A 60,948-nucleotide genomic window follows, 5' to 3' on the forward strand; every position below is an offset into this window, starting at 1 on the left:
GATAACAGTGACGACGATGGTGATGATTACGATGATGATGGCAATAATGATGACAGAGATGATCATGATCATGATGGTAGTAATGATAATGATGATATGACGATGATTCTGATGACGATGATACTGATGATGATAATGATAAGGATGACGATGATTCTAATGACGATGATACTGATGATGATAATGATGGAGATGACGATGATTATGATGACGATGATAATGATGGAGATGACGATGATACTGATGATGATACTGATGATGATAATGATGGAGATGACGATGATACTGATGATGATAATGATGGAGATGACGATGATACTGATGATGATAATGATAAGGATGACGATGATTCTGATGACGATGATACTGATGATGATAATGATAAGGATGACGATGATTCTAATGACGATGATACTGACGATGATAATGATGGGGATGACGATGATTATGATGACGATGACACTGATGGTGATAATGATGGAGATGACGATGATACTGATGATGATAATGATGGAGATGACGATGATTCTGATGACGATGATACTGATGATGATAATGATAAGGATGACGATGATTCTAATGACGATGATACTGATGATGATAATGATGGGGATGACGATGATTATGATGACGATGACACTGATGATGATAATGATGGAGATGACGATGATTATGATGACGATGACACTGATGATGATAATGATGGGGATGACGATGATTATGATGACGATGACACTGATGATGATAATGATGGAGATGACGATGATTATGATGACGATGATACTGATGATGACACAATTACACGATCGCTCAGAATTTCAAGAAATCAAATTAATTCTAATGTCATTACCCAGTAACATTTCCTACATAAATCATGTTCCAATAACGTAGGTTTTTGTTTATAATTGCCGTGTTCGGATATTTCATTAGGTGACGAACAAGAATATTTGAATATACTCTAGATTAATTTTTAAGTCTTTGTGATCGGGTTAGTCATTTTGTAAAACCCCGTCGTACACGAAGCGTCGTCTGGCTGACGTAGGACTGCGGCAATGAATGACACATCCTTGATGCGCCATGAGAGACAAAAAAAAGGTAAATTAAAAATGTGCAAGAATTGCTTTGAATTACTGTTGTATGCGCTTATTGAATCGAAGGCTTGATTAGCGTAGTTAATGACGCAATCGAAATGACGTACGCCTCATGTGCAATGAGAATAAGATATTTATGAATAAGTGACGTCGTGGGGAGACAAAGGGAATACTTCCTCGAATTTATTTTTCGTAAATGATAGCGAGGACTTTTTATTGGCGACATTCGATGCCATTGTGAAAGATAACGCCCAGTCAGGAATTTATTATTGGCGAAATTTGTTTTGAAGATTTGAAAAATGAACAAACAAAATACTGAGGGCAGAGGCATTGCCAAGAGGGGTGTGAAATTTTAATAACAAAAACTACTAATATCGACTCATTTTCGTCAGGGGTCAAGGATCATTTCATTGGGGAGGGTTTGTTATAAAATTCTCACCCGTTTTATTTTAATTCCTTCATGCATGTAGTTATTTTCTTGAAAGGCGAACTGGTCGAGCACCCTTTAATTTCCACCTACCGAATTCGTTCTCATTCACCAAGAGCGAATGTCAATCATCGATTTGCAGATTTTTCTTTCATGATCTTCAAAAAAAATCAAATATGCCTAGAAACTTCCACTTTCTTTATTCCTATTTTGTTCCCTGCATGAAATATTTGTCTGAGCCCCTGCAGGCAAATTTGAATCACAAGGAGTTTAAGACCACTAAATCTCTTGGGTGAAAGTTTGTAGGAAATTCTCACCATTTTCTTTTTGAAGGGGGGGGGGGCTGTGGTCGGACACCCGAAGAAAACATTCAAGAAAATAAATATAAGTTAAAAAGTTTTAATTGCAATGTGAAGGCTATTTACCTTGCAATAATTATCTCATTCAATTAAAAAAGTCAAGTATAATTTGTTTTTTCTTCATCTGAAATTTCGGTGGGGGCAGTCTGTCCCCTCGCCCCTTGAAAAAGACAAGTGGTTTACCTGATACTTTGGGCGTCCAATCATTGACGGGAACACACATCGTGGTCCATCGTCGCCTGCGAACCCTGCTTTGATCGACCCCGAGCCGTTGTCGATTACCACAGTGACGAGTTCCTCATCAGATTCGGACATCGTCATAAAATGATCACACTCTTCTCAGGAAACGAGCCTGCCAATTTAGAATGCAATCACATAATTCCGCATTTCAGACATTCATAGAGATCTCAGACTAATTTATAGTATAATTAAAGGTAATACAAAGTTTTGGGAAATTTTGAAAATTGGGTGGATAGTGATTCTTTACTATTTTGATATATTTGGATGCCCCTCTGGATGTATTATAAGCACTAGAAAATTTAGTCCCTAAAACACTTCTGCTTTCGAAAAATTGAATACAAAAATTTACCAGTGCTCCCGGTAAATTTTGATAACATTTCAAATAGCGCCTACGGCCGTACAATGATACAGTAGCTGCGACCATGAAAATCTCAGAATATGTAGTTGTGATATATAGTTTCCAAACGGGAATAGCTAATCGGTCGATTTTAGTCAAGAAACATTGTTTTATATGTGTGTGTGTGTGTGTGTATTGGGTTTTTACAGACGTGTATCAATCAGATATGATTATTTACGTCTGGGACCGACCTTTAAACGTCACCATCCGAAAGACGTGACTCAGTTTCGAACCTGCGTCCTCGGCTGAATCAGTTTGTAACTTCCACTTTTTAGCTGGATTACAGGCGCACGCCACAACGCCTAGTTTTATAGTTTAATTAATATCTTGACCCTGAGAGGGAGCTATACAACATAAAGAGTGTCAGGGGCGGCCGAACGACTTTCAAAGTGGGGGGCACCAACAAAAAGGGCACTTTCTGGAAAAAAAGGGCACCTACAGTGGGAAATCTCAAAGCGAAAATATACAATTTTTAGACATTGGTATATACCCCTACATTGTGATTACATTATCAGGGATGATTTCAATATTTGTTTCTCTTCATACATCATACAAGATATCGCTTAAGCATCAAACTTTACAGTTGGGTGTGATGTCTGAATATGCATTTACGAGCGAGTGAAGCGAGCGAGAAAATTTTTAAAGATCTGTGAGGTCGCAGTGCGAAAAATTACATCTTATAAAGAGGAAAAAGCCAATCGTGATGGGGTTATAAGCACATTCTCATAACGGAAGACTGAAAAGACCTTTGATAAGTAACATAATTATATAATCTTTAAATGCGAGCGAGCGCAGCGAGCGAACTTTGGGGGAAACTGCTCTTAGTCGCTTTAAATAAGGGGCACGTTTAATGATTACATGAAAAGGGGACAATTATCGAAAGGGATAAGACACATAGAAAAGAAAAGGAGCACGTGTATTAAGTACAAAGGATAATTATAAGAGGTGAAAATGAGGCATTTTTTCACTTGAAAAGAGGCACTCACCAGTGATGAAAAGGAGGCGTTTACGAAAATGGGAAATAGGCATTTGTTGACGGAAAAGGGGTACCCATCAGATTTTAATAGGGTCATTTATAAGAGGTGAAAAGGGGATAGGTCCCTTATAAGAAAGGAAAAGGGGCACGTATCATTATTAAAAGGGGAATTATCAGAGTTGCAAAGGGGCACTGACCAGATATGAAAAGGGGCACTTATGAAAATGTAAAAGGGGCACTTATAATAAAGGAAAATGTGCATTTGTTGAATGAAAAGGGGGCACCGTTCAGATGTTTAAAAGGGGCAGTTATGAGAAGGGGAAGGGGAAGTTATGAGAAGGGGAAGGAGCTCTCTCTTTTTAATGGGGGCACTTATCATAAGGAAAAGGGGCACTTATTAGAAAGGGAAAGGGGAAGTTATGAGAAGGGGAAGGAGCTCTCTCTTTTTAATGGGGGCACTTATCATAAGGAAAAGGGGCACTTATTAGAAAATAAGAGGGGCACATGTTAAAATGAAAGGTGCGCTCATCCGAGTTTAAAAAGGGGTAGTTATTAAAAGGAGAAGGGGCACTTCTTACAAAGGAAAAAAGGGGAAGTTGTCAAAGTAAAAAGAGCACCTCTCAGTTTTGAATAGGGCAATCATCAGAGGTGAAGGGGACACTTATTAAAAGTGAAAAGGGGCACTTCTCGTACCTGAAAAGAGGCACTTACTAGAGATTAAAAAGGACACTTATTCAAGATGATTTCAAGATTCATGAGAATGGAAAATGAACATTTATTGCAAAGGAAAATGGGAACATGTCGAAGGAAAAGGGGCACGTGTCAAAAATAAAAAGGGCACTCGTCAGAGGTGAAAAGGGGAACGGGGCACTTTTACTAAGTAATAGGGGCACTTGTCAAAGTAAAAGGGGCACCTTTCCTATGTAAAAGGGGCACTTCTTACAAAATAAAAGGGGCACTTTTCCTATGTAAAAAGGGGCATTTTGGGGGTATCTGAAAAAGTGGGGGGGGGGTACTGTGCCCCCCCCCCCCCCCCCCCCCCCCCCCCCGGGAGGGCCGCCTCTGAAGAGTGTATTATTTACAATGTCATAACTTTAGACTCGATTTCAACCGCGACAGCGATCACTGAGTATTGTAGGATCGCATGTGCTTCCAATATGTTCATTTGAACCAAGTTCATGACCCCATACCAAAACTTTGTATTACCTTTAAGCTAATTAACAAGAAACACCATTGTGCTTTAATATCTCCCGTATGTCATTCACATTTCATTTCTTCAGGACACACACAGACATATACACACACATACAGTGGCGTACGCAGGATTTTTTTCAAGGGGGGGGGGGGGGTAAGCAGACATTTTTTTTTTTTAGAGTGCCAAAAAAATCGGGGGGAAGGGGGGGGGGGGTAAGAGGACAATTTTTTTTATTGGTCTCGAAATTTGAAAATTTGACATTTTCTTCCGGGGGGGGGGTAAGGTCACCTTTTTTAGGTCAGCCATTGGCATAATTTTTTTTTAATCAAAAGGGGGGGGGGTTCCAAAAAAACATACATAAAACATACATATAAAAAAAACTCAAGGGGGGGTTTAACCCCCCCCCCCCCTCCCCCTGCGTACGCGCCTGCACACATACACTCTCCCACATGCACACCCTTACATATACTTCTCCACTCTTACGCACATACGCACTTATATATACAGTATGAGTAACTCGTAGTTTTAAATATTATCAAATATACATAATCAAATACATCCGCACCCAAACAGACACATAAATAATCGTATGACATTTATAAATAGACAAGTTCAGTTGTTTTTGACTTTATTACACGTACATTCAAATCAAATACAAATGCAAGGCCATCTTTCTTATATTTGTCTACGCTGTTGGTATATTTTGCCACATTGCAGGGCTTCTAATCCACATCCACGTATACATCATAATTATAGGTTTATATATATAATAATCAGTCTACATTTATTCTCATCTGTATATCTCAGCTGTACGTACACCTCCACACCTCCACAATATACCTTATACCTCTCATACATCATTCAACGATGTAACCGACCGAGTGCATGAACTAGGCAACATAAACAATCTGAAAACACGCCCCTTTCTGGGGAAAAAATATTGTTTACGTACTTCCCAATACAATCAGCATGTCAGTGGAGTGGGGCTCGACAGGAAGATCGCCAGATCTCAATAATAAAGAATATATATAGAATATAATATCAAGAAAGCCGAATACAGGTCAATCACACACCATGCATAATGTTTTACAATACAGTATGGGACTTCACTGCAGCTGTCTATTCAACTGTACTGTCGACCAAAGTACACTGCTGCAGAATATGGATAGTACAGAGGACAATGGGCATCCTTTCACGAATTCGTCATAAGTACAAAAGTTATACATTCATTACCGGGATTTCTGAAAGGTTAAAGTACATTAAAACATAAAAGCGTAGATTAGATAGTTGGTATAGTTGTATCTATACGAAAGTACTCTAAACGTGATAACGCGATACGTGAGTGATCGTTACAACCTACACACAACAACACCCTGGTCGTTTTTCACATGAGAAAATTATATTTCCGGCTATTTTCCTTATATTTTCATATTTTTTTCTTTGCTTTCTTATGGAAAAAGAAGAAGAAAATCTTATTGACTTTGAGTAGAGAACGTATATACAGGAATGTCACGGCCCTCATCATGATCTTGCCAACTCTTTCACAAGAGGAAAACCATGGCTTTGAATCTAAACCATCGTGTGTACTACCATGGACCTATATGGCAAATAATAATATAAAGGCATTATTGCGTGGTAATAACCACAGAAAATCAGTTTCTTTCTCTCATGTCAATACTCCGGTCAATCATGTCCGCGTTTAAAGGTGCAGACCTATATAATAACGAGGCCGAATCTCCTATTTCCATCTAAAATAAGAATAATTTTACATTTAGTAACAGCATGAGCATGTTTTAGTTATAGTTCACACCTGAAATTAGAGCTTGTTTTATAAACCATTACGCTTAATCAGTACAATTCCTGAAAACGTAATGTAAATAACACAACATGATATACTAATCTATAAGCGAAATGCAAAAAAAGCAGCATTGAAAACTGCATGGGGATTGTGAGTTATAAAGTCATATTGTAGAAGGGAAATCTTGGTACTGATAGCACAGATTAGTAGACCCTTCTTCATAACTGACTGAGCTCATAATATAATGCTCTTCGATTTGTCTTAGTTTCATTCTCCATATTTCACTTATACAGCGAATGAAATAACAGTCCCTTTAACTTGTGTACAAAAGTTTAAACCTTAAACGCAGTCATTCATGTGCATCGTACTCTGTCAAAATTAAACAATTGTTTTGCAAGTCACCGAAAACCAAACGCATTGATATTGAATGACTAATCACATCGAAAAGCCATTTTGCATTGCAAGGAATAAATAATGTGAGTAAAAATTGTGATTATGAGTTCTTTGAATGTAGAAGAAGGGAACTTATTTCTACGTATATTTTGACAAATATGTTGTTCAATAATTTCTTATAAAGAAACCTTGTCCGCGTTGATATTACACAGTACCATATTATGCATGTTAGGGGCATATGGCACTCTACAACTCGCCTCTTGCAGTGTAGACTATAATTAGGTATAGCACACCAAAAATAAGTACAACAAACACATGTTATTTGATGATTGCAAATGATCAAGCTTTATGAAAGCTTCAAAAAACAAAAAACAGAATTGAAATCGGTCAATGCGTTGTGATTTTATATCATTTTTTTGATATCGCAAAATTACCTAAAAACCTGCCAGAAATGGTCAAATTGGCAAAAATGGCAAAATTCGACAAAGTTGACAACTTAATTCATCACTTTCTTGGACACAAATAATAAATTAAATTATCAGACACTAAAATATCATCTTTGTGGTAAAAAATACAAAAAAGAAAATTCATATATCTATTACCGTTTTGAAAACAGATGCAAACAAATAGAGTCATTTTTGCCATTTTGCGAATCTGCAGATATAAGTCCGTCTAATTAATATGCGCATATGTAATCAAATCAAAACCGAACATGATACATCAATAAAAACTATGTATATCAGACAGGTATGGAAATATATTTTTTTTGAAGAAAAAAAAATTATGAATATTCATCAAAATATGCAAATTAGGTCATTTCAGCTAATTATATATATAGGAAAGTCAAACTGTTCATTTTGTTGGCATTTTTTTAAATCATATATTTATAGATCATATTTACACAAAATATTAGTATTAAATTCCAAATATTTTTGCAATGCCAATACAATATGGCGATGGAAATTACTTGGATCACCTTTACAGCTATTTCCTCATATGTTTCACAAACTATTCAGAAAAACCGAACAAATGATAAGAATTTGCAGACTTTCAGCTACATCACAGTATAGTTTTTTTTTTTTAAATGTCAGATTTGAGGATTTATGACGATTTTCCGAGAAACCATTTAATTCAACAGGCCATAACATTCCACAGGGACTGAATTTTAGAGAAAAAGAAAATTTGGTTACCCCAATACAGTTGTGGCTACCTTGAGTGTAAATAACAAATTAATACAATGAGTGAAACACATGAGGATATTGCATTTTTTGTAGGGAAGTTTTATACATTGACGTGCATTTTCACCACGCAGAATAACAGTCAATGGGCGATCAGCGAGCCATGTCACACATGGCTGAAAAGACAATATTCTAATTAATAATTTAACATATTTCCCACATGCCTATAACAATGAAACTACACAGAATTGTAGTTAAAGGTATGCTTGAAAGACATGTGAAATACAAATTTAAAAATATTGTTCAGTTTGTTTGTTTTTTAAATTACGAAAATTGCTATTTCTACCAACTGACTGCTGTGTGTGTGTGTGTGTGTGTGTGTGTGTGTGTGTGTGTGTGTGTGTGTGCATGGGGCAGACTGTGTGCACAGGCAGTGTGATCAACCTACTATAATACCCCGGTAAGTAACATTTCATACAAAAATTACGCAACTTTTTGAATCAACCTTCAACAATGTTACCGAGTCACTATAAAGAGATTGACTTTTTAAATATCCAACACATGATATCAAAAGAGACACACCTCCCACGACACAATAAAGTTTTCTTGAATTTACTCAAAGCTCGCTCGCATATATCATACATTCTTTTATGTGACATTTTGCTTAAAAACCCACCAAGATTTGACCGGCCGTAATGCGACATCACAGTTAATATAATTGTCTTTTGTGCAGTATTCTTGTTTTATTATTAATGTAAACTCAATTTAGCCGCTAGGCTGCCATGTACAATATTTTTATTATACCACAATAAATAAATAAATAAATAAATATTTATGAATTTTCAGACTGTCATATACACCTACAAAGTATAATACTGAAGCAGCAGGCCCTATCTTGAACCACGTTAAGAAAGAAACAATATCATGTTGAAGATTTTACTGAATGAAGTATTAATTATATTGTAGGACTGTATGCCAATGTCTCTAAATTAGTATATCCGACGTTTTCTGTCTTGGATCAACTTTGTATTTCTTGCCATTATGACTTAAAATTTCAGATAAACTTGAATGGCATTGCTTTGAGGTTAGCATTTGTACCTGTAGGTGCCCATTTTTTCTTCCACCCCCACACTTTTTCGCCAGGTGCGGATCCACGGGGGGGGGGCGGTGGCGAATTTGGACTTAACAAAATGCTCTTACTCCCCCCCCCCCCCGCGCTTATTCTTCGGCTGGCTGAGTCGCAACTAAATATTTTCTCACAGATTGCCCCCCCCCCCCCCTCTTGCCGCCGGCTGGACCCGCCACTGTTTTTTCGCCCCTGGTCTTCCCAAAGCCCTTGCAAGTTTTTTGAACAAAAATGTAGCTGGAAATTATTACGTCTACCCTCCTTTTTTGCTCATAATATCAGAGATTTTATCAATTAATTAATTGTGCCCTGTAAACAGAGTATGAATCCGTAGACTACTAGTAATATAGTTCTCCGTCGAAGGTATATAAACCGTATAAACGTCGATGGTTGTCGGCTAAGCAATGTGGATACTTCGTATAAACCATTGTTGATTTAACTCTTAGGGTATCGTAGGGTTCCTCTCGGACATTTTTTTTTGTTTTTTGGTAGTCCAAAAAAAAAAAATTGCAACGACTCAGCCAACCGAAAAGTCGCTCAGGGGGGGGGGGGGGGGGGGGGGGAGAGTGGGGGGGGGGGGGGGGGGGGGGGGGAGTAGAGCGGAAACTTTTTTTTTTTTTTTGGTCTCGAAATTTGAAAATTTGACATTTTTTTTCGTTGGGGGGGGGGGGTAAGGTCACTTTACGTTAGCCGTGGGCATAATTTTTTTCTTTTTTTTTTTAATTAAAAAAAACCAAAAACAAACAAGGGGGGGTTTAGTTTTTTAGGGGGGTTTACACACATAAAAATACCAAAGGGGGGGGTTTGAACCCCCAAACCCCCCCCCCCCCCCCCCCTGCGTACGCCCCTGCCTCCGCCCACTGACGATGGTTTCGGAAGTATTATGTTTTCGGATTGTCCATCTGTACTTCCCCCCCCCCCCCCTTTCTCGTTAAAGGTCACAGAGGTCAGCTTATTATGCAATTCCAGGTACAATGACTTTGTTATCCCTAAATATCAAGAACCACTGGAGATACGAGGCTCAAACTAGGTGATAAATTGTAGTACCGTTGGAAGACGATCTGATCAGATTTTGGGTTAAAAGGTCAAAGGACTAATTAGGTCACAGAGGTAAATTTTGGAAGTTCTAGATATCAGCCTTTTATCGTGATATCTCAAGAACTGATACTAGACATTATGAGGCTCAAACTTTGTGATAATATAGGTATCACCAAAGGAAGATGATCTGATTAGATTTTGGGTAAAAAGGTCAAATGTCACAGAGGTCAATATTTAGCCTTGTGATTGCGATATCTCAAGAACCATAGAGATGTGGGGTTCGAACCTAGAGACTAGCATGAACCATTATTGGAAGACAATCTGATTACTGCATTTTAGGTAAGCAGGTCAATGGTCGAAGGTCGGAGGTCAATGTATGAAATTACAGGTTTTATCCTCGCGATATCTTAAGAACCATTATATTGGGGAAGTGAAGTTCTTTCCATGATTTTGATTGGAAACATTGTTCGTGTCTATTAATTATTACAGTCCCATGTTAGGGCGCACTACAATGTGATTCATAAAAAGGAATCCCAGATTCAACCATGAAGTTTGCTGCAATCAGTACATATAATTCATGTCGACCATGGGGTTTTGCACAGAGAATTTAAGATGATAAAGGAATCATATTCCATTGTTTGTTTTCCAGATAACTTAGAGCCATTGAATGACCGAGTTACACAGAGGGATACAGAGCTGGATTAGAAAATGGCCTCAAGAGGAAGATATATTCTTTTTATCGAGATTATTTTTGTCTTTCTCGGTAATTCTCTCGTCAGGAGTGTGATAACAGGTGATTTGATTTGAATTAGCCTTTCTTGCATCATTTTATTTGACCACGATTTCATGAATAAATCCGAAATGCAATTCGGACCTAGTTTTGTTTAGTGCCAAATAGAGAAGAGAGTTAAATTCGAATTTTGATATAATATTAGAATTTTGATAACCAAGATTATCCAACGGTTCATTATAATTATGTGCAAGAGTGTGCTATATATACAACTTTTTGTGTTGTTGCACCTTTTAACACATACAAAGGTAAATTAGAATATGCACCTTTCTTCCTTGCGAGTATTCATTTTTGCATTGTCTTAGGCTGCTTTTATGCTTGATTTTGAAGGTAGAATGAGCGATCTGAAACGCACGTCGTAAACACTCATCGTAATCGCAGTTCCACGGTGTACTGTTTATGCTTACTTCTCTGGCTCCTCCAGGCAATTCTCCCTGTGTGGCCTTAATTGGCCTTGCAGCTGGATTCGCAACCTGCACTGTGCATGCTACGTAGACCCACTAGAGGTCAGTGCGTTGACCCCATTTAAACGCGCTTAAAAATTGTAAACGCATCTTTTTATTATGATCGGCGATCATGATCGCCGTTTTTTCGGTGATTCTACAAAAGTGAGCATGGATGCAACCGTGTTTTAAACTAAACGCGTAACAGATGCCTGATTCTGGCCAGAAAAAGTTAAGCATGAACACGCCCTAAGCTGAGTTCATCTCACACGAAGGCAACTTGAACATAATTGAGAGGGCCTGAATCCAAATGATGTAAACTACCTCAATTAAATACAATAATTTATTGCATGGATTGTATTTTATGAATTTCCTTGTTCAATAACATATACTCACCTCGAAATTCAGGTTGTCACTCGTGCCATTATATTTCAACCTCGGCCTGCGGCCTCGGTGAAATATAGCATCACTCGTGGAATTTGAAAAATTCGGTCCATACATTCTTTATTGTACATTGTACGCCAGAGCATGCAATATTCGGTTAATGAATCGAAAAGAAGGGGAACTTGATGAACCCATTAAGAAATCATGTACAATGACCAGTAAGATTATTGTAGAGAGCGAAAATAAAGACGAATTGAAGGCTATACATTATTTACGAGGAGCTATTGTTTTAATATTGTTTGTGGATTTTTCCTTTCCAGATGTAAGACTTGTCGGTGGTCCAACACCTGACAGGGGCACAGTAGAGCTCAGGCTCGATGGCGGTACATGGGAGACAACACGCGGAGTAAATCTTGATATCAATGACGTCATTGTCATTTGCAGACAGTTGGGATTCGCAGGAGCAAGCAGAGCCATAACAGACACACCTTATGGACAGAAATTATTCCCCATCAGAGCATGATTTGTAATGGTGGTTTGTATGATCTTTTTAAAACTCAAGAATACATTATTCTATTAATTCTTTAGTTAATTTTTTTTAAACGCCTGTTCCAGGTCTGATGACAATTCTTTCGGCATTTCTCCCTTAGAGCACTAGGCTTGAACAAACAGTTATCTGTCTACGATAATGACAGCTCGAAAAACTATTCCCAAGCTATAGCGATTTATACCAAGTTTGGTTAACTTTAAAAATAGAATGTCAGAGAAATATAAACCAAAGTAAAACGTCATATTTTTGTCTCTGACTTTTTAATCTCTGACTTGTATCTCTTGCATTTTTACTTCTGACATTTTTAACTCCAATATTTCACCTCTAAAGCTCCTTTTACACCTGGCCATGCGTAGAGTTGCGTACTGTTGCGTACCGACTGCGCCGAGCGTACGCTACCCTACGCCGGCCTCTCGCAAAGGGGTACGCGAGATAGAACCTTCGGCGTATACACTAGACGCAGAAAGTACGCATTTTGTACGCAAGCCTACGCAACACTACGCTACTGTGCGCCATGCCTACGCAATGGTATGCTACGCTACGCCGGTCCACCGAAGCAGTAAAAGCTTGCCACACAGTAAGCAACCGTACGCAATCGTAAGCAAACCGGTACGCCAGGCCTACGCGAACGTACGCAACCTTACCCCTGTTATACGCAATCATACGCGTGGGGGTAGCCAATTACAAACGCCGTAGGTACGCGGTGCCTAAGCACAGGGTACGTAACCATACGCTATCGTACGCCAGCCTACGCATAACCTACGTAGGGACTACGCCGAAGCAGCATTTTTTGTCATGAGGCCACACTACGCAACTCTAGGCAGATTCGGTGTGAAAAGGGCTTTACATGTACCTATGGGGGGGGGGGGTGTCATCCGAGGGCGACGTTTATTTATTTCCCAGTCGATAGTCATCTGGATGTTGCATACTAGATGGTAGTCATCTAGGTGTGGCATACTAGATGGTAGTCATCTGGGTGTTGCATACTAGATGGTAGTCATCTAGGTGTGGCATACTAGATGGTAGTCATCTGGATGTTGCATACTAGAAGGTAGTCATCTGGGTGTTGCATACTAGATGGTAGTCATCTGGATGTTACATACTAGATGGTAGTCATCTGGGTGTTGCATACTAGATGGTAGTCATCTGGATGTTGCATACTAGATGGTAGTCATCTGGGTGTTGCATACTAGATGGTAGTCATCTGGATGTTGCATACTAGATGGTAGTCATCTGGGTGTTGCATACTAGATGGTAGTCATCTGGGCGTTGCATACTAGATGGTAGTCATCTGGATGTTGCATACTAGATGGTAGTCATCTGGGTGTTGCATACTAGATGGTGGTCATCTGGGTGTTGCATACTAGATGGTAGTCATCTGGGTGTTGCATACTAGATGGTAGTCATCTGGGTGTTGCATACTAGATGGTAGTCATCTGGATGTTGCATACTAGATGGTAGTCATCCGGGTGTTGCATACTAGATGGTAGTCATCTGGGTGTTGCATACTAGATGGTAGTCATCTGTGTGTTGCATACTAGATGGTGGTCATCTGGGTGTTGCATACTAGATGGTAGTCATCTGGATGTTGCATACTAGATGGTAGTCATCTGGATGTTGCATACTAGATGGTAGTCATCTGGGTGTTGCATACTAGATGGTGGTCATCTTGGTGTTGCATACTAGATGGTAGTCATCTGGATGTTGCATACTATAGATGGTAGTCATCTGGGTGTTGCATACTAGATGGTAGTCGTCTGGGTGTTGCATACTAGATGGTAGTCATCTGGATGTTGCATACTAGATGGTAGTCATCTGTGTGTTGCATACTAGATGGTGGTCATCTGGGTGTTGGATACTAGATGGTGGTCATCTGGGTGTTGCATACTAGATGGTGGTCATCTGGATGTTGCATACTAGATGGTAGTCATCTGGGTGTTGCATACTAGATGGTAGTCATCTGGGTGTTGCATTCCAGTTGGTAAAGTCATGTGGCATTTACCTGGTAGTCATTAACGGTTTGACATGTATGTTGTTTGGTTAAGGTTTTCCTGGTGGAGGTCTTGGTAATACAAAATCATTATATTATCTCCAGACGTTTTGTATTCGCAATCACAAAAGACATCAATTGTACTTTTATATTTCACAGCAGGCTTACAGTTGCACCATGTGAGAGAGGGGGAGGATTGTGGAGTCCTGAAAAAGACTGTCGGTAATCTTTCTTTCTTGAGTTTGTGTGTAGTCCTGAAAAGGACTGAAAAGGACTGTTGATAATCCATCTTGAGCTGATAGTTCTAAAGAGAACTATAGCGCCAGTTGGAGAGGATGGGTAGTAGGAGGAGGGCTTTTCAGGACTCCCCAATCCCCCCCCCCCCCTCTCTTTCTCACATGGTGCAACCGTAAGCCTACTGTATACCTACATCACCATCCACTTGTATATTGCCTTACAGATAGTAGATCACAGAATATATTGCACAACGTGTTTGATATTGTTTGAATCTTTCAGACGAATCAGACTTGTCCGAGTGTTTAGGGTTTTCAGTCACAACAACATGCACGACGTCAGGTGCAGCTACGTGTCACGGTAACTATTATATTTTAATCAAAATATTTGGACTATTAGGAACAAGCTCATTCAGTCAGTCAGAATGAGCATGCATGTACGTTATATCAAAACGATTTTAAAGGCAGTGTTTTCTCCTGACACTTCTTCAAGTTTACATAATACTGCCACCTGCTGCTCACAATGTTCTGATACCCCACAATGCATCACTATCTGCTTGACGAGCGCGTGATGGTAGCGTTTTGTTTAACCTAACCTAGCCACCATACCGCTGGATTTGATTAGCTCAATATGAACGTATACGTCATACGCTAGTCATAAATATTCATGATACGCACGCACACAGAATCTGATGCGACAATGTATCAAGTTATGAGATTTCCCCGGGAGGTCTCACACTATGAACATGACTGACACAGAAAGCGGACAAAATATACAGTTCCTCGGGTAGACAAAGGAACATCCCTTCACTGCTATTATGTAAAAAGGTGAATATGCATGTGACACCTGTTCTACACATTTTTAGATCATAGCAGTGAAGGGATGTTCCTTTGTCTACCTGAGGAACTGTATATTTTGTTCGCTTTCTTTGTCAGTCTTGTTCATAGTGTCAGTCAAGTAGAAATACTGTAAGCATGCATGACCACAGGTTCTCCAGGTTCTTCCCCTAAACGAGGATTTCTTCTAAAGTCAAAATACACTCTAGATGAGGATTGTGTGTTTTTCCCCAAATTCACACCTTAAACGGGTATTTTAAAAAAGTGTACTCCTAAACAAGTATTGTAAAATTATAACCCCTTGAGCATTTTGAAATGCGATAGGGATTAACATTTAAGGTGTCGACAATGTAAAATTAATCAAATTGCGCTTCTGATGTAAAATTCACAATTTAATTCAATAGAGAAGCAATGACACCAACATGTACACTCCCAAATGGGTTTAATGCACAGCCATCATATTATGTCCTTTCTTTGAAAAAAGAATAACATTTCAAAATTAATCTATTTCATGTAATGAACATGTAGTGTTTAAAATATATACACAATGTACAATTAACGGTTACTATTCTACTATGCGGGAGACTTGGTAGGTCTGGGTCGGTATCGTGGGCATCCATTTTGATCTACTGAAGATCTACAGACCGGCAGCGTCTTCTTGCTTGAGTACGAAAAAATAAAACGCAGACCGGCAGGCGCAGGCGGCGGCCCCCCTTTCCCCCTTGGCCTGGCCCTGAGGGCTACGGGAACAACCCTAACGCGTAAACCTTTTGAAAAAAGACCCTTTTTCTTAAAATTTGCCGTTTTTTGTTAAAGCCCTTAATGCGACACCGCGCGGACTGCGTCCATTCTCCACAAAATACCCCTTTATACGCATTTTCTTGGTCACGCATGCTTACAGTATTTATATTTTACTGAGACCCCCGGGGAGATTTCTGCAAAAATTACAAGTGCAAATCTATGTTTACTTAAAATAAATGACATTGCGAGAAAATCGGGAAGCTTACCGTAAACAAATGACTACCCAGGTCGTCACTTGTCCATAATCATTGCGACATACTGGTTAGTCCTGAATCTGGCCGATTTATTTTGTGATCTCCACCACACCGTACCAGCGCAAATATTAATATATTCAAGTATTAATATGCAGCGGTAGGATGGCTAGGTTAGGTTTTAAAATGACGCACTCGGGTACAGGAACCGGAAATCGCTCCAAGCATGCACGCAAAGACGTTTAAATCTATATGCATGCACGTCTTCACCGAAAGATGGCGGAATTGAAAATACATTACAGTAGTGATAGCGATGTCGGTAATATACCCTGCCTTTATAGTCACAACAGTGGCTGATAATTTCGTTTACATACCTTTTCCATATTATTATGGCACATTATTGTCATCGATCCCCTCTGCCATCCGCACTATCCATTGAATCATTAAAAACCCTCCTCAACCCCCCCCCCCCCTCCCCCTTTTAATCAGTTATAGTATACTGGAGGCGCACACTAGTAGTTAAATCCATTCACATGAATCTTATTGTATGTTTTAGTAATATTTTATTTTAGTTTGTTGCTTATAAGCTATTGAACATATTAAACTAAGTTAGACAGTACCACCTGAGCGCTTAGAAACGCCTGTATAATGGGCCCTATAAATGTAATTATTATTATTATTATCCGCCAAAGTAAATGGGCCAACATGTTCAGTGCATTTTCAGCCTTTTTGTCGGATGTATGGAGGGGCGGACTTGTGATTCGGTCCTATAATTTGCTTTTGTTTGATAAATCTATCATTTACAGGTGAAGGTTATCTTGGATGCTTTGAGGACGAATCGAATGATCGAGTTTTTCCCGGGGATAATTTCGTTGCCGATCCAGATATGATCATTTCCTATTGCATCCAGTTTTGTAACGAGTCAAACAGAGCTACCTATAAATACGCTGGCGTTGAAAATGGAAACGAATGTTTCTGCGGTGAAGCAAGTGATAACTATACTAGACATGGAGTGGGATCAGATGCTAACTGTCAGATCCCATGTTCAGGAGACCCTACCGAGAGCTGTGGTGGGACAGGATACATATCTATCTTTGAAAGTGAGTATGAATTAGGCCTATCTTTGAGAAATATCTAAACCTCGCGCCATATTCCAACTAAACTGGATATACCGGGGGATATACCGAGAGACTTGTAAATAAAACTTCAGTTACACCACTGACCCGATTGTAAGCGGAATCCAACCCGACCGAAGGCCATTCTGTGCAATAAACCTCAGTCATATCACTAACCGATTCTAAACCCTCTCCAACCCAATTGAGTCCATTCTGTGCAATAAACCTCAGTCATATCACTAACCGATTCTAAACCCACTCCAACCCGACCGAGGCCATTCTGTGCTATAAACCTCAGTGTCACGTGAGCGACTGTTTTTTAATTATTTACACTGCTACCTCATCAGAAAACCACACCAGAACACAATTGTATAAGTTTAAATAAAAGTTTAATATTCAGCCTACAAATCGTGGCGTCAAAAAATCATCAACAGCACATAAACAATTTAATGGAACATAACTTTATAACAGGGCAGCTTCCATCTCGTGAGTCCCTCCTGGTCCTTGTCGCTTGGCCAGTCTCTAGACTGCGTAGAATCCCCGTCGACTTGACAGCTTATCTCGATCTCCGTCGATGAATTCCCTGGTCGCTTGGCCAGTCTCTAGACTGCGTAGAATCCCCGACGTAAAAAGTCTTTCTCAAGAATAATGTTTCTCCCACTAATATAAATAAAAACTACCTCGTGCATTAAACGTCTGCACCGTAGCACTGACTTGAAGGGTTCTGCCCATTATTCTACAGCAACTTCCCTTTCCCCTTTCTTTGCCAGGTCCTTAACATTCAAAACCTCCTGGGTATGCAAGCTATTTCTATTTCTATCTACAATCAATAGCCAACCCCAAATCATGCATAACAAAACCCCATATACTATACATGTTAAATGCAAATGTATGCAATAATGCATCCTACGCTTGGCTACCTCTATCTGACCCTTGAGTAGTACATTTCCTTGGCTTTCATGACAATATCCCTCACCTTAAGATATAACTAAGGGTACACGATTATATCACAAAATCATGAATTTTTTTTTCTTAGATATTATTTCTTTTCTCTCTTTTGTTTGTTTTACATATACAATTTTATACAACAAATAATCACAAGACATGTTGTGACAGTGGTCTTGTCTATCGACTGACAATATTGTCAAACTATTCATAGTACAACAAGCATAAAACTCCTATTTTATCATTGTGTAATTACTCTCATGAAGAGGAATATGAACAGTAATAAATCAACTTAAAACCTGTGAGTTATACATAATTTCAGCACTTTGCAAACTTTTGGAACAGCTTGATACAACATAAATGACAAATTTGTAATTGGATTTGTCTTTTTCTGTCTAATGAAACTTCGAGCAACATGTTTATCAACATTCTTGTATTTTTAACAATTAATATTCATACATGTATTAACGTTTTCTTTTCTATTGTCAGCACTCGAAAACTCAAATGACTTGATATGTTTATCAACAACTAGCAAGTGTCTCACAAAATGAGCAAGACAACTGAATTGATACGTACAGGCTTACATATTTACGCTTATACAATTTTCTACCTTAAGAAGTCCTAATTACATTAAAGTACACATACTCTACTTCTTAACTAAGCCCTATAACCGCGAAGACGAGTCGAGTCGGTAGACCGGGTTCCTGAAAGAAAAGAGATGATACTTTCAGTAGTTTTTGCAATAAAACCACACAATAGTCATAACAAATCTAATGATGTGTACAATGTAATAACTTCTTGGTTGTTAGATGTTTTGTTCTTGTCAATAGTATTATATCTTTAACAAAATAATAATACGGGTAATCCATTCTTGAATAGGATTAAAACAAACATCCATCACAACATCATAAATTACAGCAATCTGCTCATTAGGTCAGCAGCCTTATTTTCTGATCCTTTCACAGACACAAGACGGAACCTATGCTCTTGGAGACTTAGACTCCATCTCATAATGCGCTTGTTTGTCATCTTATTGGTTTGTATGTACAACAAGGGTTTATGATCAGTGTGAATTTCAAACTCCCTACCGTACAAAAAGTACTCGAACTTGCGGACAGCCCACACAATCGCCAAACATTCCTTTTCGACTGTGGAGTATCTAGTTTCCCTAGGCAACAACTTTTTGCTTGCATATGCAATAGGAAAATCTTCATCATCGCTCTCTTGCATGAGCACCGCGCCTAATCCGGTATCGGATGCGTCAACTTTCAACATGAACAGTTTGTCAAAATCGGGTAACCGTAAGACCGGAGGTTTCGCAAGACTTTCCTTAAGCTTAATGAAAGCTTCTTCTTCTTTCGGCCCCCATTCTACCTTCCCGGGGCTACCCTTACGAGTGAGATTCGTTAGCGGTAATGCTACGTCGGCATACTCAGGAATATAATCCCTGTAGTATCCGGTCAAACCTAGAAACGAACGGACTTGTTTCTTAGTTTCTGGTCTAGGTGCTTCTACAGCCTTCTGAGTTAGTCTACTACTAGTGAGAATCGTTCCATTTCCTAGCTCGTGTCCTAAGAAGTCTATTGAACTAAACCCTATGAAACACTTCGAGGGACGCGCAGCCAAATTGGCCTCTCGCAACCTACACAAGACTATCTCTACTGTTTTCACATGCTCTTCCCACGTCTCCGTATGGACTAGAATGTCATCTATGTAATTCACTACGTTGGGAATGCTCTTCAAAACTCTCCTCATCATTCTAGTGAACTGCGCTCCTGCAGTCACTAAACCAAACGGCATGTATCTGAATTGGTATTGACCAACCGGTGTAAGGAATGCAGTTTTGGCTTTATCCGACTCTCTCATTGGTATTTGCCAATACCCTTTGGTAAGATCGATTTTACTGAAGTATTTACTCTTTGCAAGAGAGGCAAATAGATCTTGCTGGTTAGGCATTGGTTCGGGGTCGAATACGGTTATCTTGTTCAGGCGTCGGAAATCGATACAAAACCGGTTCGTACCATCCGGCTTTCTCACCATCACAATCGGATGTGCATAGGGAGAGTCTGACTGCTCGATTACCCCTAACTTCAACATCGACTCAACCTCTTTCCCTATCTCACTCTCTACAGCTTGAGGTACCCTATATGGAGGAGAACGAACAGGTTCGTCACTAGTCAAATGAATCTTGCATTCAGCCACTGAAGTTTTCTTATTAGGAACATCCGTGAAAACATCTTGATATTCACACAACAATTTCCTGACCTTAGCCTGGGATTCCTTACTCAATTTCTCATCAACCTGAACATGACTTACAAACTCCTTCTGTACAGAACATGGCATGTCAGGTAGACCTCTCAAACACTCATCGACCTTCTCAATTTCTACTTCTCCTTCTCCAACTTCTCCCTCACAAGCACCAACCTCAAAACAACTAGAAGCAATCTCTTCATCTCGTCTAACATATCGTGTAAGCAGATTGATATGACAAGTCTTCTCGACACCATTGACATCGACAACATAGTCATAGTCGAACTTGGTACCAACAACCTTAAATGGCCCCTGCCATTTGACAAGCAACTTGTTTTGAATAGTAGGTAACAATATCAAAACCTCATCTCCTACATTCAACTTTCGCTTCTTGGCCTTCCGGTCATAATAACCCTTGTACCTCTTCGCCGAAGACTTCAACGTCTCTTTCGCCAACTGCCATGACTCTACCAATCTCTTTCGCAAGTCAATCACATACTCATACTCGCTTTTCAACTCAGCTTCTATGTTCTCATTCGTCCACAACTCTCTCAAAATGTCCATGGGACCTCTCACATGTCTGCCATAGAGCAACTCGAATGGAGAAAACCCAAGGCTAGAACTGGGTGCTTCTCGCAGAGCAAATAGCAAAGCAGGTAAGTACCTATCCCACTGACGTGGCTCTTCCGAACAAAGACGCTTCAAAGCTGTCTTGACTACTGCGTTGTATCTTTCTACGAGACCATTACATATAGGATGGTATCTAGAGCTTGTTATTTGTTTAACAGACAATAACTGTGACACCTTTCTCATCAAGTCAGACACAAATTGTGTACCTAAGTCTGACATGACTTCGCATGGAACACCTACCCTACTGTATACGGTTACCAGCGCCTCGGCAACATCGATTGTTGATATTGATTTCAGAGGTATTGCCTCTACATACCTAGTTGCATAATCCACTATTGTTAAGATATGTGTATGTCCTCGCGCAGATGGGAGTAACGGACCCATCAGATCTATAGCAATGCGCTGAAACGGAACGCCAACCAACGGTAACCTACCCAGAGTAGTCTTGGGGACTCTCCCCTTATTGACAGTCTTCTGACACACATCACACGATCGACAAAAATTGGCAACATCCTCAGACATACCTGGCCAGAAAAACTGAGCTTTGACCTTTGACAATGTATTGTTAATGCCGAGATGACCACCAAACAACGAATCATGGGCTATGCGCATGACCTCTGACCTGTGTGCCTTAGGAACAGCAACCAACTTCGGACCAACTCCTATCCGGGAATCTTTCTTATCCCTATCCTGCCGATATAGGCAATTCTTTTCCACCACGAACAAGAATCTTGATTTAGACTCTGTATCATTCACCTTTTTCCATAAGGGTTGAAGTGAAAGATCATCCTTCTGCTCTCGCAAAAATTCTCCTGACTGCACAATCACACCAGAGTCTCTCACTTTTAAAGCTTGATTAGGTTTCGCTTTCAACTTCTTTTGTGCCCTAGTCTCAACAGCCATCGCTTCCTCCAAACTTGGAGAATCAACCTCCGAAACCGGAACCTCGACTTCCAAAACCGGAACATCAGAAACCGGAACCTCAACTTCCGAAACCGGGACTTCAACATCGGAATTTCTTACTGTATTCTCAACACGACAAGGCACCCATTGCAAGTCAGGATCTTTGGGCTCACGTGCCCCCTTCACATCATTACCGATAATGACGTCACACAGACAGTTCGGCATACACAATGCACTGATTTCTCCAGTGAAATAAGGACTATCAACTAACACCTTCGCCCTGGGAAAACGCCTTAGAGTACCATCGATCAGTCTAACCAACTGGACTACTCCCGTGAACTGATCGTCCATCATCAAACTCGTTCTCACCACACTTGTACTACACCCAGAGTCTCTCAATACGGACACGGGCGTACTCAGAGGAAACAATCTACCCGAAACCACTGGCATATCATTCAACATCGCTCCAACCTCATCATATGCCATACCAAGTGTTTCCACATCCAAATCACTCTCTGACTCAATCAATGGCACACCAACCAGAGCACAACCCGCAGAATTCTCGACATGCCCGAGAGATTTTGACTGACTATTGGGGTGCTTATTGTCTGAACGTAAAGTTCCTATCGACCCTGAATAATCTACCCCATTTGATGGCAAACCCGACACATCACGCTTCACACTCTCAGATGGAATAGTGTCCTCCACACTCATGGCTTGAGCAGAATGAGCTATGGGCATCATCGGACAATTCCGCTTGAAATGATTGGGGCTACCACACTTGTAACAGCCACGCTCTACTCCTGTACCACCACCACTACTACCATATCTCACTGAACTAGCAGACTTGGTTTTCTTGTCTGTTTGTGTGACAGAGACTGATTTAGGTTCAGGTCTTTGGTTTTGTTTCTGGTTTTGACTTGGATGGAATCTATCGCTTCTAGGATTACTCGAAAAAGTGTGCAATCCATGTGCATGCACGTATACTTCAGCACTTTCAATCATTTCATCCAACTTTCCACACTTCCTCTCTTTCAAGAATCCGACTACCTCTCTGGGACAACAATTTACAAATTGCTCTCGCATTACCAAATCAACCAAAGACTCGTAATTCTCCTGGATATTCGACATTTCCAGCCACTTGTCAAAATACCCCTTCATCCTCACAGCAAACTGTTTGGGGCGTTCATCCTTACTCGGCCTAGCCGACCTAAACTTCTTCTTATACCCCTCCTCAGTCAAATGGAAATATTCCATAATCTCTCGCTTTACCTTTCCATAGTTAGTGCGATCAACACCACTCATCCTATTGACAACATCAAGTGATTTGCCAGTCAAATTGGCAATCAAATGCAAACACTTCAAATGATCAGGAACACGTTGACTCTCCATCATCAATTCAAATTTCGTAATATACGAATCAAAATTATCAGTGTTTTCATCGAATTTGCCAACTTTCAATCTTAGCCCACCAAACTCTGGAAGGCGCTCTTCCGTTTTCGCTTGCTCTGCCTTTAGTTGAGCTAAGCGCAATTCATGAGCCTCTTTCTCCCGCTCTCTCTCATGTTCATGAGCCTCTTTCTCCCGCTCTCTCTCACGTTCAAGAGCCTCTTTCTCGCGTTCAGTAACCTCATTACAACGAGCCGACACGAAACTATTCAACTCACTTCCAGTGAGCCCGATCTCTCTACCTAGAGAAGAAAATTCTTTGATTTTCTCAATACTAGCCATCGTGCTAATCAACCAGTTATATCAGAATAGACAGTAATTATGTTAGAACTAAGAACAATAGTTCTTCCCGACACATTCGCTATCCCGTCGACCAACAGCCCTGTAAAGCTTTTTGTATATTAGCCTTTACCTAAACGCTGTCTTTTCGGGCGACAAACGACCTATGTCCTAATCCTCGCAGCGCGACAAATCCGTCAATAATTAACTGTCCTATCCTAACTGCAATAGCTTAAAGCCTTGCCTGACTTAACGTCCATGCTTTAATGTGCAAGTATAGAGAGCACAATAATGTACCAAGGCTTGAACCATGCTTCAATGCACACCTTGGGAGAACCACTTCACATAAATCACAATATGAACTGAGGGTAATATTTCCCAATCCTTTCCAATAAAGTAGCAGTTGGGTCTCGGTGGGACCTCCAAATTGTCACGTGAGCGACTGTTTTTTAATTATTTACACTGCTACCTCATCAGAAAACCACACCAGAACACAATTGTATAAGTTTAAATAAAAGTTTGATATTCAGCCTACAAATCGTGGCGTCAAAAAATCATCAACAGCACATAAACAATTTAATGGAACATAACTTTATAACAGGGCAGCTTCCATCTCGTGAGTCCCTCCTGGTCCTTGTCGCTTGGCCAGTCTCTAGACTGCGTAGAATCCCCGTCGACTTGACAGCTTATCTCGATCTCCGTCGATGAATTCCCTGGTCGCTTGGCCAGTCTCTAGACTGCGTAGAATCCCCGACGTAAAAAGTCTTTCTCAAGAATAATGTTTCTCCCACTAATATAAATAAAAACTACCTCGTGCATTAAACGTCTGCACCGTAGCACTGACTTGAAGGGTTCTGCCCATTATTCTACAGCAACTTCCCTTTCCCCTTTCTTTGCCAGGTCCTTAACATTCAAAACCTCCTGGGTATGCAAGCTATTTCTATTTCTATCTACAATCAATAGCCAACCCCAAATCATGCATAACAAAACCCCATATACTATACATGTTAAATGCAAATGTATGCAATAATGCATCCTACGCTTGGCTACCTCTATCTGACCCTTGAGTAGTACATTTCCTTGGCTTTCATGACACTCAGTCATATCACTAACCGATTCTAAACCCACTCCAACCCGACCGAGGCCATTCTGTGCTATAAACCTCAGTCATATCACTAACCGATTCTAAACCCACTCCAACCCGACCGAGGCCATTCTGTGCTATAAACCTCAGTCATATCACTAACCGATTCTAAACCCACTCCAACCCGACCGAGGTAGTATATTTGGAACTTTTGTGGTATTATGAGCAATCAATATCATAACGTGTCATATTCTAAATGCTTGCAGATGTACAATGTGTTTGAATTTTTTTTTCATCAACTTTTCCTGCTGAAACAACTCATTTTGATTCATTTTACGTAGTTTTCGATTCAGCGCCTCCCCCTACTACGGTTGGTGATACGAGTCCTACTACATCTACTTCTACTACTACTTCTACTTCTATTTTTGCATCAACATCGGGTCATGTGGATGTTAACACTGGTAAGACTCAAAGCAATTGCGATCATGTTAGTCAACATGGCGGATTTCAGCGAATTGCTTTTTTTTTAATGTTAAAGGTCGGGTATTTTACCGACACCGCTACCACTGCTGTAATGTACATGTATGTTCTATTACTGCATATTTCGCTGAAAGTGTACATAGAGCGATTTCCGGTTCCTATAAGGAACCATCGGCGGATCCAGGGGGGCCTTCCACTGACCTCTACACCAGTAAAAACACGCCTTTATTTAGAGACGGGCCCCCTCCCCTGGTGCTCAAAGGGGGGGGGGTGCGATTTTCAAATTTTTGAGGGCAAAAAAAAAAATTAGTGCCCACTAGTTTCGTTGGTCCTAGAATATTTTTCAATACGAATAAGTTCTGCTTATGATGATTTTAATAACGGCTAATTCCAGTATGCTAAATTGTATAGTAACCAAATAACACTAAAACAATACCAAAGCAATGGTAATGAAGTAGAACTAAGCTATCATCTTTAATTGTTTTCAAATGTAATTCTTAAAAGGAAAGTCCTCCTGGTAGAAAGTAAGCTTTTATAGAAGCAGAAAATAAGAGGTTAAGTGAAAGTTTGAGCAAAATCCGATTAAAAATAAGAAAGTTGTGAATTTTGAAGTTGCGATCAATCAAACGCAAATTGACAACTCTGTGATTTATCTTGCGAGCTCCCTTCCCATTTTCTCTTCACTAGAAAAATCCGAAATATTTGTTTTACATCATATATGCACCCTAAATATTATTTGAAATATATTTCTGTCTAACCCCTTTATGAAAAAAATCTATTCGGTCATAAATAACGAGGAAAAGTTTATGAAATTTTATGCAAAGAGCACCGACGCTTTTTTATGGGTTTATCTAGAGTGTCACATGGCAGTCCCCAAAATCCAAGATTTTTAAAAAGGATGTTTGGGATGTGTAAATGGGCCTATTGTCTATAAATTCTTTCTTCATTTATTTTTCTTCTTCAGAAGTGGCCAGAACTCTCGCTGTGGGCATACTACTCGCTTTTGTTACTTTTTATGGTATCATCATAACATTAATGTACCTCCATCTCAGGTGAGATATAGATCGATTTTACCATTAAAAGCCCATTGCCCCCCCCCCCCCATCCCCCATGTAGCGCCCGACCCCCCCCCCCCCTCACATACAATGCCCCCACAATCGCCCCCTACCCATAATTATAGTAATAATCATGATAAATAAATAAATAATAAATGGTTATGATGATACTACTAGTAATAGTCATACAAATTATGATAAAAACAATGATAAAAATCATACAATAATAATAATAATAATAATAATAATAATAATAATAATAATAATAATTATAATAATAATAATGATAATTTGAATAATGTATATGAGGCGCTGATGCTATAACACAACAATGTTATAACTCCCCAATAATCTATCTTCCTTTATTTCAGACGCTCTAACATCGCTCTAAAGCAGTCGGTCAGTGACAGGAAGGGCCAGGAACTCGATCCCTACACGTCCTTAGATGAAACAATTATGAAGCAACCAGCCTACGAGGACATCAAAGCAACTAGACACGGAAATAGAGGCCACACGAATGCAATCGAGGGGGTAGAATATGAAAATAAAAAAATAGTGAAGCAAACAGCTAGAGTCAAGGAATCATACTTGGGAGTTGCCGATGAGAATACTGAGCCAGAGTACGAGTTGCCGATGGAAGAGTGATCGAGAAGCTACTATAGTAACAGCGGGGTGACCGCTGAGGTACTGAAATCCAGGACGGGTTTTGGCCAAATCTACGTGCGTTCTCAATGATTAGTAGTCATTTTATGTGTAGTAACAAATGATAAATTTTTCCGCCACTACACCACAAAGACATTACCGATTCAGCCTTTTAGAAAAAGCCCATACCTATAGGCCTAGAGATTGCAGCTTTCAAAAATTCTTTCTCATTTCTTTTCCGATTTCAATCAAGCTTTCTTCTGTACTATGCTTCTGTGACTTTTCTGCTTTCTTCCAGAGTAGTTTGCTATCAAGGTTCGATCAAAAGATTAGTAATATTTTTCTTGTATAAATGTTGGTAAAACAGTCCGATGTGAGGGCGCACTTCAGTGTGACTCATAAAAAGGAAACCCTGATTCAAACCTTTTTTTATGCAATCAGTACATATAATTTATGTAGGTCATAGGAGTTTTTGCATGTAGAGAATTAAAGATGAAAAAGAATTCATATTCCATTGTTTGCTTTCCAGATAATTTTTAGATCCATTGAATGACTGATTTACACCGAGTGATACAGAGCTGGGTCTGAAAATGGTCTCAAAATGAAGATTCTTTCTTTTCATTAGGATTATTTTTGTCTCTCGTGACAAAAAAAACGGAAGGAACAGTAGGCCGATAAATCGACGTCTCATACGGTGTTTTCGTCCGAATGTGGAGTTCCCTCTTCTACTTTTGCCCAATACACCAGTTTACGGTTGTATCAGTGCGCATGCGCAGACAGTTGACCTCGGGTCATTGGCTTTGAAACAAAGACAATGACCCGAGGTCAGTGGTATTTATGCGTAAATTTAGATTGCGCCCATGCAAATGATGATGTGCGCGCAAAACGCAGCGCGTAGGCAGTGATGTCATCATAATTTGCATGGGCGCAATCTTAATTTACGCATAAATCCATGACCTCTAGGTCATTGGCTTTGTTTGAAATGGCGCACACAACCGTGAACTGGTTTATTCCTTACTACTCGGCCCCTTACATTATGTATTATGTTAATCTAGGGTTCAGTGTAGGCCTACGATAAGACTATTATTTGCTCTTTTAATGATGACTCCTAATTCTCATAATTTGTCGTTGTGTATAGCTCAGCCGGTAGAGAAGTGGTCACGTAATCCGGTGACCCGGGTTCGAAACCAAGGCGATGCGCTAGTGTCCTTTGGTAAGGCATTAATCCTCATTACCAGCTCCCTCGTAAGGGACCTAAAGCCGTCGGCCGACTGGTTGCTTACTTACAAGCATTTATGCTTTCTTAGCAGTCAGGTAAAATAACCACCACCATGGTCTCATTTACATATACGTCGCTCGATCTGTTTTTAAAAATGTATGTTGGGTTGTTTTAGGAAGATTTAATAAAGATTGAATTAAATTGATTTGAATTTATACTACATAAACACAAATATCGTCAATTTTTCGTGTCCTGGACTTGAATGTTGTCAATGAAAAATTCCCTATAAACAGGTTTCCCATTTTTCAAACATTCCTTACTATCTTATTCTTTGTCCCATTTCCCTCAAACTGTCATTGATATGTTTTTTCTGAATTAAAAAAAAATGCATCCACAGAAGGTGGTTTCTAAATTTACAAAATGCAGAGAATCGGAATAAACATCCGAAACAGGAGTTACTTTTGGTTACTGAGGTTCAGAATATACCTTATTTCTTGAATGACCTTTATGAACTGCTTAAACTTGTAAACTCGCTTAAAAGTAATAAAAGCCCTGGCTTTAATGGCATAAAAATGAGTAATTAAGAATATCGTACATGGAATTGTGATACCGCTTATCTATATTTTTAACTTATCTTTCTTATCTGGCATTGTACCAAAACGAATGAAAATTGCTAAGGTAGTGCTAATTTTTATAAAGGGTGATCCTCAAACATTAAGTAATTGTAGACCTATTTCATTATTGACCTTTTTTTACAAAAAATTTAGAAAAGCTGATATATGATAGAACAGTAACATTTTTAAATAAGACCGAAAATAGAAAATATTTTCAAAATTCCAGTTTGGTTTTCGTGAAAGACATACCACTACGCATGCTATCTTACAATTTATTGATAAAGTAGCTCAAGCGTTAGATAATCACCTTCAAACAATAGGCATACTATTGGAGTTCTCAAAGGCGTTTGATACTGTTGATCATGAAATTCTAATTAGTAAATTATCATATTTTGGAGTCAGAGGCATCGCTCTTAGTTGGTTTAACTGACAGGAAACAATATGTATCCTTGAATGGAATTAACTCAAGTCATCAAACTATATCCTGTGGAGTCCCTCAGGGATCCCTTCTTGGCCACTTCCTTTTTAATTATACATTAATGATTTTCATTTTTCATCTGACGTCCTATCATTCATTTGTTTTGCAAATGATTCAAGTGTATTTTTTCTCATAAAACTCCTGAAATGTTATTAAGAAACATTTAATAGTGAATTAAATAAAGTTTCTTTGTGGATCCGTGCAAATAAGTTGTCTTTGAACCTTCAAAAGATAAACTATATGCTTTTTAGTAATTCCCTAATAGACTTACCTGGAGTCGTACTTTTTGATGATGCTATTATTGTGAGGGTAACTTCCACCAAGTTTCTTAGGTTACACATTGATGAGAAGCTGACTTGGCCATCATATTGTAGTAATATAGTTATGTCTAAAAATATTGGTGTAATTTATAAATTACGTTCTTTTGTGCCACAAGAAACTTCGCTTATTTTAAACTCTACTCTGATTTTGCCTTATCTTAATTATGGAGTGTTGGCATGGGGGAAGTCACTAAAAACGCAACTAAATAAGATACTTGTCGCTCAGAAAAGGGTGATTAGAATTGTTTTTAATGTACATTATCGTGCTCATACTAATGTTTTGTTTCATAGTAATAAACTATTAAAGGTAGAAGATATCTATCTCTTGCTGTTAGGCTCAATCATGTATGATTTTGAAAATGGTACTCTGCAAAATGCGTTAGTACAGCTATTTAGAAAGAACAGTCAAATTCACAGTTATAATACAAGACATGCAACTGCACTCCATATACCGCATGTAAGAGCTGCCTTTGCTTTGAATACATTAGCTTGTATTGGTCCCAAATTTTGGATCTCACTTCCTATTGATGTAACTCGCTCTATCAGTGTCTCTGTTTTTAAACGCAAACTGAAATTACATTTATTGAGTAATTATGCTGAAAGTATTTAATGTAATAACTATGTCATCACATATGAATTGGTATGTAATTTTTTGTTCTTGCATCATTCCCACGTTTAATTGTTTCTAGTTTGTTAAGGTAGTTTAGTTTTAAGTATTTTTTTTCTGCAAAGTAATTAAAGCATTCAGGTATTATATTCTGTTTGGGGACCTTGCTCTTACAAGCCCAAGCTTCTATAAGGTCTCATTTTTCGTTCATGTAGAGAACATGATCTTACATAAGTACATTTTTATAGAATTTCTTTAGTTAATAACAAGAGTTGTATGTTGAACATTACTATTGCACTTCAAATTATGTTTGTTATATTGATAATCTGCTGTTCCGGTGTCTTACAAGCCCAAGCTTCTATAAGGCCCCCCTTTCTTTCATGTACAGAACATGATCTTACATAAGTAAATTTGTATAGAATTTCTTTAGTTAATAACAAGAGTTGTATATTGAACATTACTATTGCACTTCATATTATGTTTGTTAGTTTGATAATCTGCTGTTTCAGTTACTTTATTCGAAATTCTATGTACAAATGTTTGTGAAAGAAGAAATAAAATGAACTATGAACTATGAATGAAATGAAGTAAAAGATATTTAAACAATTCTCACCATTATTGCCTGTAACGTTATACGCTCGTTGCTTATTGGTCGTTCCAAAGTGTTGTCACGATCCAATTAAGGCGAGATTTTGTTTTACTATCTTTTTTTTTAAATTATGATAAGGAGTGTTTACATAGTAAAACTGTGACTAGATGCCGTTTACACTCTTGTGCCTAATATTCAATTAATCAAAAACAGTTTAATGATAATAATAATTATTATTATCATTATAATATTGTTGAAAATAATAATATTGATGATAATAACAGTAATAATAATAATAATGATAATAATGACAATAATAGTAATAATAATAAGTGGCCATGGTAATAACGCTATTTTGTATCATTAAATATAGGTATAATTATGTGTTGGAAATCCCTAAAAATTGCCCCGACTTTTAGATCTTTTGGCCTTAAACATGGTTTACTTTTTTCTCCTGAATAAAACCTTACCCATATTCTCGATCATTATTAATGCAAATCCCAGATGTAATTTTTTTTTTTAATCCAAAGTGCTATGTAAAACAAGGTTACCATTTTCTGCCAAATTGTCCCAGGACCCTTTAGAATGGATATGGGCAAAGAGGCTTGAGATGCTCGTACACCCCCATCCTAACCAAATCTGAGTTACCCTTCCCCGACTGGGTTAATTAAAGCCCACCTTCCTTTTAAGTTTACAAAATGTAACTATGAGGTGAAGGGGACATAACCAACCCAGGGGGGGGGGGGGGGGTCGGTATACCTTTTTGAATGGGGCATGTCGGACCAAATTTGACAAAACATGCATCAAGAAGTTAGCGAAAACCAACCAACCAACCAACAGAACCCCATATGTCATCAATCAGTTTCTGAGATTGGTGACAACCTAGATTAATTCCAAATTTGCCGACATAAACATTTAAGTGGGGTGTAATCTTCCCTAGCTTTTTTTTTAAATATAGCCTACTTGCCTCTATGTCTGAATACATTTGACAGAGGCCACACAAAAAAAACGAAACGGTTATTAAAACAGGCGATTAAGTTCATAAAAGATAGGATATGACTATCTTCTAATGTTTGCCGCGTAAAACACCACCTTCCATCAAAATAGATCTCACAGATTTCTTGATCTCCTGATCTCGGATGACCTCAAGAGGTCTTTCCACATCTCAGCCACCTCTAAAAAGGCCCACCAACCATGGGCGTCAATCCGAGCTTAAGCATGAGAGGGACACAATCATTTTTATTTTTTTGCCCGATTCGTGAGGAAATATTTAGCGACAATGGGTTTGCCTCTAAATCTTGTCAAGTACTTTTGCCATCGATGGCGTCGATATTGTGCATCTCGTGACCATTGGCCTCATGACTATTGACCTCTTGACCCGGTCGAACATAAGCCATCTGATCCTTGTTGACCACGCATCTGAAGACGTCGAACCTCCTAGGAATATAACCTCTCTTGAAGACGATGTCCGTGGCGTAGGAGACAGCAACCAGAGTAACGAAGGACACAATGGAAGAGAAGGTGCGGAAAGGGAACAGCTGACCAAGCTCCTCGTCGTAGAACGGGTAGTGGATGGCGGCGGGGAGATTGAGAGCGGGTTCGCCGCCAGTCAGCCTCAGAAGAAGGCCCAGGGTGAACGCGGCGGCCGAGCCATAGGTGTTGGATTTCTTGACGTGGATGACACACACGAATTGCGGGAAAAGCACGACGTAGACGAAATCTGAACAAAGGATGAAGAGGACATAGATGGACTCGACAGTCAGCGCCATGACGGTGGCGATGGTTGCGACAACGATCACAGCAGCACGGATTGCCCATATCATTTCACGCTCAGAGGCCTGAAGGGAAATGTGAGAGAAGTTTCAGCGTTTTTATGGTGGAACATAAATATTTGTCAGGTTTACACAATGTATAAGAACTGGAAATAAGAACTAAAAAGACTTCTTATCAAGGCTGAGAACTCTTAGCGGATCTTAACCAGGCCTTCACCCTCAGATTGAGAGTCAAGTGAATGAACAAATAAAATAATCACCACACCTAAGAACTGGCCATTCTCGAAAAATCGGGGTGGAGGGGGGTGGGGGTACTTAGATTTTAAAATTGATAAGAGATCGAGAAAATCTCCAAAATTCTTCTGATCTATTGCCACTTTCCGTTGCTCTGAAGATATTCTTGTATACTTTTCTGACAGACATGGAGCTGTCTACCTTACACGTTATTTATGAAAGTTTATTAAAGGCAGTCTAAAAATATTATTGTAGACTTATCTGACAAAACAAATGCCCTCGAGGTGATTTCTCGAAAGTAGTTGCGATCGTGTTGGCGATGTTTATCTCATAAACTTATGAAAGAAGATTAAAAGATGCATCAAATTTCCAGATTGTCTTCGATCAAGTACCACTCACCGACGGCCTGAAGATATTCTTGTAGATGTTTCTCACGAACATCGAGCTAGAGGCGAGCACGGACGAGTCGGTCGATGACATCACAGCGGCGGAGATGGCCCCCAGGCCGAGGAAAGCGACGACGGGAGGGGTGAGGTACTGGATGACGGCGGGAAGAACGATGCCAGGAGTCTCGTAAGGGTCTGTTCTATTAAGGTTGATGCCTGTCAGTGACCAGTCTTAACAAATATTGAAAGTTTGAAATTATAATCATTTTTCTTGTATGGCCTGTCGATAGCCTATTTTATTGTTTATGCATTCTCTGAACAATACCATTGAACATAATAGAATAATGAATAACACAACCAAATTATTATACTTTGAAAATAGAATATTATTTAATGAATAATACCACCAGATATTAACATAAAGTGAATGAGAATGGCTCGGGAATGACAATTATAATATGAATTGTATATTATTATCAGTATTTACCTGTACTAGCCCCGACGGCACCCATGATGTATGCCGGGATACTGAGAATAAGGCATCCCAACGCTGCTCCTAAGGAGAGGTTACGGGCGAGGTCGGGGGTCTTGGCCGAAAGGGCCCGCTGGTAGTAAGCCTGCCAGGGCACCCCACCGAAGATCTACATAACAATACGAGACTGATCATGAGTGTTGGCAACCCCCATAAAATTCTTGATGTATCTTTGTTCTAACAACTTTTATTTCATATAGAAGAACTTCGCGCCTTTGAATGTTTTTCTGAAACAGATATATGGTGCCATACAAAAGCTGTTCATCATCATCATCATCATCATCATCATCATCAACTTGCTAACATTAAATGGGAATTAATCTTAAACTACATGTTAATTTTAGTTTGTAGGCCATTTAAAACAAAGTTGGGGTGTGGGGGTGCGACACCCCCCCCCCCCCCATCTGTCAGGATATTGTCGGTAAAATTGCGCTGCCGTCGGGAAAAAAGAAAGGGGGAGGGGAAAAGAGAGGGAAAGGGAAAGAAAAGAAAAACAGGAAAAGGAAAAGAAAGAAAGAAAGGAAAAGAAAGGAAAGAAAAGGGAAGAAAGAAAGAGAAAAAAGAAAAAGAGGGAGGAGAGGAAAGAAAGGAAAAGAAAGAAAAGAAAGAAAGGAAAATATCAAGAAAAAATAGTAAAAGGGAAACAAAAGAAACGGGAGTGAAAGAGAGGAGAGAGAGGGAGGTAAGAGCCTGAGAGAGGAAAAGTGGGAGTAAAAGAGAGAAGGGGGTTGTTGGGTGGAGTCGTCTCGTCGAGGGAGCAAGAAAAACACGGGTGAATATGTTGTTGTTTCGGGTCAGCTGTGTCGGTATCTTGCTCAAACCTCGTATAATCTATCAATGCAGAAGTTTGAAGTCGGTGAGATGTATAATGTCGGTCGGCCGACAAGTTTCTTTTCCCTACGAACTGTGACTTTTTATCCACTGTGACGACTTTGAGAGTGACTACAACTACTATTTTCTCGAAGTTTCACCATCCTATAATATCAGCTAAAAGGTCTAAAATTTTCGGGGAAACTAAATTCAAAGAAGGATTAAGAGTCAACAACGGTATAACGAATCGTCTTCCTTTCTCTAATATTTGGATGAAACGCCAAAGCTTCCGCGCTTCGCGCGGGTGGGAAACAACTGAATTCAGACAATTAGGGCTTGTTAAGAGTCGAAAACGGTACAAGGTAACGTCTGCTTTTTCTCATAATTTAATGAAACGTCAAAGTTTCATTAATCATATAAGTCGAGAACAGTAGAACGAATCGTCTACTTTCTCTTACAATTTAAGGAAACGTCAAAGCTTCCGCGCTTCGCGCGAGAGGGGGAAACTGAATTCAGACAATTAGGGCTTATTAAGAGTCGAAAACGGTAAAACGAATCGCCTTCTTTCTTTAATAAATTAATGAAACGTCTTCGCTTCCGCGCTTTGCGCGGGAGGGGGAGAACTGAATTCATATAACGATTAAGAGTCGAAAACAATACAACGAATTGTCTGCTTTTTCTCATAATTTAATGAAACGTCAAAGCTTCCGCGCTTTGTGCGGGAGGGGGAGAAACGGAATTCAGACAATTAGGGTTAATAGTAAAGAACGGTACAATAAATTGTCTTCTTTCTATAATAATTTGATGAAACGGCAAAACTTCCGATCTTCGCGCGGGAGGGGGAAACTGAATTCAGACAAGGATTCAGAGTCGATAACGGTACTACAAATCGTCCTCTTTTCCTAATAATTTAACGAAACGTCTAAGCTTCTTCACCCACCTCCCTTAGGGAACTCGCGCTTTGCGTGCTCTTTAAGTAAGTGATTCGCTTGCTCACTACCGCCCCTCCCTAAAATAAGATCCTAGCTACGCGCTTGCATTAAAATATATAGCTATGATGCTGACTAAGTTGACGAAATAATCTGTATATTTTTGTTGTCGACGAAAATGATCATTTGCGCACACGCAAGTACTCTAGATAGTTCATAGGAAACACAATTTAGTCTTCGGCCCCGGGTTTATAGGGTAGATATTGGGACATTTAATTTTGTCGGTAATTGGTGGCTACTTTTGTCGGTAATCGTCGGTCTCTACACCCCCCCCCCCCCCCAACTGAAAAAGGTCTAGCGACGCCCCTGAATGTATCTCTTCTTCAGAATCCTTCGTCTTTCGCGGCTCTGAGAATGTTCAGTAAGTCGCCATTGTGTTTTCATATGGCCCGCTATTGCGTATTGCGTACGTATGTTTCCCTGCTGTAAACTGTAAAATGATCACTGCAGATCACATCGTTTTCCTGTCGTACTTGTACTTTTTGTCCAGAAATGTCTCCGTGCACCTTCAGAGCTGCTACCTATAGCTTGGATATTTCATTGCGATTGTGTTCATCTGGAAACCGATGTGACGATATCCCCTTGGTTTTCAAGGAACAATTATTACAACCAAACACTTGGCAGTACACCATGTTTGACGTGTATTGCATATAACGCACGCACCGCGCGCTACATCAGTTCTCCTTGCGATACGTCACAACCCGGATGGTTTGAATCGAAATTTCTACAAAATGGCAGCTTCCTTAGGGAGCAGACGACATCGTAAATATGGCGAAGTAGGGTCTCTTTATTGTACTTGCAAGACGATATTATTTGGCCGACAGCAATGTTTTTATATCAAATGAAACGTTGTTTTATTCTCTTTGTCATCATAATGCTTCATATTCGAGGGGTTAATTCCCCTTTAAGTACCAGTCCATGATTTCGTCATGCACAGACACGTGACAGGTCATAATTAACACAATTGCAAAAACTTCGAGAAATCAACATATAGCAATAATGTCCAGATTACACGTCATGATAATAACATAATTATGCAAACATTGAAATGAATGTCATTGTCATGTTCACACAGTTCACACAATAGGCATGATCGGTGACGCAAGATGCTATTGAAATTGCCTTCGGTTGATTTTTTTCAGTTTTTTGCGATCGCATTATAAATATATAAATGAATAAATTATGAATACATTAAATAATAAATATGTTGATAAAAGAATAAAATAAATGGATGGACGAATAAATAACTAAAGAAATGAATAAACACAAAATATGAAGTAATTCGTGCAAATGCTATGAAGACAAACAAATGAATAATTAGTTAAACAATAAATGAGTACATGAATAAACAGACAAACACAAATAATTTCCTTACAGTTTATGAACTTACAATCAAGAAACAGTTGTCGATCCATTGTCCCATGAGTCTGTTGTCCCACTCTCCAACCCAGCGGTCTAACGTCTGTGGTAACGGCGTCACCGCTTCGTGGGTCAGAGCGAAAGGTACACAAAACCACTGGAAAAACACAGAATTATAATAAATGGGTATAAGCATATGATAATTATAAGTTCCATAGCGCTACATCAAGGCGGTTCACAAAACGAATTCTTCGGTCTCCTTTTTTTAGAAATATTTTGAATATAACACAATAGCCATGATCAGACGTGGCTTCCTAGTAGTAGTAGGCGTTTTCTTCCTGCAGCAATAAATATTCCATAAATATTTAACTTACACCATTATTTGTCCATACGCTCTTACTCGGACCATCTTGCCACGATTAAGTTAACACGACCTTCCACCGACCCAGTCTAAAGCTATGGTCACAAATCAGAGCAGCGACCGACCGATTAGTAGCCTGCTCGGTCGCTGCTGGAGTTAGGCATCGCCCAACGATTTTTTTTTATTTATTTTTTTTGATGAAGTCGAGCAGGCTGTAGAGCCATAGCGATGCCTGGGCGGTGTCCGGTCGATTTCCCGTCGGTCTCCGGTCAATTTTAGGTCAAATCTGGCCGAAATCGGAGAGCTTCTTCCGGCGGCGTCCCGGCAGTGACCGACCGATGACCCACCGATTTTAAAGAAATTGCCCGGCAGCTGGTCGGTGATCGGCGGGGCGCCAAAATACGCTCGATGCCCCGGCGTTCGCTACCCGGACACTGACCTAATCGAGCGTTCGCCGTCGAGCGATTTAGGTCAAAAATCAAAGCCGATAGGTCAAAGGTTGCTAACCGATTTTGAACTCGCCGCCCAGTGACCGACTGATCTCCCAGCGGCGACCGGGCGGCGACCGAGCGGCAAACGCTCAGCAGCCTTTGACCTAGCGGCTTAGATTTTTGACCTTAATCGCTCGATTAGGTCGGTGCCCGGGCACCGAGCATACTTTGGGCGGCGAGTGAAAGTGAGCAGGCCCGAATTTTATCTCCGCGCTAAAACTTCTAGCACCGACCGAGCGATGCCCTAAAAACAAGCGGTGCCCAGGCGGCCGCTGCTCGGTGCCTGGGCGAAATTTGGCTCAAAACTCGACGCCCGGCCGCCGAGCAGGCTGCTTTTAGGTGATGTGACCATAGCTTTAATACTCAGCGTAACTTCCGGAAGTGGTGGCGCCCGCACTATTCGACCTCAACCAAGCTTCCGCATCTAAATTGCGCGAAATTTAATTTACATTTTCGATTGTAAACAATCATTTTCCTTAACCATTCAGAAAATAACTCTAAAGGCATCAAGAATGTGGTAAACACTTAAGGTTTGACCCCGGAAGTTTTACATTTTAGGTCATACAACACCCTTGTAAAAGGTCACAGATGCTCCGAGTGGCAAGTGAGAGCATCCATACGGTCAACTTACGCTACCCTCTAGTCGTGTTAGCGCGTTACTCCTGGAACAATCCAGGAGTAAATCAGTCGGCGTAAAGGTCGGCGTAGCTAACAAGACTATCGTTAAGACGGTCACTACGCCGACCGTACCATATTTACGCCGACTAGCTCTAAACACGACCTTTACACCGACCAAAATTGCCATCGTGTGAACACGACTAATGTCAAGATCATGATCAGTAGCGTCGTGTTAGTCCAGCCATTTAGAGTGCGTTGACATCATGGGTACCGGTTTAACTCGGTGGATTACAGGGGAAGTCCACCCTGATATTAACTTGGTTTTAATAAAAGCAGAAAAATGGGAGAAACAAATAAGTGAAAGTTTGAGCACTATCCAATAAAAGATAAGAAAGTCATGAACGTTGGAACTTGTCATTAGTGTAACACAAATTGGTAAACCTGTGACGTGTCATGCAAGTTCCTCTACAGTATCTCTGTACTGAAAATGGCATAAACTTTTCTTTTCTTAGTTATTAATGACGGAATATATGTGTTTTATGCAGGGTTTGTATAAAAAGATATTTTCAATTAAAAATCATTTTAAGGTTGAATTTATATATTAAAATGTTTTAAGGGGGAAATAGAGATTTTTGAAGTTTTTAGTACATGTCAATTGGGAGGTAAGCTCGCAAGATACGTAACAGAGTTGCCAATTTGTGTTTGATTAATACACCAGTTTACGGTTGTATCAGTGCGCATGCGCAGACAGTTGACCTCGGGTCATTGGCCCTGAAACAAAGCCAATGACCTGAGGTCAGTGGTATTTATGCGTAAATTAAGATTGCGCCCATGCAAATGATGATGTGTGCGCACAATGCAGCGCGTAGGCAGTGATATCATCATAATTTGCATGGGCGCAATCTCAATTTACGCATAAATACATGACCTCTAGGTCATTGGCTTTGTTTAAAATGGCGCACACAACCGTAAACTGTTGTATTGCAACTTCAAAAATACATAACTTTCTACTTTCCAATCAGTTGATCAAACGTTCACCGACCCGTTTCTATCATTTTCTGCTTCTATTAAAGCCAACTCAATATCAGGGTGGACTTCCCCTTTAAATGCGGACCAACAACGCCATCGATTACGGGGGGCGGAGGGCCCCATCGTATGTTTCTCGTCCTTTTTCCCCTCTCCCTTTTTAAAAATAAACTTCAGACTCCCTTTCTGTTAAACAGGAGTGCCAGGTATGAGCGATTTAAAATAAATATTATTATTATTATTTTCATTGTTATTATTATTACAGCAATAATAATAACAATGAAAACAATAATAATTGATAACTACTACTACTACTACTACTACTACTATACTGCTTCTCCTCTACTCCTTCTACTAAAATAATAAGTATGGATGACATACCAAACCAACAAAGATGCAAGCTAGTTGAACTATGTCTGTGTAAGCCACGGCGAAGAGACCACCGAAGAGGGTATAAGACGCGGCGATACAGGCTGATAGGATGACGGAGAGGTTCTGATCCAACTCCAGTATGACACTGATCGTTGATCCTAAGAGAGAAAGAGAGAGAGAGAGAGAGAGAGGGGGGAGGGATGGGTTGAGAGGGAGGGATGGAGAGATAGAGAGAGAAAAAGCAATGAAGAGAGAGAGAGAGAGGTTGAAGGGGAGAACAACTGAGTGAGCAGTGGCAGATTTAGTGGGGGTCACCCGACTCGTGCACATTTTAAAGGTCCGATGGCATACGTTAAATCAAAACACATACAAAACAATAAACAAATTAAAAAACAAAAACAAACAACAAACAAAAATCGAATTGGTGACTATAAGCGAGACAGATCACCAGCAATGAATCAGTACTGGTGGATATACGGGGATACAACAGCCCATGTCCCTTATAATAAAAGAGAAGGTTGAGTTCTGGGGAGAGGTCAAAAATAATTTGTGAGCGTTATCATTGTTATTATGAAAGTGTGGAAGAACATCAAAGAAAAAAGGTTCCCTGAAAAACGTGGCTCTTAAAGTGTAATATACGCTTCATATTTGCTGTTATAACACAGAGCTCAGTCCTTTGTTGCGCGCAGTTGCGCAAAACTTGCGGCGGTTACTTTGCGGCGGTTAACCGCACCACATCCGAACAAGCCTTTAGTCGTGTGCGCCCTGTATGCTTACCTAAAGCAGCCAATATGGCGGCACACCAGAGCAGCTCCCCCGTGATCGCTGACAAAAAGATGATCCCTCCCATACGATTACCAAACTTCTCTTGGAACGGATCAATCATTGTCACATAATTCGCTGCTCGCATCTGTTTAGCAAAGAATAGGCCATCTGCAAAATGGATGGAGATAGGGGAGACATGTCCATTACAACTTTTGAAAGAAAGTTCATGTAACGTATCAACTCCATCATGTTCATTTGGAATTGTCGACCTATCCAGGGGTGGCGATCCCGGGGGGACTGGGGGACACGTCCCCCGCCTCCCCCCCCCCCCCCTCGATTTTTTGTTTTAGGGGGGATCGTCCCCCCTAAAAATTTGAAATAGTGCCAAAAAAACGTATAGCAAATACTGACTAAAGACTGCAACAAACTTTGAGGCTCTGGAGGGCCAAAGAGGGCAGCGTTTAGACAAATAAAAATGCAAAAATCTTCTCGCTCGTTCGCTACGCTCCCTCACATAATATCCTTCAAATGGTACGGGTAAATATTATAAAAAAAAGTGAAGTGTGAAAAAGTATATTGCTTGTTTTTTTTTACTATAGTATTGCTAATGAAAGTTTTCAAAAACCTCTGAGGGGATAGTTACTTCCGTCACCTTCAGCCCTCTCGTATAATGCTCCCTCGCGCTTGCGTACTAATGGGGTGGGGGAGTTCCCCCCCCCCCCCAATAAAATTCAAACGTGGTTTATTTCTTATTCAATATCAGTGATTTACGAACGTTGCTGAAATAGCATGATTTTTCAAGCTTCCTATAAGGCGGGCCCCTGGATGTTTATCTGACAGTAATTAAATGCCTAAAACCCCTGAGCTTCCGGGGGCTCTGCTCCCTGGACCCCACCAAGGGCCCTAAGGCGGACCCCTGCTTGCACATATGACCGTAATTAAATGTTTAAAACCCCTGAGCTTCCCTTATAAGTCGGGCCCATGGATGCTCATTTGACCGTAATTAGATGCCTAAAACCCCTGAGCTTCCACGGGCTCTGCGCCTGGACCCCACCAAGGGCCCTAAGGCGGCCTCTGGATGCTCATCTGTTCATAATTCAATGCCAAAACCCGTGAGCTTCCAGGGGCTCCGCCCCTGAACCCCACCAGGGCCCTTATAAGTCGGGCCCCCTGGATGCTCATCTGACCGTAATTAAATGCCTAAAATCTATGAGCTTCCGGAGGGCTCCGCCCCTAGGTACTCATCTGATCGTACATGAATTCATAAAACACAAGAGTTTCAAGGGGCACCGCCCCTTGACCCTCGTAACATATAATAGTGGTGATGCGGATTTTTTTGTACCCCCCCCCCCAAAAAAAAAAACCGTTTTTTATTTATTGCGCCACTGCTCTCCCGTCCCTCGCATTTCGTCCCCCCCCCCCCCCTCCCCGGTCATCAAAAGAAATCACCGCCCCTGGAGGTATGTACAGCGTGCGTGTGTGTTTGTGTATAAGCGTCCTGGTACTCGTGTAAAGTATACTTACTTATGAATATACTGAGACTGTATCCCCACGGTGCCTGAGCCCAGACGAGACCCCACCCTGGTGTGAACACGACTTCCGCTGTTCCATTGATGTAGCCTCCTCCCACCCAGGTGGCTGTCATAAAGTAAGTAATCATAACACAGGATTAATATCAAGCACAACGATATTTATTTATAATAATAATGATGGTAATAAATGGGATTACAGTGTAACAGAGGGGGTGGTGGGTTGGGGTGTGGCGTAGATTCGGCTGCAATGTCGGTAATTGAGGGTGTCACTCCCCAAAATCTTGTTTTCGAAAAAATGAAATTGATGATGATGAGGATTACGATGGTGATGAATATTATAATAATAATAGAGGCTTTAGAGATCCCTGATGTGAGAACATAATAACTGGGTAGTGGGCACACTGTGGTGTAATTGATTCTAGACTCTCATATAAAAAAAAGTCCTGGGTTCGATTCTTGCTCGGTGCTTACATCCTTGGACAACGTCCCTCTCGGACCATGTCCCTCTCGACCCTGGTGTATGAAATGATATGGTAATGATAATTGCAGGGCCTTGGACCATGTCCCTCTCGACCTTGGTGTATGAAATGATATGGTAATGATAATTGCAGGGCCTTGGACCATGTCCCTCTCGACCCTGGTGTATGAAATGATATGGTAATGATAATTTCAGAGGCTTGTACAGTGTCCCTCTCGACCCTAGTGTATGAAATGATATGGTAATGATAATTGCAGGGCCTGGGACCATGTCCCTCTCGACCCTGGTGTATGAAATGATATGGTAATGATAATTGCAGAGGCTTGTACAGTGTCCCTCTCGACCCTAGTGTATGAAATGCTATGGTAATGATAAATGTAAGGCCCGCAGGAAGAGCTGTTAAGATACTGATGTGGCTATCTTGGGCAACAGCATCTAGGGTATGGCAGGCGCGGATCCAGGATTTCTTAGGGGGGGCCCCAAAATTATGCGAGCCAAATATTGGTACATAATGGTGACCAGCAGTGATGTAATTAGGGGGTGGGTGCAGGGAGGGGCGTGTTTCCACCCACCCTCCTCCGCGAAGTGCGGAAGCTTTGACATTGCAATAAATTATTAGAGAAAGAAGATGATTCGTTTTACCGTTCCCAAAAATAATCCTCGTCTGAATTATGTTCCCCCCCCCCCCTAGCGCGGAAGCTTTAACGTTTCATTCAATCATTAGAGAAAGAAGACAATTCGTTGTGTCGTGTTATCGACTCCTAATCTTCGTCTAAATTCAGTTTTCCCCCTCCCGCGCGAAGCGCGAAAGATTTTTTAGAGAAAGAATACCAATCGTTGTAACGTTCTCGACTCTTAATCCTTGTCTGAATATCAAAAATGTTCTTTGTCTACACCCTTTTCTTCATACGTCCTCTTCCTTTTCACTCCTATTTTTTTTTGGCCGGCGGTTTTTGGGGGACCATACTGCCCCCCTGGCTACGCGCCTGCGGTCAGATGAACATATTATGTTGATACCTTGTCCGCCCCCGGAAGGTCAGGGGTTTAAGGCAATAATTTACGGTCAGATTAGCACTCAGGGGTCCGCCTTAGGGCCCTAGGCGGGGTCCAGAGGGCAGAGCCCCGGAAGTTCAGGGGTTTTAGGCATTTAATTACGGTCAGATGAGCATTATTTTGATACCTAATTGTGACACTGGCAGGTCCCTAATTGGCGTCGGGTTCAGGGGTCGGAGCCCTTGGAAGCCCAAGGGTTTTAGGCACTCAATTACTCTACCTCATCGTATGGGAAATGTTGTTTCCACAGAGTTTTTGGATAATCTAATTACAAAAATAATGATAGCATTCAAGAGAGTGCGTTTCTATCTACTAGTGGGTGTTTTTAAAGTTTTTAATTTAGGCACAGGCTTTGGAGTTATAGTTTAATGGATTTTGTCTGACATTTTCTTGGGTTATGTAAAATGGATTTCAAGTTTAAAGATAATAGTCACGTTTGTATAGAGCTCCTATGTGTCTAAACGCCTTACATATTACCCCGGTCATTGGATTCCATTGCTAACAAAAAGTCGTGTATAGGTTTACTAGGAGATCCTCTCCGAAGCCGCTATCAATGTTATTGGAGACAGTCGAGTTATGGTACGTTGTTCCTTAATCATGGTCTATATAGCTTTTTGAGCAAATGCTGAACCGTGTATAATATTTTGATTATGATCTACGCGTAAAAACACATACACATATCAACATATAATTTAACTCGTGATTAAAAATGTGGATTCTCTATACCTTCACATTTTGTCTCATTTACATATAGATAGAACTTTTCTTGGCCACAGAAACCAACTCTCCTTTAAACACAAGTACCATATGGTATTACTTTATCTCCCATGTAAATGAGACAAAATGTGAAGGTATAGAAAATCCACATTTTTAATCACGAGTTAAATTATATACACATATCAACATATAATTTAACTCGTGATTAAAAATGTGAATTTTCTATACCTTCACACTTTGTCTCATTTACATATAGATAGAACTTTTCTTGGCCACAGAAACCAACTCTCCTTTAAACACAAGTGCCATATGGTATTACTTTATCTCCCACGTCATTGATGGTTATTAGGTGGTTATTTTACCTGACTGCTTAAAAAGCATAAATGCTTGTAAGTAAGCAACCAGACGGCCGACCAGGCGCGGATCCAGGATTTCTTAGGGGGGCCCAAATTTGAAATTATGCAAGCCAAATATTGGTACGTAATGGTGACCAGCAGTGATGTAATTGGGGGGGGGGGTGGGTGCAGGGAGGGACGAGTTTTCCCCCTCCCTCCTTCGCGAAGCGCGGAAGCTTTGACATTTCAATAAATTATTAGAGATAGGAGACGATTCGTTGTACCGTTCCCAAAAATAATCCTCGTCTAAATTATGTTCCCCCCCCCCTCACGCGGAAGCTTTTATGTTTCATTAAATCATTAGAGAAAGAAGACGATTCATTGTGTCGTTATCGACTCTTAATCTTCGTCTAAATTCAGGTTCCCCCTCTCGCGCGAAGCGCGGAAGATTTTACGTTTCATTAAATTATTAGAGAAAAAAGACGAATCGTTGTAACGTTTTCGACTCTTAATCCTTGTCTGAATTTCAAAATTTCTTTGTCTACTCCCTTTTTCTTTTCACTCCTCTCTTTTTTTGGCCGGCATTTTTGGGGGACCACCCCCACTGCCCCCCTGGCTATGCGCCTGCGGTCAGATAAACATATGTTGATACCTTGTCCGCCCCGGAAGCTCAGTGGTTTAAGGCAATAATTTATGGTCAGATTAGCACTCAGGGGTCCGCCTTAGGGCCCTCGGCGGGGTCCAGGGGCAGAGCCCCCGAAGTTCAGGGGTTTTAGACATTTAATTACGGTCAGATAAGCATTATTTTGATACCTAATTGTGACACTGGCAGGTTACTAATTGGCGTGGGGTTCAGGGGTCGGAGCCCCCGGAAGCCCAAGGGTTTTAGGCACTCAATGACGGTCAGATGAGTATCAAGGGGCCCGCCTTAGGGCTCTTTGTCGGGTCCAGGGGGCAGAGCCCCCGGAAGTTCAGGGGTTTTAGGTGTTTAATTACGGTCAGATGAGCATTTTTGATACCTTATTATTTTGTGACACCGGCAGGAAACTATTTGGCGTGGGGTCCAGGCGGCAAAGCCCACAGAAATCAGGGGTTTTAGGCATTAAATTACCAACAGATGAGCATCTAAGGGCGCGCCTTAGGGCCCTAGGTGGAATCCAGGGGGCAGAGCCCTCGGGGTTTTAGGCATTTAATCATGGTCAGATGAGCATATTTTGATACCTCATTATAATGTGACACTGGCAGTTAACTATTTTTTTTTTCTTGCTCTCTTTCTTTCTTTATTTATCTCTTTAATATACTTTTTCAAAAAAGTGGGTAGTGTTGGGGGGTGGGGGTTCGAGGATCCCGATCCCCGCCGTTCCGCGAGCCCTGACATGTAGGCATCTCAAGAAGCATTTCCTTGCCTGGCTGTAAATTTAGGAGTTTTTCATTTTCCAACAAACGCATAAAAAAGTAAAAAAAATAAAAAATATACTTAAAATTATGTCATTTCAGCATTATTTGTAAATCACCGTTATGGAATTAGAAATAAACCACGTTTGAATTTTATTTCCCCAAAGCCCCCCCCCCCCCCTCCCCTATCAGTACGCCAGTGCCCCCCCCCCCCCCCGATCTACACCTTGTTGGCGGGAAAATTGCAACTGATATCCCTTACCTTTCTTCATTCTCTTTCTTTTTCTTTCCCTTTCTCTCCTCTTTTCCTTTCCCTTCCCTTCCTTCTTTCTCTTTTATGTTTGCTGGAGGAGGGCAAGGTAATTTTGGCCCCACCCCGCTCCACACACTGTTGGCGGGATTAACCGCAACTGATCTCCCTTTCTTTTCTACTTTTTCTTTCTTCTTCCTCTTTTTTGTTCCCTTTTAGCTCTCCTCTTTTAAGACAAGGGCCTTTTGTCCCCCCCCCCCCCCCGATCCACAATCTGTTGGCGGGAAAATTGCAACTGATATCCCCCTTCTTTTGTTTTCTTCTTCCTCTTTTTTCCTTCCCTTTATCTCCTCTTCTTCTTTTATCTTTCCCTTTCCTTCCTTCTATTTTTATTTTTTGATTGGGGGGAGGCAACAGCCTGGGAGGCAAGTCCTTTTGCCCCACCTCCCCGATCTCCTTCATCCCTCTTTTCCTTTCTTCTTCGTCTTCTTTTTTCCCCTTTCTCTCCTCTTTCCCTTTCCCTTCTTTTCCCTCTCTCTGTCTCCTTTTTTTTTGCGGGGGGGCCAAGGCCCGCTCGGCCCCCCCCCCTGGATCCGCGCCTGGGGTATGGGGTGAAGGGCGTGTCCACTGACCACACCCGTTCTATACTCACCAATCATCGTGAAGAGACCTACACCCCAGCCGAAGTCCCGGTTGCCCACCATGACCCGCTCGGTGTTACTGTCACCACGTTTCTTCCTTGAGGCCCAGATGCCCACGGCTAAGATGACCAGATAGAAGAAGACCATCCCCGCTACCCCTCCCCAGTGGACGGCCATGGTTGAGATAGACTGAGGGAATAGATAGGAACTTATCTTTCATATATATATCTCAAAACCAGCCCCATTTAAGATGACATGTAATTAGAATCATTAGAATACCATTCCCAAATGAGTGAGCATAGCCATTTAACAATAAATGAGTCTCTGAAAGAAATTTGCAAAAATGAGGCATCTGGCCATTCAAATGCTGATGAACATTTTCTACTTTCATTTTCCATAGAGTAAAATTCAAACAATAGAAGAAAAAAAATCATGAGAAACACAACTTAGAAGCATCTTGACTGTGCTTGTCATAAGCAGTCCTGAGACTACAGTTGACTTCCATAACTCTATCCTCCTCATTGCCTCTCATTCTTTGTTTTCAACGTACCAAGAATATCTTACATAATTATGCACATGTTCATTAATAATCGAATGGCTACTTGCTCCATTTTTACAATTTTCTTTATCAGACTATCTAATGGTTAAATCATATAAACCATATAAGCGTGAAAGTTATAAACTCTTAATTGATATTGGTCGTGTTGGTAGAGTATTGATTTTCCTTTAATTTGGAATATATTTCTTTAATTTTATTGACAGTTAATATGAACATTTTGAACAAAAACGAGTGTCGAGTTACTTTTTATGCTGAGTGCATTTCATGATATAAATAACAATTAGGAATATGCAGTTCAGCCCGGCAGCTGAATTCTTTTGGTGGGACTGGGGTTGAATGTTGCACCTTAACTGTGTATACTTCTTTTTGTTACCAGCATTGGATAAGTACCATGCTGGTGTGGATACATGGTTTTGTAGGTCAATCTTTGACCCGTTGTCATTTTTTGGGGGGGTTTTGGTTTTGATATTATTGTTCCACATTCCACATAACAACGTTTTCTCATACATAAAATTCCACGAGAAAGTGCATAATAAAACATTGATAGACATGTAACATAAAGAAATAATAATGTGAAATATGGGGACCTAATACGAAGCAAAGCTTGTATAATATATGTTCCAGAATAAAATATAAAATACCGTAACTGAATTCAAAAGAGTAAAGAAAGACGTGATAAAGGTTTGGGTCACTGTCACATTAGCATTATGAATAACATGTAGTAGAAGTAGCATGTAAAGCATACATGCATGTAGCCGTGGTCAATCGAACGAAACATTTTGCTGGATGCTTCTGAGAATAGCACCGAACATGATCGCAGATATCTTCGAAAAATCAACCCTAATGTCATTTGAGTAGCCCTGTTGATTACCTTTTGATATATTACAACGACGTATTGCGTAATCCGATTTCCAATGGATACACAGTTTCAATGTACAATTGAAACTGCTTCTGATTTGACTTCTCAAAAATCTTTGCAATAGTGTAAATACTGTTCAACAAATAAACCGTGAATTTGTCGTGATGTCGTCTGTTCTTATCAAAATTATGTTTATTTTAGGGGCGGCAAACTATATATTTTTTCAAGGGCGGGGGCACAACGAGTAAGATGAGTTACAAGATACAATGTAGACAATATTAATCATTTTGTTTTCTCTTGGAAGCCTTATTAGCTTCAATGCTGTTCTTCCAGAGGACCCTGTTATTACACCAGCAATTGCCAGGTACCATATTCACCTGGATGAAGAGTGGCAAAATGTGGATTAACATCTTGTCAAAGGACGTTAGGTGCCGGGTTGGGTTTCGAACCCTCAACCCTTAGATTGAGAGCAGATGCCGACAGGCCCTGCCCCCTGGCCTTTTTTTTTTAATTGAAAAAAAAAGTTTTTGTTATATAATTTGTTGTAGTAAGTGTTCACACTACCCCCCCCCCCCCCCCCCCCCCCACTGAGCGAAAATCGATCTGCGCAATTTTCGAATTCCCGAGAGCAAAAACGAAGGGGGGGGGGAATGCTCACTACCACCAAAAATTATAATCTGATATAATTCATACCCAATTTAACTTTGAAATCTATTTCATGATGAAGAGTATTTATTTTCTGTCTGTCACGAGTGATTGGGCACCAGGGTCTTTAAATATTGTTGTAAAATCGCCTTGTACCAAATTTGGGCTGATGGAGCGAATGTGGGTCAGGCCATATGCATGTGCTTCTTTGGTCTTAAATCCTTTTAAAACCTTTGTTTTAAGTGCTTGATTGCTTCATTGTTAAATATGATGTAATGTATCTATGCTTTCACAAAACCTTGTTGCAATCCATCGGATATTCTTAAATTATTTCGAACAGCCTTGTCTCATATCTCTTTGCTCACTTGAGTTTTTTCTGCTCACTGTTTTGTCCGCTGCACCATTGCACACGCATCAGGAGCATAATGTGTTTATCGCGAATAGCGAATGAAATCTCAAAGGTTAATAAACTCAAATGCAAGAAAGAACACAATTTTGATGATAATTATCAATGAAATTGACAGTAGACTTTCACTCAAAAAAGATAACATGCCTAATAAACTTCATCCAATTTGTATCTTAATAATAATAATAATAATACAGACATTTATAACGCGCAACATATCCACCCAGAGGGTGCCCAAGGCGCTTACAATGAGCTACATAATATACTTAGATATAATTTTGCTTACATTACACATGGTTATAAAAAAAAAAAAGATGATATTACTTAAAGTTGGCCATTAGATAAGTTTTCAGGCTGGCCTTGAAACTATCTACTTAAGTGCTTTACTACAGTCCTTAAGTGTGTTAGGGAGACTGTTCCACAATCGGGGAGCTGCTGAGGCAAATGCTCGATCTCCCCATGATCGTCTGGTCTTAGGGATGATCAGAGTTGATGTATTGGCAGAACGCAGACCAGAACGACCAGGCTTGCGAAAGTTGAGTAGAGAAGAGATGTACTGCGGCGAGGAAAACTTCAAGGCACGGTAAAACAAAGGATGTGAACAAACTCAAGTTAGTAATCATTATAACGAAAAGGGAGGGAAAATAATAAATTTTGCTTGCAATAAGCATTTCCTTGAGTTTGAATTTATTTTAACACCTCTCCTTTTCAACTGCCTAATATAAGTGAGCAATTATATTTGGAATTAGATAACACAGACATAATGACTTTTCACCCACATTCATTGGGGGTCTATTCGCTATTCATAAGGACCGCTATTCATAACGTGTAAATTCCCGTACTTCCGGGTCCGCTATTCATAATGGCAAAAGAGGTTCACTATTCATAATGAAATAAGGTTCGTTAATCATAAGGACCGCTATTCATAACGTGAGATGAGGGTCGCTATTCATAATTCACATTAAGGGTCATTAATCATAAGGACCGCTATTCATAATATGAAATCAGGGTCGCTATTCATAAAACGAGGAGAGGGTCGCTATTCATAATACGAAATAAGGTTCATTACTTATAAGGGTCGCTATTCGTAACACGGGAAGAGGGTCGCTATTCATAATAGGAGAAGAGGGTCGCTATTCATAATAGGAGAAGAGGGTCGCTATTCATAATAGGAAATGAGGGTCGCTATTCATAATAGGAGAAGAGGGTCGCTATTCATAATAGGAGAAGAGGGTCGCTATTTATAATAGAAGAAGAGGGTCGCTATTCATAAAAGGAGAAGAGGGTCGCTATTCATAATAGGAGAAGAGGGTCGCTATTCATAATACGAAATGAGGTTCGCTATTCATAATAGGGGAAGAGGGTCGCTATTCATAATAGGAGAAGAGGGTCGCTATTCATAATAGGAAATGAGGTTCGCTATTCATAATAGGAGAAGAGGGTCGCTATTCATAATAGGAGAAGAGGGTCGCTATTCGTAAAAGGAGAAGAGGGTCGCTATTCATAATAGGAGAAGAGGGTCGCTATTCATAAAAGGAGACGAGGGTCGCTATTCATAATAGGAGAAGAGGGTCGCTATTCATAATACGAAATGAGGTTCGCTATTCATAATAGGAGAAGAGGGTCGCTATTCATAATATGAAATGAGGTTCGCTATTCATAATAGGAGAAGAGGGTCGCTATTCATAATAGGAGAAGAGGGTCGCTATTCATAATAGGAGAAGAGGGTCGCTATTCATAATAGGAGAAGAGGGTCGCTATTCATAATACGAAATGAGGTTCGCTATTCATAATAGGAGAAGAGGGTCGCTATTCATAATAGGAGAAGAGGGTCGCTATTCATAAAAGGAGAAGAGGGTCGATATTCATAATACGAAATGAGGTTTGCTATTCATAATAGGAGTAGGGGGTCGCTATTCATCATGCGACGAGAGGGTCGCTATTCATAATACCGAAAAAGTCAAAATGACATAAGCAATAAACTAAATGTTAATAAGAAAGCGACATAATGGACACCCCATGGCTACAGCGTAGGCCGGGGGGGTGGGGTAGGCCACATGGTCCCCAACATTTTAAGAAAATATTTATTGAAAACTCACATTTCTGAAGAAAGAAAGGCGTGCCTAAATAATGAACGTGTCCCATCATTCCGGTCATCAGCCAGTAGTTCATAGATGGCGTAGCCTGTGTGTGTTTAAGGGTGAGGGCGGTGTTACCTTCAAGGGGTTGATCTATCATGTATCTTATCCTCAGCAAAGAAAGAAAGCGACAGAGAGACAACTATTCAGGGCTATATATCGCCCCCCCCCCCCTACAGGACCAGGAACGTAGCCGAGGGGGGGGGGTCGTATTATGAATAGCGAACCTCATTTCGTATCATGAATAGCGAACGTCTACTCCTATTATGAATAGCGACCCTCATTTCTTTTTTATGAGTAGCGACCCTCATTTCTTATTATGAATAGCGACCCTCAGTTCGTATTATGAATAGCAACCCTCTACTCCTATTATGAATAGCGACCCTCATTTCTTATTATGAATAGCGACCCTCATTTCGTATTATGAATACATGTAGCAACCCTCATTTCATATTATGAATAGCGACCCTTATTTCTTATTATGAATAGCGACCCCCTACTCCTATTATGAATAGCGACCCTCTTCTCCTATTATGAATAGCGACCCCCTGCTCCTATTATGAATAGCGACCCTCATTTCCTATTATGAATAGCGACTCTCTACTCCCATTATGAATAGCGACCCTCTTCTCCTATTATGAATAGCGACCCTCTTCCCGTGTTATGAATAGCGACCCTCTTCTTCTATTATGAATAGCGACCCTCATTTCTTATTATGAATAGCGACCCTCTACTCCCATTATGAATAGCGACCCTCTTCTCCTATTATGAATAGCGACCCTCTTCTTCTATTATGAATAGCGACCCTCTTCTTCTATTATGAATAGCGACCCTCTTCTCCTATTATGAATAGCGACCCTCATTTCTTATTATGAATAGCGACCCTCTACTCCCATTATGAATAGCGACCCTCTTCTCCTATTATGAATAGCGACCCTCTTCTTCTATTATGAATAGCGACCCTCTTCTTCTATTATGAATAGCGACCGTCTTCTCCTATTATGAATAGCGACCCTCATTTCTTATTATGAATAGCGACCCTCTACTCCTATTATGAATAGCGACCCTCTTCTTCTATTATGAATAGCGACCCTCTTCTCCTTTTATGAATAGCGACCTTCATTTCTTATTATGAATAATGACCCTTATGAATAATAACCCTTATGAATAACGACCCTCATTTTGCATTATGAATAGCGACCCTCATTTCGTATTATGAATAGCGACCCTCATTTCGTATTATGAATAGCGACCCTCTTTCTGTATTATGAATACCGACCCTTTTGTAATATTATGAATAGGGACCCTTATGAATAGCGACCCTCATGTCGTATTATGAATAGCGACCCTCTTCTCCTATTATGAATACCGACCCTCTTCTTTGATTATGAATAGCGGTTCTTATGAATAATGACCCTTATGAATAATGACCCTTTTCTCCAATTATGAAAAGCGGACCTTATGAATAGCGGTCCTTATGAATAGTGGACCTTATGAATAGCGGACCTTATGAATAGCGGTCCTTATGAATAGCGACATTGACCCATTCATTGCTCCAGCCCAAACTTGGTACAAGAGGGTTTTGATAATACTTTTTTTTGAAAAGCTTTCTGCTCATGCAGTCATAATATGGGGCAGCACAATTATTAATATGGTATCATTAGACAGGGTATTAGTCACCCTTTATCATGATATATGATTCAAGGTCACATAGGTTATAACTGTTTAATTAGAAGCTACCAAAGTTGGGTACACTTTACTTTGATAGGAACTGTACAGGGGCTCCTGAGAAAAACATTGTGTGTTCAACGAAAAAACCCTGAAGTTGTCGTTACGTGTTTGTCCTTATTTAATGAAGCTTTCAGGGGCGGCAGAATTTCTTTCTTTTCCGGGGGGCTCTAAAGCGACATTCATAATGAGATAGGGCTCAATTTTGTCACACGTTAAATGATCCTTTTAAAACCCGTTTCTCACATCTATTCATCTGTCTGTCTTGTTTAGTTTTTGTCTGTGTTTCAGTCCTGTTGCTCGTAATTTTTCCTGTTTTTCTAGTTTATATCCACTATTAAGTAGTCAGTAGATTTTATTATACTTTATATTTATGTTTATATTTTCTCAGTTGTTTAGTGAGTTTAGTTTGTAAGCATTTAAATGTATGCATTATTCTTATCCGACGAGTTTGTTCTTTTAGGACATACTCATAAGCTGCTCATGAGGGACCTTAAATCTACAAGCCTTGCTTTCAACCGAGGTCACCTCATCTTTCTATTGTAACGCCATATTCTGATCATGAATATTCATGTTTTTGCTTACCTCGGCAAAATGTTTGCTTATCTTCAGTGGAAAAATTACGGTGGGGGGTTGGATGAAATGGACATAATGAACCGATCAGAACTGATCTATTATAATTCATGCTTCTTATTCTTCGTGTGCTTGACCTAAAACCTTATAATCGCTCGGCAAACTGAGTCCAAATTTCGACTTGTTTCACATGTGCAACCTATTTTGATCAAATTACGGTGGGTGAACTTTCAAAAGTCAGTGGAACATGAGGGTTCCAATGAAAGAGCTAGTGATAACGTACGTCGGGGTGGATGTGCTTTTCGTTTAAACAAAAAATGAATTTTTAACGATTTTTTTTTGTTGTTGTAAAATTCCATAGGCTATAATGTTAGGCTGCTGACTCTAAAGATAGGGGGCGTTGTCAAATGAGACTAAACGGAGCTATATGTGTGTCCTATGAAAGAAAGATAAATAAAACTTGAACTTGAAAACCTACATTTACGATGCCTCAAAGCAAATATGCATTGCAGAACATTTGGAAGATAACAAAACTTCATAACAAATATTGAGTGCGCCCCAGTTTTAATGCTAATAAAAACCATGATTAAAAACAGGTAACATTCCAAAGTCTATAACTTAATGTCACGAAATCATTGTAACGATAATATATTTTATCATAATCTATTACTTAAATCGCATTTAACCCTCCCTTTGTACCATACATAGACAAAAATACGATTTTTAGGATACAATATATACAAGCATATTTAAATTACGTTGAATTTTAAAGGAAATTGACGGATCCACTAAAGAGCAATGCTTATATTTGTGTGGAGTACTCAAGAAAGAAAAAAAGAAACGAAGAAAGAAAAAGAAAAATAAAATGAACATATGCACTGATCAGGTTTATGAGCTTTCATAAATTATATCCATAAGAAAAACACAGTCGAGCAGTGCATGTGTGTATATGCTCCAACATCCACGAGCTTTTTGCTCCGGCGTCCATTATTCCGGACTTTATTTCGTTGACCGCGGAACAATTCTCACATGAGCATAAGTCTTAAGTCTACATGCACTCGATGAACTGAAAACGGCTTCCTGAACTATTTTCTGTTATTATTTGCAGACAACTTTTCTTAGGGTCTTTTCTAGAATGCCTTCAACGTCATCGTAATCTATTCAGCACTCTCTCAATCTGAATTCCTCATACAACTCATACATATATATATATATACTAAACATATTAAAGAGAAAGAATAGAGGTTGATCTGTATCGGCATGATCAGATTTTGGAGATGATCAGTCCTGGAGAACCAAGAGCAAAATTATATTTTCAAACCCTGGCCTTTTTGTCCACGCATTTCTGTCACCATAATGTCACATAATTATTTATGAGTATACGACAATTATACCAATATTTGTTATTTTTTACAAATGCATACTTACAAAAAACAGCGCAGGAAATGGAAGCGAAAAGGAAGGGCAGCAGTTGGAGTTTCAAACACAGACAAGACAACTTGCCTATCGCTATAGCAGATCCAAGTTTTGGAAGTAGGAGGTGGGCGGTACTGAGCGGTGCACACTGAAGAATCGTTCACATATTTATGTCGCGTTTTACAGTTCTAGCGGAGCCATATACTGCAACCTCACACATCTTAAGATTTTTCCTCGCTCGCTCGCAGTCATTTTTTAGACAATCAAACCCAACTGCAAAGCATGATGCTTAAGCAATATCTTGTATGGTGTATAAAATGAAACAAATATTGAAATCTTCCCTGATAATTGTAATCACTATGTATAGGGGTATATACCAATGTCTAAAAATTGTATATTTTCGCTTTGAGATTTCCCTTTGTAGGTGCCCTTTTTTCCAGAAAGTGCCCTTTTTTCCAGAAAGTGCCCTTTTTTCTTGGTACCCCCCCCCCCCACTTTGGAAGTAGATCGGCCGCCCCTGGTTTCAGATCATTTTCCTATATTTGCTTTTTTTTTATTTTATTAAAATTACAACCACAAGGAGAAGTACGATATAGAAGTTATAAACACTATGAGAACGAACGGTTTTGTAATCCTGGGAAAATTTATATGAATGTACTGATGTTAATAAAGCATATGATATAATTGTTCAATCATTCATAGGTATATGTGATCAATATGCTCCGATTGTTCATCGTCACTCTTCCAGGAGGAAAAATGATAAACCGTGGCTGACTAGAGCTATTAAGAAGTCAATTTAAAAAAAACTTAAATTGTATGGTAGGGTATTAAAATCAAACTATAGTGTAGATAATTTGCAAAAATATAGAACGAATAGAAATGTTTTAACTAGAGTTTTGAGGAATGCGAAGAGGAAATATTATAGTGATAAATTTGAAATCTATAAAAGCGATACAGCACAAACATGGAAGTCAATAAATAAGCTTTTGAAGAGAGAAACACTAAAGTAAAAACGTCACATGTAGATAAGCTCTGTGTTGATGATAATAGTGGGAAAGTCGTAACCTCAGGGAAAGAAATATCAGAAGGCTTTAATGATTTTTGTTTTTTTTAAGTTGGGCCTTACCTTGCTAAATCTATTAATGGTAATGTTGACGATGTTATTACTTTTAAAGATTATCTTAGTGATGGAATAATTAACTCCATGTTTTGGGAACCAGTTACTCATTATGAGGTACAGGACTATTGATTAACTTTAAATGTAAAGAAAGCTTGCGGCTTGATGTTATTCCAGCCCGAATACTGAAGGATGCTGCTGAAGTAATTGCAAAACCATTATCTTGTATTTTTAATTAGTCATTATTAAACGGTGTGTTCCCAGAGGCAATGAAAGTAGCCAAAGTTACATCAATTTTTAAAAAGAGGGATATAAATGTCCCAGGAAATTAAAGACCTATTTCAGTTTTGCCTCTTTTGGCCAAAATATTAGAAAAATTAGTAAACAAGAGGCTACTTGATTATTTTGAAAGGATTGATGTCTTGTATAAGCACCAGTATGGTTTTCGTAAACATTATAGTACTAAGTTGTCTTTGATTAATTTGGTTAATGATGTGCGTAAATCACTGGATAAGGGCAGTGTAACACTAGGTGTATTCCTAGATTTCCAGAAAGCTTTTGATACAATCGATCAGGCAATATTGGCTGGAAAATTAGAACATTATGGAATAAGGGGCCTGCCTCTTCAGTGGTTTAAAGATTATCTTTGTAGTAGTTTTCAGTTTGTGAATTATGATGGACATAGCTCATTTAAGCAGATAATAACATGTGGTGTTCCTCAGGGTTCTGTGTTGGGACTTACACTGTTTTTTTTTTTACATAAACGATTTGCCAAACTCAACAAATTATTTTGATTTTAGACTTTATGCCGATGATTCTAACTTGTTTCATACGTTTCCACCGAGACTGAATTTGATTAATATGGATTCAGTTAATAGGCATCTTGATAAGGTGACCATATGGTGTTAGGTGAATAAAATTACAGTCAATCTCTTAAAGACTAATTATTTTTTAATAAGAGGGAGTAGGCAATCAGTAGTAATTCAAGGAGTGCTAAATAAAATAGCAGAGACTGAAATAGCCTTGGTAGATATTGCATCATTAGGAATTTATATAGATCAACACTTGACGTAGAAACCTCATATCAAAAGGGTTAATAAGTGTATTAGGAAGAAGGTTGGTGTTTTATATAGATTAAGACAGTTTGTGCCAAGGCGTGTTTTGCTGTTACTGTATAAAAACGTTAATTCAACCGCATATGACCTACGGAATTGAGGTTTGGGAAGTAATTATGAAATGAACATGAAGTGTTTATTATGAAGCCAAAAGATGGCCCTAAGAGTTATAACGTTTAGTCCAATTAGGACTCATTCACAACCGATATTCCGGGACCTAAAATTATGTGTATCAACTCCATCAACTATCTATTTGTGTTTTTATGTATCAATCATTGAATGATAAATTGCCGCAGTCTCTTATTCATTATTAATAATAAATAATAATAGTGGGTTCTTGTATAGCGCTCATGTCAGTCAGATTTGACCCTCCTGGCGCTCCCGATTATTACCCTGGCTGTTTCATAGAGCACAACTATGAGACTAGACAAAGAGAAAGTAAGAAATTGAGTGTGCCTAAAGTAAGGACAACGCAGGATAAATTTTCAATGTCATTCAGAGGCACACGCTATTGGAATGATCTACCCCTATCTGTACGGGAGAAAGCATCAGTCAGCCTTTTCACACACAGCTAAAATTCATCGTATCTAGAGATGATTAGAATCACTCAACAGTTTTAAACATGTTTATAGACAAAATTTCCCAGTGTGAACATCGTTTATACGATGTTGGGATAGATACGAACAGCCTTTTCACACACAGCTAAAATTCTATAAACATGACTAGTATAAACGTGTTTCGAACGTGTTTAAACTAATCACGAGCTTTTCACACACAGAAATTTCGGTGCAATCGTTAATCGTTTCGTGATTAACTACTGCTCGTAAAATGCGCAGTAGTGCCATTGCGCATTGAAGGTCATGTCACATCAATCAAAGCGCATGCTCCATCCAGTTTAAACACGTTTAAACAAGAATTTCCTTTCACACACAAAATGTCAAGCTCTCTAGATACGAACTTCGTATCTGCAGCCTGCTTTTAGGGGCGTATGAATCGCGACTTCCAGCCTTTTCACACACAGCTAAAATTCTATAAACATGACTAGTATAAACGTGTTTCGAACGTGTTTAAACTAATCACGAGCCTTTCACACACAGAAATTTCGTTGCGATCGTTAATAGTTTCGTGATTAACTACTGCTCGTAAAATGCGCAGTAGTGCCATTGCGCATTGAAGGTCATGTCATGTCAATCAAAGCGCACGCTCCATCCAGTTTAAACACGTTTAAACACGAATTTCCTTTCACACACAAAATGTCAAGCTCTCTAGATACGAACTTCGTATCTGCAGCCTGCTTTTAGGGGCGTATGGATCGCGACTTCGTATCTATCCCAACATCGTATAAACGATGTTCACACTGGGAAATTTTGTCTATAAACATGTTTAAAACTGTTGAGTGATTCTAATCATCTCTAGATACGATGAATTTTAGCTGTGTGTGAAAAGGCTGTTCGTATCTATCCCAACATCGTATAAACGATGTTCACACTGGGAAATTTTGTCTATAAACATGTTTAAAACTGTTGAGTGATTCTAATATCTCTAGCAGCCTTTTCACACACAGCTAAAATTCATCGTATCTAGAGATGATTAGAATCATCGTAAAGTTTTAAACATGTTTATAGACAAAATTTCCCAGTGTGAACATCGTTTATACGATGTTGGGATAGATACGAAGTCGCGATCCATACGCCCCTAAAAGCAGGCTGCAGATACGAAGTTCGTATCTAGAGAGCTTGACATTTTGTGTGTGAAAGGAAATTCGTGTTTAAACGTGTTTAAACTGGATGGAGCGTGCGCTTTGATTGACATGACATGACCTTCAATGCGCAATGGCACTACTGCGCATTTTACGAGCAGTAGTTAATCACGAAACTATTAACGATCGCAACGAAATTTCTGTGTGTGAAAGGCTCGTGATTAGTTTAAACACGTTCGAAACACGTTTATACTAGTCATGTTTATAGAATTTTAGCTGTGTGTGAAAAGGCTGAGTGTCTTGCTTTCGTAGAACTCTAATATCACAAATGTTAATATAATAATTGTTTTTAACTTTGAACCAAGGTTCTTGTCTTTTTGTAAATATTATGTTATATAATTCTTTGTCTTTTATTTAGTGTAAGAGACCAAAGCTTTGTATTTAATCACAAAATATATTTACCCTAGATGTAGGATAGCTTTTAGCTTAAGTATGTATTCAATAGTTATTCATATTTATTTATTGCATTCTCATTCATTGCTGTGATATTTTTAATGTTAGTGGTACCAGACACGATTAGCATTAAATGCTATTTTCTGGTCTTATTCATCCTTTCAATGTTAACCTTTCACATTTGATTGTTATATTGATGTACTTTTTGTTTGGATGATAAACTTCAAACTCAAGAGGAAAACCATGCCCTTGAATCTAGTGCATCTTGTATAGAACTTTCGTTTAGAGTACTTTCGGAGTTCAATGGCAAATACTAATATAAAGGCATTATTGCGTGGTAATAACCACAATAAATCAAACAGTTTCTTTCCCTATTTGGCAACCTCTGGTTTATAATTACCGCGTTTAAAGGTGAAAAACCTAATGACGAGTCCGAATCTCTTATTTCCATATAGTAAAATAAGAACTATTTTACATTTAGTAACAATTTGGCCATGTTTTGTGTATAGTTGATACCTGAATTTAGAGCTTGTTTCACGAATTATTATGCTTAATCAGTACATTATTCCTTAAAACGTAATGTAAATAACACAACATGATATACTTATTTATAATTGAAATGCAAAAAAGCAGCATTGAGAACTGCATGGGGACTGTGAGTTATGAAGTCATAATGTAGAAGGGAAATATTGGTCCTGATTGCACCGATTAGTACACCCTTTTTATTACTGGGGCTTTGTGGCGTGCGCCTGTAATCTAGCTAACAATGGAAGTCATAAACTGATTCAGCCGAGGACGCAGGTTCGAAACTGAGTCACGTCTTTCGGATGGTGACGTTAAAAGTCGGTCCCCAGACGTAAATAATCATATTTGATTGAAACACGTCTTTAAAAACCCAATTACACCCACACACACTGACTGAGCTCATAATGCACTTTGATTGGTCTTAGTTTCATCCTCCGTATTTCACTTTAAACAACTAATAAAATTAGGTTAGTGGTGATATTAATTCCTCCAATCTTGAATAC

At 39.6% G+C, this 60,948-nt stretch overlaps 1 protein-coding gene and 1 pseudogene across 1 annotated transcript in view; both read right to left on the reverse strand.

Moving 5' to 3' along the window:
• The window catches only part of LOC115923363 (actin CyI, cytoplasmic-like), a 3,145-nt gene extending 953 nt beyond the window's left edge, over positions 1 to 2,192 (reverse strand). Inside the window, exon 1 of the mRNA XM_030983829.1 lies at positions 2,099 to 2,192. Within this exon, the coding sequence (XP_030839689.1) occupies positions 2,099 to 2,192 (94 nt within the window). The remainder of the gene's footprint in view (positions 1 to 2,098) is intronic.
• Positions 2,193 to 31,433: 29,241 nt separating this feature from the next.
• Positions 31,434 to 47,778, reverse strand: LOC581701 (annotated as a pseudogene).
• Positions 47,779 to 60,948: the final 13,170 nt, after the last annotated feature.

This window comes from Strongylocentrotus purpuratus, unplaced genomic scaffold (assembly GCF_000002235.5).
Source record: "Strongylocentrotus purpuratus isolate Spur 01 unplaced genomic scaffold, Spur_5.0 spur5_scaffold_13, whole genome shotgun sequence".
Classification (NCBI taxonomy): Eukaryota; Metazoa; Echinodermata; class Echinoidea; order Camarodonta; family Strongylocentrotidae; genus Strongylocentrotus; species Strongylocentrotus purpuratus.